Source organism: Miscanthus floridulus, chromosome 11 (genome assembly GCF_019320115.1).
Source record: "Miscanthus floridulus cultivar M001 chromosome 11, ASM1932011v1, whole genome shotgun sequence".
Lineage (NCBI taxonomy): Eukaryota > Viridiplantae > Streptophyta > Magnoliopsida > Poales > Poaceae > Miscanthus > Miscanthus floridulus.
This window is the reverse complement of record NC_089590.1, coordinates 67976554-68044137: the sequence shown is the minus strand read 5'-3', so window position 1 is coordinate 68044137 and position 67584 is coordinate 67976554. Positions and strand designations below refer to the sequence as shown.

Below are 67584 nucleotides of genomic sequence, written 5' to 3'. Positions count from 1 at the left end.
CACATCCAACATTGTTGTGGGCGCCTACCATCATCCTGTACCCACCGGCGTGGGAAACAAGACTTCGAAGCATACGAACTCTCTCCCTCTCACTTGTAAGGCCATCCCCTTCATCTATAAAAGGGGATGTGCTCTCTCCCAACATTCAAATAATTCTAGATTCATTAGATCGACTAAGTTCACTAGTTCACAACCACAGAATCATCAGGTTTGGACCTCAAGCACATGTTTGAACACTTAGCTCATAGCGGAGCTCCTGTCCCTCTTAGCCCTTCCGTCTAGAGCCGACCAGACCTCTAGTACACCTCATCTTTCTTCTTCTTATTTGTAACCCCACTACAAACTTCAAGCACCTAGGCTCAGGAATAAAGTCACCGACCGACTCAAACTGGACGTAGGGCACGTTGCCTAAACCAATATAAATCCTGTGTCATTAAGTGCTAGGCCACCTCTGATCATAACGTATGACAAAACTATAAATATTTACTTATTGGTCACTTTGTGCATCGATAGTGGGCACCGTCCATGGGGAAGACGTTGTATGTTCAACATTTTTTGGTCATCAGATGACCCACTTTTCTACCACCCTCGCCGTGGTGGGCTCAAGCGATACGATTCGCTTCAGCTCACTCGAGTTTCCTGCTCACCCACCGCTTGGGATGTGGGTTCCACCCATCCTTGAGCCATCCTAGGCCTTTCTATTCGGAAGCCTAGACTTCGTCGCCGACCGGCTCGGCGTACTACACCTCCGCAAGGAGGCTCTCATTCCAGCGCCCATTGGAGGGACACCCTCCATCAGCTCTGGGACACACGACAACTTCAACGACGCGGCATATGTGCTTCATCTTGAGCAAACTCTCTGCTCAAACCCCGCTGTAAGTAATGTACATGCCGTTATTTACTCACTATTCTCCATCTTCTACCAATTATCTGGAGGGATCCCGTTGTCTTCGTCGCGAAGGATGCCGGCGCCGCCCCCTCTCATGTTCGAATTCATAGGGATGGCGAGCTATGCACCCATCTGTTTCCTCATCCTCATGGATGACGATGTTGAGAGTGATCGCTCCAGCATCGATGATGTGGCGCCTAGCCATCGACAGTCCTAGGAGTACGCTATGGCGGACGCTCTAGGATAGCCACTGGCGGTAACGTAGTCCTTGCAGACTCACGCCCTTCTGGATCCTCATGTGGAGACCCCCAAGCTCGCATGGCAAGGAACCACGACAATAGTGGTGCACCAGCCACCAACTGTGCCAGCACGCTCGGCGCATCGCACTACGCCCTGTGCACATAGATCGGCGAGTGGCACCCGGGGTCACGCCCGTTGGGTCCAACGCAACACCATGGATAGGGGAAATGATCCCCCATAGTTCGCTTGGGCCAATCAGAACATCGCCACTGCGGCAATGCTTCTACACGGCCTATCCGAGCCGAACAACCCTCATGAATAGATGATCCACCGGAACCTCCGGGCACTAGTGAAGACCGCCGCCGTGTAATAAGTGGAGAGCTCCGTATCACGACGCTGACTCGTGGCCTCACTCTCCACCAAGGGAAAGGGGACGCAGCAGATGGGTCGCTCCACCCGATCACTGTTATAACCGCCGAGCGTGGCATAGGAGGCCACATTAGCACCTCGTCTTGACTTGACGACCACTCCACACCGACCGCCTATATATGCGTGGCTCAGGCCGAACCGAGACACATGCAGCAGTGACCGGAGTCCCAGCCCTGATGGCCTAGGACCACAGACCTTTGTCCAACACCTCCAGCAAGCGCCGCTCCCGCCACGCTCCAATAGAGGTCAGGGCAAAGGCAAGGCCAAACACTAGGATCAGGACGAGGGCCCCTCTACGCAGAGGGGGAAAAAGAACAGAAAAGATCACCGCCGACCGGCCAGCTCTGCGTTGGTCTCCACGGCTGATCACGCAGGCACACAGCCCAAGCAAGACCCTCCGGGCCACTTCCATGAGCTCATGGATTGCCCGTGCACCAACCACGACTACCCCTTCAAACACCTCTATAAGGACTGCCAACTCCTCAAGCGCCTTCTACGGTAGACCAACGGGCCAAAGGAAGAAAAAGGCAAAGAAGCAGCGATTGAGAAAGGGGGCGTAGTGGGCAAGGATCTGGACAACTGAAGGACAACAACGACAACATTCTCACCGAACGCTTAGAATAGCTATGTCGTTTTTCTTCCCCTAAAATTTAGTCTTAACAATATTTACTTAGCGTTTGCTCCGATAAGAGCACCAAGACCCGAACACTTTTGGGCCTAGGTTGCTTGAGGGGCTTCATGAGTATGCACTACTACCCCCTCTATTTTGTTTACTATCATATGGTGAAATTCCTTCCTACCTGATCAAAAGGGTAGTTTGTTCCTTTAATTTGCCTTACGTAGCTTTGCTTTAAAACATTCCGACCGATCACACCCCACCTTCACCTATGGTTACAAGCAGCTGAGCCTCGTGAGCCACACCCTGGGCTCCTAAGGTTGTAGCCTATAGTACAAACGGGCAAGTACGAGAAAGAAAGAACAAAAAACAAAATTATGCTAAGGAAAAACTAAGGAACAAAAGGGACAAGCTTCCCCGAACAGAGTGACTCCATCACAAAAACAAAACCGATTGTAGTCATTAAGTACATAAGAACATTTACATGGGGGCTCCCCCACAAACTTAAACTCTTTATGTTTACTAAACTACTTACATTTTACAAGCTATTGGGCTAGCTCGGCGACATCTACTGTCGGTGCGACCGGCGAAGGCACGGGCTTCTCACTCCCCGATGGCACGACATTCGGCTCGGTCGAAGTCGGGGCGATGTCCGCCTCTACCCTAGGCTCCGTGCCATCCGTAGGCTGGGCAACATCCTCCCGACGCATGCTTCTAGCCATGTCTTCACGATGGACGTCCATCACCCACTGAGCAGAGACTTGCTCTACCACCGACCTTGTGTGCGGCAGCAAGCTCTCCCCGATCGATTAGATGTTCTCTGTGCTCAAGCCATCAGCATACCCACTGTAGATAGTTGTGAAGTCTAGGTTCGGATGGTGCGTCGCCACCGAAGTCAACACCCCCGACGCTCCGTAGAACAACCCACTTGTGATAAGGTCCCGGATCACATCCGAGACCTCTAACAGTTGGACGGCGGGCGCGCTAGTGCTTGGCGCCGACCCGAAGACCTATGAGACGACGAGCCAGGCAACATTGCGGATCTGGTCAAGTTCCCCCTTGAAAGCACGTCGCTCTTCATGGGACTTAGCCAGCTCCTCTACATTCTGACTGAAAGTCACCTTGATCGTCTCTAGGTCCCGCTCCATCATCTTCACCCTTCCGCCCAGCTCTGAGAGAAGGGCGACAAGCTCAGAAACAAGCTAAAAAGGAAGAAACTAGCAAAACGAAAAACAACAAAGGTACGTACCGAGGCAAAAGTTCTCAAGGATGGAGAATTCCTCTGCCTGTCAAGCCGCCTGCGCGCAGTCGGGCGTTCACCTCCTCCGTCCCCATCACCTGGCCCTGAAGCACGAGCACTTCCCGGTCTGCCTCCGACCGGGCCTTTCGCTTTGACTCTAGGGCCTTCCGCGCCAACTCCAGGGAGTTCAGCTCCGACACCAAGGCGCTCTGCTCTGACTCAAAGGTCTCCAAGGATTTCTAGAGCGGCACCTCGGTGTCCGTTAGGGATGTCTGCAACCCCGCCTTGGGCTCTGCCTGGCAGGCCTTCACTGCCTCAAGCCCTCTCTCAGCGGCGGTCGCCCGGTTTGCTACACGCTGCCTCTCCGCCCGTGCCGCGGTCGCCTCTCTCATGGCGAGTGGACTCTAGATGACGCTCAAGCTCAGCCACCCGGGCATGCTCCATTCGAAGGAAATGGGACTTGTGGGACGACATCCCCTTCAGACTCTACAAAAAATAAGCATGTTAAGGCAACCAACAAAAGATTCAGAGGTCAAGGACAAGTATGGGAAACTCACCTCCGCAGCAAGTTGTAGGTCGACCTCAACTAACTGCTTGGCGGACTTAACCTGCTCCTGGGTGTCTCTGAGCTTCATGGACAGGTTGGCAAGTTTGGGCACCGTGACAAGTCCTTGCTCCCCAAGGATGTCCCAGAGTTGACGCTCTTGCGAATCCCGAAGGACGAACCACACCTTTATCAGGTCCTCGGAGTAGGGCCACTCTAGGTCACCCTCCGGTAGCCCACCAAAGGGCCCAGCCTCCGACTGAACCACCGCCAGCTCCCGTGAAAACACTAGTAGCTCCACCCTATCATCCACCTCGTTGTCGGACGGGATCTCCACCACCTTGGTTGCGCGGGCCACCACTGGGCGTGCTGACTCCATCCCAGTCGTGTCTCCCCCCGGCGCCTTCGGCTCCGACCACAAGGGTGAGCCTTGCAGCCCTCCACTCGGTGAGGCAGGGAACTTGGTTTCCCTCTCTTCTTTCGCCGTAGCTGGTGGAGGAGGGGCCATCCCCTTCATCTATAAAAGGGGATGTGCTCTCTCCCAACATTCAAGTAATTCTAGATTCATTAGATCGACCAAGTTCACTAGTTCACAACCACAGAACCGCCAGGTTCGGACCTCAAGCACACGCTTGAACACTTAGCTCATAGCGGAGCTTCTGTCGCTCTCGGCCCTTCCGACCGGAGCTGACCGGACCTCTTGTACATCCCATCTTTCTCTTTCTCATTTGTAACCCCACTACAAACTTTGAGCACCTGGGCTCAGGAATAAAGTCACCGACCGACTCAAACTGGACGTAGGGCACGTTGCCTGAACCAGTATAAACTATGTGTCATTGAGTGCTAGGCCACCTCCGATCACAACGTATGACAAAACTACAAATATTTACTTGTTGGTCACTTTCTGCACCGACACAATCAATTTGAGTTTTCTGAATAATAGTTCACTGGTAAGAAAACATTACACAAAGGTTAACTATACTATGTACACATCATGAAGAAGAAATAATATAGATATGCTGATGGAGAATATAAGAGATTACTCACCTAAGAGAGTAGGAGAAGAAATCTCAGGCTAGAAATGCCAATATTTCTGCTAGTTCTACTATTTCTTCCGGTTCTCATGCAATGTTCCAAAATAGGGTGGACACATTTAATAAGATCCTTAAAATATCCAACCACACAAACTTAACTGTAACAGGAAAGTGTCACATTGCAGGCCTAGAAGAGAACACAAGCAATAATTAGACTCGACTTTGCAATTCACAAAAAAAAAACAAGAACTGGGGCATGGAACTTACCAAGATAGTAGTATGCTGGAAGCATATTAACTGGGTACCATGGGTGCATCCGACAAACTAATTTGACATTGCTTCTACATCTGTAGAACCTTATCGAGTTGTAATTTCAGGCACTGCGTCTGCTGCCATTTGAAATCCTGAATCACTGAGTAAAAGCACTGAATCACCAATACTAATTATAAATCTAGAAAGGCATGAGGCGATGCATTAACATTACTATATTATGTAAGTCCATAGTTAATTGTCTACTCTAGAATAAGGTAAGTCAGAAAAACTATTGAGCAACACTGTTTTAGTTTGCTGCCATACAAGCATAGATGCATGTACCTTTTTTCCACATAATTATTAGGAGACATGTATCTTACCAGGAACTACCAAAGCAAAACTAACATATGTATCTCAATCTCATCTGATTAGGAATTAGCAAAGCTCGCCCCATTCAGTAAACAGATGGAAGTAGAAGTGATCGCATCAAAAGTATTCTTAAAATTCACTACAACGATGTACATAGGTGTAACAGTACCGAATGACAATTCTGAGATGCAACGCAACTAATTTTCCAGGTAGATAAAGCAGGGGAGTTCAAATACGAATGAACATATTATTCTATATGTACATAAATTAATCTAGACATAAAAGATTTTTTATATAGTAGGTAGTACTATGTTAATATATAAGAATCCATTATAGTGAGCCAAATATAATTGGAAGTATAGAACAAAGAATAGAGAGAGAAAGAACACTGCTCTATCTGCTCAGCTAACTGAAGAGGCAACCAGTATAATTTCCCCTCTTAGCTTTGGAAAAACACTTGCTATCACAATTCTAAATTAGGAAAGAACAACATTCCATTTTATGCAGACTTACCAAGAGTTCTTGTTTTTTGAGATGCAAACCATCTTATTTCTCGAGTGTCTGGATCACTGAACTCTAGACCTGAATAGTTACATACAAACCTGGTTAAGGTTCTTGTTTTTTTCTATGCTGCAGATCGACACAATGTAAAATCAAACACTTTTCTGTCCGGACACACAAATCACCAAACGAATTACCTAGATGCATAAACCGCAATATGTAATTTCAGAGGAATCCAAGCTGGATGAAGCAAGAAGCATCCGTGCATCTGTGCTGGTACAAAAGAAAGTTCCTAAAAAATGTGAACACCAAATCAACCAAACAAGAGTCAATTCATCACTAATCCTAGCGGAAGTGTGGAACCTCGACCTGCAACACACCCAAACCCCTGATCACGAAACCATGGGAATCCTATGGCAAATCATGATGGAGGAAACATCATTGCACTGGCCGAGGCAATGTGAAAAGCATGGAAGGGTAGCAGGTTTTCAGGGGTGGCGAGATGGGAGTGGAGATGGAGGTGGAGTAGCGTCGGAACAGGAACCACGACATCATCGACAACAAGAGAAAATTTTTTTGAGAAGCAAAAAAAAACCTTTGGATAGATCAGACCAACCGGAGGCGAAAGCGAGGGTACCTATCAAGATCGGAAGATGGCCGAGCTCGCCGGAGCCGCCTCCTCCGTCTTGGTGCTTCACAGCACTGTTGCCGTCATCGTCGTGGCCCCGCACGCTGGATCTATTAGGCACTGCTTCTGGGAGGGGGCGGGTCGACGCGCATCCACCGCGTCCTTGGCCGGAGCGCCGCCTCCGCTCCCGTTATGCCTGCCGCCGAGCCTAAGGGGGCCCTCCTATCAGGCGGCGGCATCGGCTCCTCCTGGCAAGCAGTGGCGACGGCGATGACCCAGAGCCGGCGAGCCACGGCCGCCGGGTTCTACACAGGCGACCTTCCTCTTCTGTCGCCACCGCTGTTTGTGCTGAGCGATCTTAGCTTCACCAGTGTTAAAAAGTGTGAGGGCGAGAGAGATAGGAGAGGAGATATGGCAGTCTACCTCGCCGGGCCGCTGCGCCGCCGCGCTGCGTCGTCCGCCCGCACCACCCGGGCGGGAAAACGAATGGAAAAGCGAGGACGGGGAGAGGCCGGTCGGCTCACCTATCGCAGTCGGCAGGACGATAGGGGACTGGGGAGATGGAACCGAGGGGCGCGCGGCGTCTTTACTCCACGCCGCGTTTGGTTTGCATCACGGCGAAGGAGCACCCCCCGACGCCAAGTGACACTGAGCAGCGGGCTCTCCGCTGCCTGCTACCTGTGGGACTACGCTGGCAGTGGCGTGAGGCTGGTCCGCATCGCACACTACCGCACCCCGCGCACGTGCCTAGCAGCCCGACAAAAGGCAGATTTTCCAAGCGCCACTGCTGTTGGGACCGGAGCCGTCAACCAATCCCTGATAGACAACGAGCTGGGCTGGCCAATCTCCGAGCGACAACGGCAAAGGTGCGCAGGCCCTTCGCCACCGTAGAGACTCCTGTAGCACTGGTGGCTAGGCCTATTGCGCCACCGCTGGATCCAAATCCAACCGCCGGCATTCGTTTCGATGACGCGGCCACGCTGAGACCGGGCCGGCTCATGCTGTTCTCTTGTTTTAAAATAACATATATTGTTATTGTCTCGTTATAAGTTCATATGAGCAAACTTGATGAGGAAAATTTCATAAATACGTTTAGAGAGAAAAATAGTATGAACCATAAATCGTAGTGACCTCTCCTTAAAATCTAATGGAGAAAATATAGGCGGTTGGCACTCGATCCATCCATCACAGAATCCTCCAAAACCAATATACTCCCTATAGACGTTTTAACTTTTTTAATATACAATTTTAATTATGCATCTAGATACTGCGCTATGTCTAGAATCTAGATACATAAAAAAAAATGATTAGAAAAGCTAAAACGACTTATAATTTAAAAATAAGATCTTTCTTCGATCCAACGGGCTCTGAGTGCTAAAAAAAAAAAATCCAAAATAACTGCTCGTCGAGCCGTCGGAACTCAGAAGAAGGTGACCTCGAGCCGAACTGCTCGAGCAGAACTGCAGTCGCTCCCGCACCAGGTTTTAGCTAACGCGACGCTCGACGCTCGACGCCTGCCTGAACTGTAGGGTCGGGCACGTTTTCTCCCTTCCGGTTCCGGCTCAACCAGCGCTGCCAGTCCCCACGCCACGCCCACGCTCCTCTCGCCCGCGCCGGCCCCCGCCTGGCCTCCTCGCCCCCCTCCCCTTCACCGGCGCGCACACGCGCGCTTGCTCCTTCACGCGCTCGGCACGTGGGATGCGCAATCTGCTGCTGCCCCGCCGCCTCCTCTCCGCTCCCACCATGGCTCGCGCTACCGTCTCCGCCGCGGCGGCCAAAGCACTGGTGCCCTTAAACCCCACCCGCGGCGGCCGCCTCCCTTCCCTGCTTCCAGCGCTCCTCCCTGTGCCCGGGAGCGGCCGCGTGTTCCGCGGTGCCTCGCTCCGCTGCTACGCCGCCGCCGCCGCGGTGACTGAGCATAGCCGCATTAGGGTGCAGAATCCCATCGTCGAGATGGACGGTACGTCGGCCTCCCGCCCCTCTTCCCTTTCGTTCGCGTAGGCGTGTGGATGAGATTATGACTTGACTGCTTTGATTGTTTTGTTTTCATTTCAGGGGATGAGATGACGCGGGTCATCTGGAAGATGATTAAGGATAAGGTATGTGGAATTCCTATATTGTTTTCTGCTGTTCTTGATAGATAGTAACCTATAATTTGATCACTTGATGGTTCGCTGATGTGAGTGGGGTGGGATGGGGTTGAACTGTGTAGCTCGTCTTCCCGTACCTGGAGCTGGATGTGAAGTACTATGATCTTGGAATTCTCAATCGCGATGCTACCAATGATGAGGTCACTGTCGAGAGTGCCGAGGCTACATTGAAGTAAGTGTTAATTCTGTTTTATCCCCTCGGGGTCCCGATTAGGCTGATGTTAAGCCAATTATTGTTCTTGTCGGTAACTTTGTCGCCAAAGCATCTAGGAACAAGGTTCCAGGGCTTTTCATGGGGCATAATCATCTAACTGACTTGGCAATCGTTATTACTTATTTCTTCATTCATATTGCTTAATCATGAATAATTGTTCAGAGCATGTAAATACCTTGCACGCATGGCAATTACCCTCACTTATTAGAAGGTTATAAGCACTAGCACTAAGGTGTTGGGTTTAAAGTTCCTGGATTCCTTTTTCCTGAAAGGTTTCCATGAAGAGTCAATCAAATATCTACAGTGGTGTGCATTTTCTCAATCGCAGGATAAGTCCTTGCTTTTTGGCAATACTAAAGAGACTTAAATGTTTGCAGTTCCCAGTTTATTCTGTAATAATATAGGATTTCTGTAGCTGTACGCATTTCTAGTAATACATTCTGGTGTAATGGTGCTATCCAGCACCCAATCACTAGAAATTTTGGTTGGCTCTCTAAATATTAAACTGTCTGCTCTTCTACTATTGTCCTGGTGAACATGATTTACAATCTTAGTGTCCTGAGGTTAATTATTAATTATAGTTCGTCTCAGAATCATGCTGCACCTTCTGTGAACTTTATTTGCTTTGAAGTACCACGACACAATTTTATGTGTAAAATCATTTTGTACATTCTTTTCGCATTGATAAAATCCTGTTTTGTGCCTCAACAGGTATAATGTTGCTGTTAAGTGTGCAACAATTACGCCTGGTAAGTCCCTTCAACTTTGGTTTCCCATATTTGATTATGTTATATATTTGGGAATTAAGGTGCATTTATTTATATGCAGATGAGAGTAGAGTAAAAGAGTTTAAACTCAAGTCTATGTGGCGGAGTCCAAATGGCACAATAAGGAATATTCTAAATGGTTCACTCTCTGCTCTTTCTTATTTCTTGAAATATAAGGTTTAACATACTGGAAAATTATATGAATTGTCCTAGATCTTTGATAGCTAAATTTTAGCATCCATCCCTTGGCAGGGACTGTTTTTCGTGAGCCCATCTTGTGTAAAAACATCCCAAGAATTCTTTCTGGTAAGTAAATTGTACAGTATAGTGTGCTCAATGCAACAAATAATAAAGTTGTCAGATTAATGAAATTTCATTCTTTAGGTTGGAAGAAACCTATTTGCATAGGAAGGCACGCTTTTGGTGACCAGTATCGAGCTACTGATATGATTATTAATGGTCCAGGAAAGCTCAAGATGGTATTTGGTGAGCTCCAGTTGACAACTATGTATTGTCCTGTTAAAGGTCTGCTATGGTAATTTTCTAATATGTTCTTTGTTGCTACTGAAAAAATCAGTGCCTGATGGAGCTGACCCCATGGAGCTGGATGTTTATGATTTTAAAGGACCTGGTGTAGCATTATCAATGTACAATGTCGATGAGGTATGGTAGAACATCAATAGGACTTGTTGCTAACTGCTATCTTCTCTTGACTGGTATTCTAACTTCCTATCTCTATTTAGTCTATTAGGGCTTTCGCTGAGTCCTCCATGGCTATGGCTCTTTCAAAAAAGTGGCCACTCTATCTCAGCACCAAGAATACAATCCTCAAAAAGTATGACGGCAGGTAGGAATCATCATCCTTTGATCTTTAAACATTCTTTTGTCGGCTCAAAGACTACAAAGGACCCTTCTCTATGATGGTTCTGTGATACATACTTACATAGTTTCATCTTGCTCCCTGAAATCTGAAGCATTTTGTCTGACATAACTGACAAGTAACTGTGTGTCTTCACTGTTATGATACCACGAAGGATTATTTGTAGGAAAACCTATACCTTTGTGAATTTTCTTCAGTTTACAGTTACTATTGCATTTTTTATCATTATGATCGTCCCCTTAAATTGTTCTTTAGTAGATTCTTTGCAATCTAAAAAACTACCAAGTCTCAGTGGGGAGGGTTCAGATGGGGGCTGATCCCCGTTCTATGGCACTTTCCAAAAATGGTGATGTGCACATGTTGCTGCTGAAAGTTTAATGTCAATGACACTTTCTAAATAGTTCCCCTTTAACCCTTTATCTCAGTACGAAGAATACTATATTAGAAAAATATGATGCAAGGTTCTGATTGCCATCCTTCTCTCATTGTAGTATGTTTTTCCCCTCATATTGCTGTTATAGTGTTATATCATGCTTTGTTACTGCCTCAAGGACCCTTCCCTCTATTGTTTGTGGAAATGTATACAGAGTTTGATCTTATTCTCTGAAGTCTGGACTGTAAATGAGCTTACTGTCTGACGTAGCTGACCAGCTATTTCCCTCAGTGTCAAGTTACTACTGAATATTTATCATTACAAATCTATCAGTGAACTTGGTCTTTCTCTGTTTTTATACTAAACCAGTCCAATCTTGACATATGCAAATTTGAAATGAATTATATAGGTTCAAAGACATCTTCCAGGAGGTATATGAAGAGCAATGGAAGGACAAGTTTGAAGAAAACTCAATATGGTTTGTGCTAATTTATCCAGATTTTGATTATGATAGCTTTTCTCAAAGGACAAACAATCTTTACATGTCATATGCAGGTATGAGCACAGGTTGATTGATGACATGGTGGCCTATGCTGTGAAAAGTGATGGCGGGTATGTTTGGGCTTGCAAAAACTATGACGGAGACGTACAGAGCGATTTTCTTGCCCAAGGTTTGCTCAAGTTCCTTTCCTGTTATTGCAAATTTGAATGCAAAACAATTTTTGTGCCCTCCTATCTGGACCGTCGTTCTGTCGTCCAGATCAACCTCAGATGGAGACAAACGGCAACTGACGATCCAATCGTTCAGTAAAAAGTTCCACCCAGGGAAGACCCTCACAGGCTCCTGCGCTGCCTGCGTCTGACCCTCTGTGAGCGTCTCGCCAGGCTTGAGGCCAGCGTTGCTGTGGCCACCATTCCAGGCCGCAAGTCCACCTCTACTAGCTGCTTGCTCTTCTCCCAGCTGTTCGCTGCTGACGCTGGTGGGGGCCACTCAAGTTCCGGCGCCACCACGCTGCCGGACCTCTGCTGCTGCAAATCCTTCTCCTGCAGTGCAGGCACGGGGTGACGCACTGGCCGCCATCGTTGTGGGCGCCGCCGGGGTGTATGAGCCACACCGGCGGTCTTGTGACGTGCGCAGAGCACTCATCTACTCATCATCAAAAGCAAAATAAGTGGAGAGAGGGACATCACAGGTGTGGTGTGGAAGAAGTGAGGAGAGAGAAGTGACGTCCTCCGTGATTCCCTGCAACTTTCGCATTCCCCTCTTCTCTCCCTGGGTACTGTTCCACTAGCACTCTGTGCGGTAGAAAATTTTCACCATAGCGGCATGAAAATAACTTCCGTTAAAACAAATCATAGCAATCACAGGCAACTGGATAAGGAGGATGCCATACAATTATTGGTTTGAATATACTTCCCTTTATTGAGATAACACGATTTACCTTTCATGAAACTGCATGGTGATAATAGGCAGCATCCTTGGTTACAATATGGTTATTTTTCCATTTTTCCTTTTTCCTAATAATTTGCTTTTCTTAATGAATGCTTGTTTCAGGTTTTGGTTCTCTGGGTTTGATGACGTCTGTGCTGGTACGTTGTGTTATGTTTTGCACCAATGCAGTGCCCATAGCATAAAAAACAAAGGCACACACTAGGATAAGATGTGCATTTTTTATTAAAGAAATGGGAATTTGGACTCGAACTCATGGCCTCAAATGGCACATCCTTGTTATCTAGACCACTAGGCTGCATAGATGTCTCTAATCTTCTTTTATTATATTATTAGATTGTTCACTACCAGTTTCTTTCTATAGTTGTCTTCTGATGGGAAAACATTAGAGGCTGAGGCTGCTCATGGGACTGTCACTAGACACTTCAGGCTACATCAGAAAGGACAGGAGACAAGTACCAACAGTATTGCTTCCATATTCGCTTGGACCCGTGGACTTGAGCACAGGTGATTACTCTTGTTGGAGTAAACGATGAGCTTTCCACACGACCTGTGAAACCGTGGACATGAACAAACAGAATCATGCTATGTTTATGTTTGTTCATCTACTTGTGTACCTGCTAATGCAATAATGCTATCTTTGTCTGTTTAGGGCAAAGCTGGACAAAAATGATAGTCTGCTGGATTTCACGCACAAACTTGAATCTGCATGTGTTGAAACGGTGGAATCTGGGAAAATGACTAAGGACCTTGCACTTCTTATCCATGGCCCCAAGTAAGCTGATTTATGTATATGTCTTCAGTATTTTTCTTGTTATTCAGAAACTTAATGTTCAATTGCTGATGCCATTTTGAATGGAAGCTTATTGATATGGCAGCAAAACGATAGTATCACATTAAGGAACATACATCACCTTCGATGCTGAAAAGCAAGACAGATAGAATATAGCTTTGCATGGATTTTAATAATATTAGTGTTAACATAAGGCAAACATCAAGTTTGTGTCATTGCAATTGCATCAAGGACCAAACAGTTACATTAGAAAGGATCCGTATTTTTACTGTTCCTCAGCATGATTATAGACCAACAAAATCTTCTGCATAATTGCGTTTTTTACTAGCTTGTGATATTTCTTAACATGGTACTTTCCGTGCTTACAGATGCCTCTTTCTGAATTTGTAAGCAATGGACACAAGCTTAATGAATTTTAAGCTATTATATAAATAGCCAATAGCTAACCATGTGGTGATTAAGTCACTGGATTAAGATCCTGCTTTTTTCCCTGGCTCGAGACACAAGAATCTTATTTGTTTAAAGCAGTGTGTTATGTGGCTTGTTTCCTCTGCGGTGCTATTTTTTACATCACCAGCTATTTACATGAACCTGAATTTTTTGCTGTTGCTAGGGTAACAAGGGAGTTCTACCTGAGCACCGAGGAGTTCATCGATGCAGTCGCACAGCAACTGCGAGGAAAGATTCAACTACCAGCTACTGTGTAATCTTGAACCTGAATCTTGAAACAGAATGAACTGGTTCATTGTGCATTCGGCACACTTTTTGATAGGGATGGTGAGATGGATCGGATCTCAAAACATTTGTTTTTTTTTTGTTTCAGCCAAGCATTTCATGGTTGGGTATGATAATCGCCCGTTGATCAACGGATTCAGAGCGATATTGAGTTAATACATTACTAGTCAGACTAACGTCGCGTTATTTTTCATTTTCCATAACTTTATCTGAAGACTGATATACATATAATCATATATAACTTCATGCCCGAGCTTGGTGAGTCTGTGTCCATGTCGCTCTTCGGGAATTTTCCTACTTGCCTACATCTGTGTGGGGCCGACATTACCAGCATAGCTCCAGGGCTCGAGATGCTGCTAGGGGCACGCCCAAGGAGGTGCATGGCTGCATGCTGAGACGGCTGTAATCAATGGCAGTTAAGCAGCTGGTTAGGGGTTAAAACTCAGGGAGGTGCATGCGCAGCCAGCTACAATCAATGAGAATTAGTGTGTTGGTTGAGGGATTAGAGTTAATGAGAGAGAGAGAGAGAGAGAGAGAGAGAAATGAGGAGTCTAAGAGCTAAGAGGTTGGGCGCCTCTACTTATACCCTGTAACCAGTTATGAATGAGTGAAGCAAGAAATATCAAACCTATTCCTAATCTCCCTCTGCCTCTCTCAATCTCAACCCCTTCACAATTGGGCGTCCAGGGGATCAACCCCACGCCGTTATCTCCTTAGGCTACAAACTACGCAGCCGAGGTCCCCCTGTCCTGGGCACCAACGCCCTTCACAACCTGGTATTGGATTTCCAGCGATCCTCATCCACTCCTGCGCCTCCTCCAGCAGCCACCTCCGCGTCAGCCATCGTGCCACCATCTTCACCCTCCTCCTCCTTTGCCTCTGTCTCCTTGCCCATGGCTGACCCACCACGGCCGATTTGGCCAAGCTCATCCAAACCCTCACGGCCTCCGTCACTGCCTTTCAACAGTAGGTTGCCGCCCTACAGCTGGAGCGGCCTGCGGCAGCCTCCTTCTCTAGTTACAGGGGATCGGACAAGGGCGAACAACATGGCGATCACCCTCCCCGCTTTCAGAAGCTTGACTTCCCCAAGTTCAATGGCAAATCGGATCCGTCGACGTTCCTCAATCATTGTGATTCCTATTTTCATCAACAGCGCATCGCCACGGAGGAACAAGTGTGGATGGCCTCCTACAATTTGGAAGGTGGCACCCAGATGTGGTTCATCCAAGTTCAGCAGGACGAAGGTACACCTTCATGGCGCCGCTTCTCCGAGCTCTTGAACCTCAGGTTCGGGCCACCAATCCGCTCGGGGAACCGATGGCATGCAAGTGAACCAGCACTTTGCTGAATACCAGGACCGATTCGAGGCTCTGCTCCCACGCACGGGCACACTCTCGGAGGCGCAGCGCGTCCAAGCCTTGAAGGCCGGACTGCAGCCGCCTCTTAGTCTCGACGTCGAGCTCCATAATCCCCAGTCCCTCATCGTCGCCATGAGCCTTGCTCGCAAGTTGGAGCTCCGCAAGCAGTATGCAGCTGTGGTTGTTCCGCCTCCCGCACCACCAAGCGACCAGCAGTAGGGCATCCTTCCGGCGCCTCCACCATGTCTCGCTCTTCCGGCTCCGCCACCTGCCGCAGCCGCCATTATCACGGTGGAGGGTCACCCCGTCAGGCGCCTGTATACCTGAGCAAAGTGAGCCCGACCCGACCCAGCCTGCAGGCCCGACCCGAGCTCGATGGGTTTTAGCCCACCCATGAACCTTACTGGACATGGCCTAGATAGAGATCTCGCTGCCCAGAAAAAAAATTCTTGGCCCGAGCCCAGGTTGAAATACTATTTTTTGCTATTTTACACTATGAAATGTGCGGGCGGCCCGCCAGGCCCGACCTGCCCAGTGGGACGGTCATGGGCGGGACTTTTTTGGCCCGAAACAACTGGGTTTTTTTACCCGGCCCGCAAAATGCTCAGGTCTAGGTGACTGTCAATGTTCGAGATGGAAGAACGTCGTCGGCTCGGCCTTTGCTTCAATTGCAACGAAAAGTTTAGGAGTGGTCACAACCAAGTGTGCCAGCGCCTATTCTTGTTGGACCTGGCGGCAGCGGATGATGACAATGACGTCGCCCCGGACGACCCGACACTATGGCACCGCAGCTATTGCTCCACGCGATCAACGGCGTCCACACCAGCAACACCATGCAGGTGTGCCTCCGGTTGGGCAACGTCAACGTCCACGCCCTCATCGACTCGGGCTCGACGCACAACCTCATCGCCGAGGGGGTGGCCAGTCGCACCGGACTCCCCGTGGTCTGCTGCAGCTCTGCGTACGTCACGATGGCCAATGGCGAGCACATGGCGTGCCTAGGCATGTATCGGCGGGCGTTGTTCTCCATCGATGGCGAGGTCTTCACTACCAACTTTTTCGCGCTGCCGCTAGCCGGCTACGACGTCGTCCTCGACACCCAGTGGCTGGCTTCCCTGGGACTGGTTCTCTGGGACTTTGCGGCCTTCACCATGTCCTTTTGGCACAAAGACCATCCGGTCTGCTGGCTTTTGAAGAAGTTGGTTGGCACCCCTCCGGCTGCACCATCGGGCGTCGCCGCCAACCCACCATGATGATACGGTATTCAAACCATGCCGCCCCCACGCGCCTCGTCCAGGGTCTTCGCCAGGTTCTCGTGCACTGGAAAGACAAACCAGCTGCACTAACCACCTGGGAAGACGTTGACGGCTTCCTCGATCGCTAACCATCCTTCTAGCTCGAGGACGAGCTGCTCGTCGAGGGAGGGAGAGATGTTATGTGGGGCCGACATTACTGGCATAGCTCCAGGGCTTGAGATGCTGCCAGGGGCACGCCCAAGGAGGTGCATGGCTGCATTCTGAGATTGCTGTAATCAATGGCAGTTAAGCTGCTGATTAGGGGTCAAAACCTAGGAAGGTGCATGCGTAGCTAGTTGTAATCAATGAGAAATAGTGTGTTGGTTGAGGGATTAGAGTTAATGAGAGGGAGAGAAACGAGGAGTCGAGGAGCTAAGAGGCTGGGCGCCAGCTAGAGGCTGGGCGCCTCTACTTATACCGTATAACCAGTTATGAATGAGTGAAGCAAGAAATGTCAAACATATTCCTAATCTCCCTCTGCTTCTCTCAATCTCACCCCCTTCACAATTGGGCGTTCAGGGGATCAACCCTACGCCGTTATCTCCTCAGGCTACGAGCTAGGCAGTCGAGGGCCCCCTGTCCTGAGCACCAACGCCCTTAACAACATCAATTTAAAATTATAAGACGTTTTGACTTTTCTAGCATATATCTTTTACTCTGTATTATATATTTATTAGGTATATAATATGTCTAGATACACAGTCAAAACGTTTTATAATTTGGAGTGTGAGTAATTGTGAACACTTTGTAATTTAAGCTCAAATCGATACTTTATATTCTGTTAATGCGATATTAGGATTCGATTCGAAAGTGGTTTGGTGCTCTGAGGGGTGATTATTACTAGTAGCCGGTATCGATTCGTAAAGATGATTTGGACGTTTGGTGCTCTGGACGAGTATCTCTGTTTTGACAACAGTTAGCTGTTAAAAATTAGCTATGATCATATTTGAATTCTTAACTAATAAACCAGTTAATGTTTTAACTACTATTCAACTACAATTAGTTACCAAGCAGCTAATGGGCGTGTTTGATACATATGAGTAGTTACTATTTGGGGCTAAAAATTAACTCAAATTAGTTACGGTTAGCTAGCTAGCTAGCTCTCATGTTTGGATACACTAGGATTTGAGCTAAAAATTAGCTAGCTAACAATTAACCCATGATATCCAACATGTCCAATAATTAGTTACCAACCAACTAATAATTGGTTACAACCAGCTAACGAGATTTTTTTGCTAACATAGGTAATAGTCATTTCAACTTTCTTAGAGATTCAAAGCATTTCAAGTTTGATCAAGATTATAAAAAGAATTATAAAGATTTATGACATTAAATAAATATACTATAAAAATATAATTAATAAAAAATTTAATGATACTTATTTAGTATCATAAATATTATTATTTTATTATATAAATTTAGCTAAACTTATGATGTTTTTGACTCTATAAGAAAGTTGAAATGCCTTAAAATTTAGGATGGAAGGAGTACCTATTAGTCGGTTTCATCTAACATAGGGCGTGTTTTGTTCCAACCGCCGAATGCCACGCCTCAGCTGCGGCAGCGCCACAACTGTGGCACCAAATTTGTCCGCTACAACTACAACACGTTTTGGTATAAAAAATGGACTAGCGTGCGATGGCGTGACCATGGCATGCCGCAATTGCAGGAACGAACCAAACACATGCTCAAACTACGGCGTGAAATGTGCGGCGCGGTTTGGTAACGAACCAAACGCGCCTTCTTCCCTTCTTCCATCCAACACCGTTAGCTAAGTGGACCTAAGGGCTCATTTGAAACGCAAAATTTGAGAAACGTAGGAACAGGAGAAACATATAAATAGGATAGGATTGCAGGTGGAAAACAGAGGATAGGAATAGAAATGCTTGTTTGGAACATAAGAAAGGAAGAATATATGCTTGTAACAGTAATATAATTCCTTAGCTATCTAGTCACCGGTATTATACCTTTTTTTTTTCTTTTCTTACTACTGACTATTGCACGTCTTTGATGAGTAACGAGGAGAGTTTGTCTCGGTCTTCACATAAAAAGAGGTCCGATTAAATGTTAACAGCCTGTTCGGTGGGACTGAAAAATAAGACAAAATACTGTTCCGACTGATTGTTGTGAGAGAAAAATACTGGTATGTCTGCAATACTGTTCACGTAAACAGTACTTTCGTGGGTGGGCTGGCCAGCCAGCCATCAGCCAGCCGAACACCTCATAAGTTTCCTCCGTTTTCAGGGGTCAGCACAGTATTCCTATGGATTTGATCTGCTTTATTCCCGTAAACGAAAGACATCAATAATAACCATTCCACGCGAATCCTCGATCCTAGGAAATTCCTACGCTTCACCCGTGAACAAAGGGGGCCTAAACGATGACCGGTGCACACCGTGGGGATGCGTTCCAAGGCGGTCATCGGATGCAGACTCGGCGACTCGCATCGTCGGCTGTCGCATACGCATACGGGCATACGGATACGGCACACATCGGCCTCGCCCGCGTAGTTGACTCCCTACTCCCTGCTACCTAGTCGGCTAGTCCCTACCCAGCGACCACCACCGCCCCGCCGCCGCCCTTCTTTGCCCCCTACCTACCTTATAAATACGAGACAGGGGCGGGAAGCGGCGGAGATGGGAATCGCCTCCTCCTCCTCCAACCCGGAATCGAGAGCTGTGGCGCTCGCGAAGGCCAAGGAGATCGTCGCCTCCGCTCCCGTCGTCGTCTTCAGGTCTTTCTCTCCCTTCCTACCTCTCCCTCTCACGCGCACCATGAACCAGTGCTTCGGCGTGTTCGGCTCTTATTCTCTCACTCATCCGAAATCATCGAAATCTACTGTGCACTTTGCCAGCCGAGAGGTGAAGCTGGGGGAATTTTTTCAGTCGTCCTTTCCCTTCCATATGAGTTAAAGCGCATTCTTCTGTTCCCCTTCCGCGAGAATATTCTTTGTTCATCTCTTAGATTAATTCGACTATTCGAGTCTTAGAGCCTTGGAGTGATGCGAGAAAGTTACACGAAGGAATTTATAATGATTTTTTAGAGATGTCAATTTCATTACAGATGTTCTAACCCGCGATTCCTGGCAGATTTGCTCCAACCAATGTGGAAAATGCAGAATTAGGGTCGTACCCGTCTTATTTGGATAGATAGAATAATTCACGTTTGTAACTCTGAAATATTCTTCTGCTAAGGGATTAGAAAAATGTTACAGGAGGATCCTTTTCTAGGTTAACTGGCACTAAGGCACTAAGGGCTTGTTTGGATATGAACCCATTCCCCACGTGGATTGTAGTGGATTGGGAGGGGATTTAGAGGGAAATTAGTTCATTCCCTCTTCAGTCCACATGTATTGGGAGGGAATGGGTTTATCCAAAGCCCTAATGGTGTCCAAATCTCAATGGGCCGCAGATTTGCTTGATGAAGTCGTCTAGCTATGCTGTTTCTTTGTATAGTTTGTTTGTAGCCAGAGTAACTTTCTGGTGGAACCCTTTATGGTTGTATTGCTAGCATGGCTACCTTGTCACTCCTTATCTCCTTCCTATCAATGATAAATCTCAGGCAGATCTATCACTATGGGAGTATGGGTTGTAAAAGATATCAGAGGCGCAGATGGTGGAAGCACCAAGCCCGATCTTGGGTCCTTGGTGAATGCGTGTTTCTCATTAGATGGAAAAGCCCCATCTGTGGCACTTTACATAAATAGCCAGCTAACAACCTTTTGGAGATCACGTAGTATTCTTTACATGGACAATAATCAATCGTACTCCTATTCATGCATGATCTCTTCTAACACATGATCTAGTCTACCGCATGATCTGGTCATAACACACATGCACACACACATGATCTAGTCTACCGCATGATCTGGTCATAACACACATGCACACGCATGATCCAGTCTACCATGGTTGTTGCCGAATGTTAAGGTTATCCTTTAACACTCCCCCTCAATCACAACTTTGCCAGGTTGAGATTGTATTTAAAGTTCTCCAGGAGTCGACTTGACAGTGGCTTTGTAAAGCCATCTGCTACTTGATCACCTGAAGAGATAAATTCAATATCCAATAATTTTCGTGATACTCTTTCTCTGACGAAGTGATAATCAACTTCTATATGTTTAGTTCTAGCATGAAACACTGGATTTGCTGACAAATACTTTGCTCCAATATTATCACACCATAACTTAGCTGCCCTCGGGCTGTTGATATGCAATTCTTGAAGAAGAGTTTGAATCCACATCACCTCAGCAGTTGCATCAGCTACAGCTTTGTACTCAGACTCAATGCTGGATCTTGACACTGTGTGTTGCCTGCAAGCACTCCAGGATACAAAATTAGAACCCAGAAAAACTGCAAAGCCTCCTGTAGACCTGTCATCTGTGCTACCTGCCCAGTCTGCATCTGAAAAAGCACTCACCAGCGTGGAAGAAGACTTGTGAATCTTGAGACCCAGCTTGGTACATTGTTTCAGGTATCTCAAAATTCTTTTCACAGCTGCCCAATGCACAGTAGTTGGAGCATGAAGAAACTGACACACCTTATTTACTGAATAGGCTATGTCAGGTCTAGTGAGTGTTAGATATTGTAATGCTCCAACAATACTTCTATAATGAGTAGCATCATTCGGGCCTAACAAGGACCCTTCATGCAGCGACAATTTTTCACTTGTGCTTAGTGGAGCAGCTACAGGTTTGCAATCAGACATGCCTACTTTCTTAAGGAGATCAGATGCATACTTATCTTGCATTAGGACAATACCATCACGTACCTTAGACACCTCAATGCCTAATAAATAGTGAAGCTGTCCAAGATCTTTCAGTGCAAACTCTTTTTGAAGATCCTGAAGCAGGGCATCAGTAGCCTTTCCTATGGAGCTAGCTACTATGATGCCATCAACATACACAAGAACAAACATGGTTACATCTCCTTTGTTGTAAAAGAACAGTGAAGTATCTGCTTTTGATGCATGAAAACCAAGTGAAAGGAGTTTTCTACTTAGCCGAGAGTACCAAGCTCTAGGTGCCTGCTTTATTCCATATAATGCTTTATCGAGTTTGCAAACATAGCCCAGTTTGGAGGTGTCTTCAAAACCTGGTGGTTGTTGCATGTAAACTTCTTCTTCAAGATGACCATGAAGAAATGCATTTTGTACATCAAGTTGGCGAAGGCGATGCGAATGTTCACGGTGCGTGCACGCGTCTGAGACGCATACATCTGCTTGATGGCCTTCCAGACCGCCGCCGCAGTCTCACATGTGGAGACTTGGATCTTCACCTCCTTGGCGAGCGATGACAGAAGAAAGTTCAGGACCTGTTGGTCCTTGGCTTCCCATTCCTCAAAGGCCGGGTTCAACCTCTTCTCTTGTTTTCCATCAAAGGTGGCGACGAGCTCCTCTTCGGGTGCCTTGGTGTCGCCGGTAATGTGCGCTTGGAGACGAGCGCCGCGTATGGCTGAACGAACTTCGGCTTTCCATAGCGCATGATTCAGCTTTCCCAATTTCTCCAAGACAGCTTGGCAAGAGAGAAAATTGGTTGATGAATTGGAGCTAGACATGGCGCTGGATTTGGTGGATTGGATTTTGTGGAGATTTGGCTCTGATTACCATGTAAAAGATATCAGAGGCGCAGATGGTGGAAGCACCAGGCCCTATCTTGGGTCCTTGGTGAATGCATGTTTCTCATTAGATGGAAAAGCCCCATCTGTGGCACTTTACATAAATAGCCAGCTAACAACCTTTTGGAGATCACGCAGTATTCTTTACATGGACAATAATCAATCGTACTCCTATTCATGCATGATCTCTTCTAACACATGATCTAGTCTACCGCATGATCTGGTCATAACACACATGCACACGCATGATCCAGTCTACCATGGTTGTTGCCGAATGTTAAGGTTATCCTTTAACATGGGTATCACTATGGGGAAGGGATATGGAGATCTATCACTATGGGGGAAGGGATAGGGAGTTCCTGGATTCTTGTCTCCGTCTCTGTTCTAGTTTCTGGTAAACTTGGTACCTGTTAAACTTGGTACCTGTTGAATTTATGTTACATGTTAATGGAAATGGGGATAGCCTCGACTCAAAAAATCACAATAGGCAATTTGAAAAGGGGGAGATGTGACCCAAATCATCCTTAGGATTTGGTTCAGTTTGGATTCTACCATAAAAGTTCCTGAGGTGTACCACTTGGTGGACTGGTGGCTCATAAGCAGAATGTGCATCCCGGGTGATCTGCGCAAGGGCTTTGACTCCATGGTGCTCCTGATTACCTGGATGATTTGGAAGGAACACAACCATCGTGTCTTCGACAACAGTTGCACGCTCCCACCAGGTTTGGTCACTGTGGTGGTAGAGAAACAGCTGGATTGAGGCAAGTTTTGTCGACCTGGCGAGGTGATAGCGCTGGTGGTTGGATAGGCTCTTAGTGTCATTTTAAAACGTTCCTATGTAATATATAGAACTTCTTGTGCCTTTGCTGGGTTAGCTGCAACCTATGCATGTCTCTCGCATGCTTGGCTGACTCGCTGACTCCTTGTAATCTGCTCACCCCTCTTAACGAAATGCATGCTAAGCATGTTCGAGGGAAAAAGGTGATTACCACTTCCAAATTTGCCTAAGTTGGTGGCCCTGCTATCCTAAAAGTTTGCTATCTGTGTACTGTTCTAGCGTTCGACATCCTGCAATCAAAGAATTGATTTTTGTTTTACCGCTTCTCAAGTTAATGTAGCACTATGTTTGGTGCTTGACTCTCATTATTTAATCAGTTATTCTACCATTTCTTTTTGGTTTTGATCCACTTTCCCATGCTCTGTGTCTGATTTGTATTTTGGGTAACCTGCAGCAAAACTTCCTGCCCTTTCTGCGTCCGTGTGAAGCAGTTGTTCGAGAAGCTGGGAGCTAGCTACAAGGCCATTGAGTTGGATGTGGAAAGTGAGTGCACTTAAATTTGTTTGTTCTTTTCAGTTGTGCAATTCATAGTTTTGACTATACACATCATAGGTATTACCATTATAGCTGAAAACTTGGGATGTTTCTGTTGTACTGTTTTGCTGAAATATGGTTATATTTGCTTATAGGTGACGTATTTAGTACAGCAGTACCGTTATGGACTGTGGCACGATTGAATTTCTATGCAAGTTCATGATTTGGTTGCTCCTTATGACATGAGATTAAATCACTTGGTTAGGTGCTGGAGAAACACTTATTGTGGCACAAGTAACAAGAACAAATCATTGGTTTCTTACTTTCTTTCTTGCTTCTTCTTTGTACAGTCCTTTGCAAATATTTTTGTACAGCTTTGCTCTCTATATAAATAAATTTCCACTCCTGTTTTGTCCATAGAAAAAAAAACTAAGAACAAATGACCTGACAAATAAAGTGCCAAATGCTAAGGGGTATGTCGCTAACCTGCAGTGTCTTATATGTTTCATATTGTTTCACTTACTGGATCATATCATATTCTTTTAAGCTGAAATATTGTGGTTCCAATCACAAATTACTACGCCTGCTGAGTGCTGAGTGCACACTCATGGCAAACATTTAGCGGGTGTCTCTGTGCTTCATATCTTAGGACTTCGCATAGTGATTAGCATCATGGGATTTCAGGGAAACTCTTATTGAACCAACCTGTTCTGTTTAGGTGATGGGCCTGAGCTCCAGAATGCCCTCAAGGAGTGGACTGGACAGAGGACTGTCCCAAATGTCTTCATCAATGGGAAGCATATTGGTGGCTGCGATGGTGAGCCTCCTTCTACAGTTGTACACCAATGCATATAATCTACGCTTTTGTGAATCCCTGTCTACGATTACCAAATTACTGACAATGCATAAATTGATATGTGCAAGACTTTGCAACATGTACACTTGCTAGGTCATCTCTCTGAAGTTACCTTGACATGTTAATCTGTTCTATGACAGATACTATGGCACTGAACAATGATGGGAAGCTGGTGCCTCTGCTGACTGAGGCTGGAGCCATCGTCGGTTCTACCTCAAAGACAACCATCACTGCTTGACATGTGCGTTGCCGTTCCCGTGCTTAAAATAAAGATGCTTTGCAAGTGCTGAACTTGCAGCTGTCAGATGCTATCTGGGAGTGTGACTGTTCGATCCCACTTCCCGTGCTAAGTTGTGAACTATATTGTCGTTGCTCTGTTTGTCTTTCTTCTAGAAATACTCCGTCCGTGCATTTCTGTCTTAGCATGTGTTTGGTTTGGAGACCAAGTGGGTTGGGTTGGGATGAACCCAGTTTTCTGGGATGGGATGAACCCATCTCATGTTTGGTTTGAGGGTTGGAGCCGTTCCAGTTTTCTGTTTGGTACGAGGGATGAAATGGGTTGGGATGGATGGTACTGTTAACTCCGTTAGTAGCTATCTGTGTGGGGCCTAGCTATCAGTGACTCCTCCCTTTTCTTCCACCTCCCGTCGCACCGCCCTGCCCGGCTGCCCCGGCGCGCCCTGCACCGCGCAGCCTTGCCCCGCCATGGCAGCCACCTCCCCGAGCCAGAGCTCGCCCGCCATGGCCGCCACCTCTTCGAGCTCCGAGCTCGCTCGCCCTGCTGCCACCTCCCCGAGCCCGCGCTCGCCTGCCCTAGCTGCCCCCGTCACCCGCTGCTCATCCAGATTCGGTGGCCAGAGGAGCTGCCCCACGCCGCGCCACCATGGACGGAGCTCGTCGTGCCGCCATGGCTGGGGTCGAAGCTCGCCCCGCGTTGCGCCGCCGTGCCTACCGAGGGCCAAGGGCCAGGGGCTTGTCCCGCGTCGGAGGTCGGGGGCCGGGGGTTGGAGGTCGCACGGAGCTGCGCCATGGTCGAAGCATCCGGACATCGCTGGGCGCCGGAGGTCGCCCATGCCGGCGATGGAGAAGCCTCCGACCAACCCGCGTCTGCGGTTGCCAACGGAGATGCAACGACGTCCATCTGGGTCGAGATGATTCCTCCGATTTGGTGGTACCCATCGAACCCGCATCCAGAGGGAATATACCTTGTGCGGGATGAACCCAACCCACTGATTCTGGAACCAAACAGCAGATCATCTGGGACGGACCCAGGATATCCCAGTTGAACCCGCAAACCAAACACACCCTTAGGCTCGTAGCACCCACATGACACGACGCACGCTGGTGCGCGCCAGCCCGAATGGAGTGTCTCCTACCGCCGGGCCATTCTGAGGTACACCTTGCACACCACCAGCTCATCGTCGTTGCTGTTCTCGTCATACGGGAAGTCCGGCCCGAAGCCGTATTCCTCCATCCACCACTCCGTCCGCGCCAATCTCCGAGACGCCTCGTCGTCCTCCCGATACTGGAACACGCGCCGGTATCCCACGTCCCGGCCTTCTCCGTCCCTGACGCCCCAGTAGCGCGCCGCCGGCACGTACTGCCCCGGCCCTGCTCTTCTCGGGCGCGCAATAATGCCATCGTCGCCGCCGCCGTGCTCCGTTGTTCGCGGGCGCCGCACGGCGAAGAACCACTCGAACCTGTCGTTTGCCTCCTGGAGCACGCCCGTGAGCACCGCGGGGTGCGCCGCGCAGACGTCGGTGGCGTGGTGCACGCGGCACCGCAGCGGGTCCCCGACGCTGCGGCTGGCGAGGTACAGCTGTACGAGCACCTGCGGCCTCACGTCCGCGCCCGCCGCGCGTTTCGCTTTCGCCGCGGGCGGCGTGCTCGTGCTGTGCTGCCGGACGAGTCTCTCGTGGAGCGCCCCGCCCCGAGCCGGGTACACCTAGCATACGACCATGTCGAACGCCGCCCCGGCGCCGGAGTCGTCGCCGCCGCGGTCGCCGTATTCGTCCATGCACCACTCGGTCTCCTTGGATGCGCTGGCCCCCGCCGCGTCCTCGTGGTAGCGGAAGGAGCTGGCCTCGCCGACGAGGCGGTACGCGCCGCGCCCCGACCGCCGCTTGCCGCCGAGGCTCCGCCCGCGGCAGACGAAGAAGAGCCACTCGAGCCGGTCGCCGTTGGCGGGCAGGTGGACCTTGGCGAGGAACGCCGGGTGGGCGCCGTAGATGTCGGCGTCGTGGATCTGCGGCGGCAGCTCGCCGCACCGCAGGGCGCGGCGCGCCGGCAGGTACCGCTCGACGAGGTCGTCCGGGGCGGGGTCGAACGGCGGCTGGCCACCGCCCGCCGAAGGCCTGCTGGTGCCGCGCCTCGGCGGCCTGCCCACGCCGCTGCCGCCGAGGAGGACCCAGCCGTCGTCGGTCTCCTCCTCGCGGAGGCTGGTGGACGCGGCCGGATCAGTGGCACCCGGCGCCGGTTTCTTCGGTGGCATTGGGGGGGCTTAACGGTGGTATCCTTCTACCCTTTCCAACTGTCCAAAGCGATGTGATCGATCGTCTCGCGAACGGAGCCATGTTAGTCCGACCTGCGGTTTTATTGAGTGCGCACGTACGTACGAGGCTGGTTTCCGAGGCAATGTTAGTCATTGGATTGAATTGAACTTCAGGGCAGCGGAGCCATGATTCGGAGTAGGGGACGACGGGTTGCAAGCCATCCGAGGCCGAGTAGGCAACTATCACGCTGACCTTTCGTTGTCACTTTGAATTGGGCCAGAATCTAGTACTGGGCTTTATTAAAGGAGGAGAAGCGGTGGCCATCAAAGACACGTGCGAGTTTCCTCTCTCACGGAAATGAGGTCTTTGGGCTCTCTGCGGTGGGCTTCAGCAGCACAACCGGACGAAGTATATAAACCGAGCCTTAATGCTTGCTTTGCTGCTGCCATCTCCTCTGAACTCAGATGCATTATATTCGTATACTGCTGGAACAGAATGCTGATGTACTAACTGATCAGTGATGACTGAATGAAAGTTGTTCGTACAAGTAAATACACTTTACACTCGGTGCGTGCATGCATTCATATGCATATGATGCGTGGCTGGAAACAATCAATATATCTAATTGGGTAATTGTATGTCACCATCATCATATCCCCATTTTTTCAGGTACGGATTGCTAGCTAGCGGAAAAACTTGTTTGTATTCCACATGCATAAAGAAGTTCTCTGGAGCTTTAACGTGCCATCGCCTGAGGCGGCGGTAGCTGCTGATGCAGTGATGCTGCTGCAAAGTGGACGTACGGTAGCAGTTGTTCCGTTCCGTCCTTATCCACCAGCACCACACCACGCACACCACGCCTACACGACGACGATCAGCTGTCTCTCCCCTAAGTAGAAAGGCATGCCGCTTCAGGCGGCAGGTTAGCGATCAACTCTGTTAGGTTGATCTCCTCCGAGCCTTATTCCGCGTTCTTATCGGAGGTGTCTAACCGGATTAATGGTTGGTGGCTCTCATTACGCAGCGCCATAAAAAGAAGGTGGGAGTCAAGGCACTAGGTACGAGGTTCACCTGAGCCGCCACAAACCCCACCTACATCCTAGCCCTAAGCCGCCACCGCCACCACCACGTCTTCACCGCTGCCTATGCGATCGCGCCACCACACCGTCGCCCACATCGTCGTCGGACTCCACTGCTACTCTACGCCTTCACCGTGTCACCGACACCGACGCCATGGCTAGCTCGTCTACCTCCAAGACGACCGATGGACTCAATCCTATGACATTTATCTCGCACATACCGCCTCTTGAAGGGGCAACTATCGTGTATGGCGAGAGAAATATAAATTAGCACTTGTGGTGTCCGAGAATGACCCAACACTTACCTTTCCGTGTCCTACTGAGCCAGTGGACCCGGTGAGGGAAGAAAATGAAACTGATGCTGATTTCACTGCTCGGCAGCGAGATCATGTAGAAGTAAGAATGAAATATGATCTCGAACGTATGAAATGGATATTTCGAACCGCAAGTGCTTGATGGTGGCTAAGTCCACTATTTCAGATGTAATAAGGGGTCTATCCCATATTGTGACACCGCCACAGAGTATCTCTACCCCTATAATACACTACTTCACATTATTCTACAGCCACCAAATAAATCTCACATCTACAGTCACAACCTAAACTACGTTCACCCCATAAAACGAACATAGATAAAGATCACATTAAAAACGTACGCACCAGATTAACTCTTACTCATTCTTTTTCCTTACTCAACCACATCCGACGGTCCTGCATGTTTGGACGTGCCTTGCACCAGCGACCACCCACGCCCGCTCCCGCGCAGTCACAATTCGATCCCTCCCCCCTTTTCACAGATTGCTTTTTTCACGAAATAAAGCGGAGTGGATGAGGTTGCGAGAGGCGCAGCTGCGATGCCATGCCGGATCTGGGTGCCGCTATGGAGGGCGAGGGCTACGTCATCGGCAAGGCGGCCGCCGCGGATGGGGAGAGGGACCCAGCCACTGGCAGCAGCGATCGTCAGGATCTCGCCACCCCACCGAGGACGCGGCGCCGACCGGATCTGAGGACGCCCCAGCCTGGACGGTGATGGCAGACGAGGCCGTGGCACCGACCTAGGCGCCAGCCAAGATGAGTTTCGTCCACTGAGTCCGGGTGGGAGGAGCTGCGGCGGGAGGCGCGCAAGCTGGAGGGCGACGTCGATGTGTAGCTCTCCTCCTATGCGCGCCTCACCCGCGACAAGCTGGACGCCCTGGTAAGCGGGATAGGCTTCGGGGCGGCCCGCCGGCTCGCGCCCCACGACCTCCACATCGTTCTATCCTCTCGCGACGCCGCCAAGGGCCAGGACGCGGCAGGGAGGATCCTGGCGGAGGCTCCTGATGACGTGGCCATCATCGTGGAGTCCCGGCAGCGCTGACGTGATGACGGCGCATCGGTGGAGGCCTTCGTGGCCTAGGCGGTGGAAAACAATGGACGACGCGCCGTCCTCGCCGCTTCCACCATGGTATGTGTCTGAACCCGCCCACTCAAGAATCTCCAATCCATTCGTCAGTTTTTCTGGAACCTAGATTTCCAATTCCAGCAGCCACGACACGGACCATGGTGGTGACCATGCGGCCGATGCAGCATGCTGGACGCCACCATGAAGCAACGTGATGCAGTTCAGAGCTGCCAGCAGGAGTGAATTTAAGTTGTAGGGCCGTCGCAAGCACACAAGGATCGGACTTTGCCATGGTAGTCACTGGTAGGCAAAGCGGGCTGCTTGACCAGCCAATAGCGCACACCACTTGCTTGACAAAAGTCCTCAACGCCAACAGTTGGGTGGGAAATTGTCTCTGAGTTTCAATGGTTCTTTTCTTTATTTCACTTTGTTAGTTTCGAATGCTTTGACTTTGTGTTGATCTGTTATATATTTTTTCCTTAACGATTATATTTGAATTGCTTACTTATTTAGGTTCTTGGTGAAGATGGAATCTTGGAAGAGCAATTTGTCCAGTAAGACTTGCTTGTCCTCCTCCCCCAACAGAAACACACATACACCAGTCAGTTCCATCTAATGCTACTCTTACCAGTTCTTTTCGATCTTCAAATGAACTCAGGTAGTGTGATTATATTGATAGATTATATTGACTGTATCTTAGCTAAGTTCTCATATGAGCTATATCACTGCACATATATCATAGGGAAGAGGAAATAGTGGCAGATCACCATTGATAGAGCATTGTCGCCTCCATTGCAACGGAACAACGAAACTCTTTCGCATTTACAGACCAGGTATTTGTTTTGCCAGCTGTCATTATTTTAAATCCATAAATAGAATTGGTTACTCTGTTGCTGAACCCATCATCATATGTTTCAAATTGTGAGTTTAATAAGTGTAGTTGTGTACTTGTGGTTGGTGTCCCTTATGCTCTGAAATGACTTACACGAGAGAACCAAATGGTGGTCGTCCCCCATTGATGACTTCCACGAAAAACAAAGTTGTCCTAATTGTTCAATTGCAACCTTGTAATTTTTCTTTCACATGAAAAAATTGGTGCTTTACTCAGCTTCCTACCACTTTGGTCGTTTCTTGGAAAAAATATAGTTATTTGGTTGTTGTCGTGTGCATCGCTGCCGTTGCGTTAGCACGGGCATTATACTAGTCTCAAGAAAGTGGAGAGTCAGTTTACTGGCTCTTCAAAGGCTTATACCAGTACCCTGATAAAGAAATTATTCAATGAAAAATACTGTGATGGAGGAATAAGAGAGCACACACTGAAGATGAGCAACACGACTTCCAAGCTGAAACCAATGGATTTGGGGCTCAAGGATGAGTTCCTGATTCATTTGATTTTTGCTTCCTTGCCTCAAGAATATGAAACTTTTGTTGTAAATTACAACATGCAGCCCGATAAATGGGATATTGAGAAGCTCATTGCAATTTGTGTGCAAGAAGAGGATAGGCTAAAAAGCTCACAGGGTGACTTTGCTAACCTTATGAAGGACAACAAGAAGAACTTTAACAAGAATGCCAAACCTCAAGGGAAAGCCCCTCAGAATGATCACCATCAGAAGAACAACAATGCCCAAGTTGAAAAGGATCAGTGCAAATGGTGCAAGAAGCATGGACATTACCAGAGAGACTGCTTAAATTTTCTAAAGAGCCTTTTGAAGAGAGGTGAGGACTTCATTACATTCATACATGAGTCCTTGTTTTTAAGTAAAGCAAAAATCTACTTGGTAAATTAATTCAGGTGCAACTATTTATGTTGCAAATTCATTATAGGGATTCCATACAAGTAGACCCTACAAAGACGAGAAAGAATAATTAAAGTTGTAAATAGAGTTAAAGCTGAAGTTGAAGCCATTGTAGATCTCTCTCTAGAATTAGATGGTGATTTTATACTTCAGCTTTCAAATATTCTTTATGTACCCTCTTTATGTAGAAACTTGATAAGTGTTTCATGACTAGACGATAATAGATATGATTGCCATTTTGGTAATGGCAAATGTTAGATTGTGTTTAATAATAAGTGTGTTGGTCTTGCCTTTTGACAAGACAAGCTTTGTTTGTTATCATTTTCTGAGAATGTGAATGCTGTGAGCACTGAGAATGAGAATGCCTCCTCGTCTATAAATGCAAGAAATAAATGGAAGATAGATCATGATGTATCATCGAAATTATGGCACTGTCGTTTAGACCACATTTCGAGGGAGAGAATAGAGCGATTGATTACGAAATCAATTTTTTCACCATTAGAATTTTCAGATTTAGAACAATGCATTGATTGCATAAAAGGAAAGTATGTTAAGAAAATAAAGAAAGATGCCAAACGAAGCGTAGGAATTTTAGAAATAGTTCACACAGACATCTGTGATCCTTTTTCTGTGAAGAGTGTAGATGGTTATGATTTATTTATAACATTCACAGATGATTATTCTTGTTTTGGCTATATTTATCTAATTAAAGAAATATCAGAAACATTGGATAACTTTAAGATATTTAAGGCTAAAGTAGAAAATCAGCACAACTTAAAGATTAAAGTAGTAAGATTCGACCGTGGGGGAGAGTACTACGGTCGACACACCCCATATGGTCAAGTTCCTGGACCTTTTGCAAGGTTCTTACAGGAAAATGACATAGTTGCCCAGTACTCTATATCGGACGAGTCTCAACAGAATGGAGTAGCTGAAAGATGCAACTGTACCTTAATGGATGTGGTGAGAAATATGATAAGTTACTCTACTCTACCGATAAGTTTATGGATGGAGGCGTTAAAAACCATCATTCATATTCTTAATCGAGTGCCAAGCAAGTCAGTGTCCAAAACACCATATGAGTTGTGGACAGGATAGGAACCCTCACTTAACTATTTACGTGTGTGGGGTTATCCAGCTAAGGCTAAAGTCTTTAATCCAAACATAGGGAAGCTAGACTCCAAGACAGTCAGTTGTCATTTCATTGGCTATCTAGAAAAGTCAAAATGTTATTGCTTCTATTGTCCTGATAGACATACGAAGTTTGTAGAAATGAGATACGCTGTGTTCTTGGATGATGATATGGTTGAAAGGATCAAGATGTCCAAGAGGAAGGGTGAATTGGGCTAATTCTAAATTTTCTTGCAATAATTAAATCCTATTGTTAGCTCAATTAACCCCTTGTGCCTAGAAAAGTGTTTCTATCAATCTAATACACAAAGGACTTGCAACCTATGTTCCAAACTTACTCTAGCAAATCAATTCTATGAATGTAAAAACAAGTATTGAATTGCTCAAAATAAATGCTCAAAGTAAATAGAGAGAGAGAGGAACTGTAACATCCCGGCCTAGGGCTTAACAGGATTAATAGGATACTCATACTAATAAGTTGCAACTTCTTTTCCGGAAGCCCATCTGTAAAGAACTCTGAGGTTAAGCATGCTTGGTCTAGAGCAATTTCAGGATGGGTGACCGACCGGAAAATCCTTCTCGGGTGCGCATGAGTGAGGACAAAGTGCGCAGAAAAGACTTGTGTGGGTCTGTGAGGGCAGTCTATGTCCTAGAAAAGCTGTCAGATGTAAGCGGGCCTGACCTTGTAGAGGCGGGACATTACAGAATGGTATCAGAGCCGACTCTCGCGGTTAAACGGGCGCGTGTGTCGTAGTTGCGCATGGCTGGAGTGGTCCCAGAGTGGTCACACAGCATGGCACATGTGCTGGCGCTGGACATACGGACATGGCCAAGAGGGGATGTTCCTGGCTTGGGATTGACCGATGAGGATGTCGGTCTCTTAAGGGGGTGAGGATGTAACATCCCGGCCTAGGGCTTAACAGGATTAATAGGATACTCATACCAACAAGTTGCAACTTCTTTTCTGAAAGCCCATCTATAAAGAACTCAGAGGTTAAGCGTGCTTGGTCTAGAGCAATTTCAGGATGGGTGATCGACCAAGAAGTCCTTCCCGGATGCGTATGAGTGAGGACAAAGTGCGCAGAAAAGACTTGTGTGGATCTGTGAGGACAGTCTATGTCCTAGAAAAGCTGTCAGATGTAAGCGGGCCTGACCTTGTAGAGGCGGGACGTTACAGGAACGCGGCGATATTTTGCCGAGGTATCAGAGAGTCGCCACTCCCCATTAGTCCTCGTTGGAGCACCTGCGCAAGGGTGTAGCTCCCCCTTGATCCGCGCAAGGATCAAGTGCTCTCTACGGGTTGATTCTTCGACACTCCGTCACGGTGAATCACCCAAAACCACTCACAACTTGAGTTGGGTCACCCACAAGCTTCGCCGGGTGATCACCAAGCTCCCAATCACCACAAAGCCATCTAGGTGATGGCGATCACCAAGAGTAACAAGCACGAACTGTCACTTGACCTCTCGAAGCCTAATGAGAATGGTGGATGCATACTTTGCTACTCTTGATTCACTAATGAGGCTACTCTCTTGGATTCACGAATCTTAATCACCTCACTAGGACCTTGCTCTTCTTGACACTCACAAACGTATTTCTCAGCTGTTGGAATGAGCAAAAGTGACTCCACACATGAGTGGAGCTTCTATTTATAAGGCAGCCTGAAAAATGAACCATTATGTGCCTCTGTGGGGTGACCGAACGCTCTGGCCATGTTGACCGGATGCTCCGATCAGTTCAACCCACACACCAGTGTTTAAGTGTTGACCGGACGCTGGTAGGGTCCGATCACCACTGACCGGACGCGTTCGGTTGCATTAAACCCTCACTGGATGCTTACTGTACTCGACCGAACGCTGGATCCTCAGGGTCCGGTCAGTATTGACCGGACGCGTCCGGTCGTAGATTCACTCTTCTAGAACCTTACTAGAGTCGACCGGACGCTGCCTTTCAGCATCCGGTCACTTGACCACTCCAGCGTCCGGTCGCACCGAACGCAATTACCTTGGTCAAATGAACTGACCGGACCCTGCGGCCAGCGTCCGGTCACACCGGAGCCAGCGTCCGGTCAGCATTTGACCCTCCATTCACTTTCAACTCTCGAACATACGTGAATGAAGTTTGCTCCATAGGATCATAGGGCCGTTGTGGAGCTACCTAGTGCTAGTTTTAACAAGTGTGCACCACACCTAACTCACTAGACTCATCTAGGTCAAGCTACCCGTCCATACCCCCCTTAATAGTACGGCCAAAGGAAAAACAAAGTCCTAAACTACTCTAAGTGTCACTCAAACTCTAATCGACACTTAGAACTAGTCATCCTTAACATTGTCGTCCATCCTTTGAAAAACCAAAATGATTTCCATTGTAGGGGCATGACCACCTCGATTGCCCAATCGATCTACATTACCATGACCTAACTTAATTGCCTCTGCAAAACATACGTTAGTTATAGTAATCTTGTATTGTCATTAATCACCAAAACCCAACTAGGGGCCTAGATGCTTTCAATGGTGAAGGGGAGTATGGTACCGCGAGAAATTAATTTCAAAGAAAAGTGGGTAGACGTGCCCACAATGATGGTTTAGGAACTATTCTTCACGCTACTTGTTGTTGCTGTACCAATAGTGCAAGATACTGTAGTAACAACACCTGTTGTTAGTTCTCTAGTGGCAACAATGAATGAACATGAGGAACCTGTCATTTAGGATCCTATAGAACACGTTGTCACACATGAGAAAAACAAACAACAGCCTCATATAGAACACACGTTAACTAATGAGGCCCCTAGAAGGTCTCAAAGAGACAGGAAAGCAGCCATTCCTGATGACTACAAAGTCTATGAATGTGAAGAATTTTAAATGGAGGGTGATCCCACCTCATTTGAAGAAGCCATGAGAAGCGCTCACTCATCAAAGTGGCTTGAATCCATGCACGATGAAATAAGATAAATGAATACCAACAGAGTTTGAGACTCAGAAACAATTCCTTAAGGAGCCAAGACAGTAGAAAAATTTAAAGCGCGATTTGTGGCGAAAGGCTTTACGCAAAAAGAAGGCATAGATTATAATGAGACATTTTCTCCAGTCTCATGTAAGGATTCTTTTAGAATCATAATAGCGCTTATAGCACATTACAATTTAGAATTACATCAGATAGATGTAAAGATGGCGTTCCTAAACGGGGATTTGGAGAAAAATATTTACATGGCACAACCAAAAGGTTTTGTTGTGGAAGGAAAAGAACGTATGGGATGCCGCCTGAAGAAATCCATTTACAGATTAAAACAAGCAAAGACAGTGGTATTTAAAGTTTGATAGTACAATAAGGAAGTTTGGGTTTCAAGAAAAATGTAGAGGACAATTGCGTTTATGCAAAGTTCAAGAATGAGAAATATATTTTCCTAATCTTGTATGTGGATGACATCTTACTCGCTAGTAGTGATGTTAATCTACTACTAGAAATGAAGAAGTTCTTGTCCTCGAACTTTGATATGAAGGATCTCGGTGAAGCTTCGTTCATTCTAGGAATAGAGATTCACTGAGATAGAAGAAAGATGGTTTTAGGATTATCACAAAAGGTCTCATGCTAACATATAGAAGATCTGATTCCCTACATATAGAGGGGTATTCGGATTTAGATTATGCGGGAGATGATAGAAAGTCCACGTTAGGATACATATTTACTCTCGTATGAGGAGCTATATCGTGGAAAAGCTCTAAGCAAACTGTCACTACATCGTCTACGATGTATGTCGAGTTTGTAGCGTGTTATGAGGCCACAGGGCAAGTGAATTGGTTGAAGAAGTTTATGCTCGGGTTGAAAGTGGTAGACGACATACATAAACCACTCAAGTTATACTGCGATAATAATTCAACAGTATATTATGCTCACAACAATAAGTCAAGTGTACTGCCAAACACATTGACATAAAGTATTATGTTGTGAAAGACAAAGTCCGGGATCTTATAATTAGTCTTGAGCACATAAGTACAAAAAAGATGATCGCGGATCCGCTCACAAAAGGCTTACCACACAATGTATTCAGAGAACACTTAGCCGGCATGGGATTAAGGGAAAGCCTATGATTCCTGGACAGTAAGGGCCTAGATGAGAATCTATTTTAAAACAGAGAGGTGTATTGTAGCTATTAATCTAACGACAACTGACCGTGATGATGAGGCACGCTCTATGCACTGATCTGTGATGGAATGGAAATAAGATAAAATTAAGTATAAGTTATAAGTTGAGATCAACGGGGAGAATGTTAGGTTGATCTCCTCCGACTCGGTCCAACGACCGAGTCGGGCCTTGATCCCGGGCCCTGATCGGGGGCGCCCAACCAAATCAATGGTTGGTGGGCCCCCATCGCGCAACGCTATAAAAAGGAGGTGGGGGCCGAGGCACTAAGTACGAGGTTCACCTAAGCGCCACAAACCCCACCTACATCTTGACCCTAAGCCGATCTGAAGAGAGGGCGCTGTCAGCGACGGGAAGCCACCACCGCCGTGTCTTCACCGCCGCCTCTGCGACCGTGCCTCTACTGCGACGTCCACATCGTCGACGGAGTCCACTGCTACTCTACGCCTTCACCGTATCACCGACACCGACGCCATGACCAGCTCGTCTACCTCTGAGGCGATTGATGGTTTGCTGACACCTCATTCCTCTCTCTCTCTGTTTCCTAGTTATATTCTAGAGTTTACCATATTCTAAATTAAGTTCATACGCGCTAGATCTACTGCTAGTCGATCCCAATGATCTATCAAGCTCTACCACAGCGTGCACACCTCCCCGGCGCCGTCGAGGTTCCACAGGCTGCCCCATGTGGCGCCGCCGTCCTCCTCGTTGGACCCGTACGCGTCGCTGGCCGTGGAGCCGCAGCAGCTGCCGGTGCCACCGCCCTGCCCGCCGGCGGCGCCGTGGAGGACGAGGAGGTCGTCGCAGGACATCGGGCACATGAAGCAGTCCACCATGGCGTCGTCGTGCATGATCAGGTCCGCCCCGGCTTCGGTGGCTACTGTCGTCGTCGGCGCCGCGCACGCGTCACCGGTTGCGCTGCCACGGTCGTCGTCGGCGGCCGTGGCGCCGGTGCACGTGCCGCGGGGCTGGTCCCCGTCCTCGTCAAGCTGCCCAAGAGACTGCTGCTGCTGCTGCATCATTTCCTGCCGCTGCTTGAGGAACCGGGCTCTGGCGCGCTCGATGTTCTTGGACGGCTTGCCCTTCTTGAAGTGCGTCCGCCAGTAGTTCTTGATCTCGTTGTCCGTCCTGCCAGGGAGGCTGCGAGCGATCGTCGACCACCTGCTTATAACATTATAATACAGATGCCAAAGTATTTTAGTGCATCAGGTACAACTTTGTTTATTTCATGTTCAGTACGACAGAAAAACACAATAAAAGTTCGCATGATCTGTGCGCTAATTTACTATACCTGTTCCCCCACAAAGCATGGAGCTGGACTATGATGCTCTCCTCTTGGGGTGTGATCTTACCCCGTTTCAGATCTGGTCTCAGGTAGTTGACCCACCGCAGCCTGCAGCTCTTGCCACTCCTCTTGAGCCCTGAATTAAGCACAAAAGGCCAAAATGAGAATGGAGGATCTTATTAGATGAATAACTCAATCTATATATCACCCATGTGCGCCAACAAGTGATGGTTAATCACTAACTTTATTAAGTGGTAAGCAAGGAATAGATGGTTGTCATGATCTAACAACTAACTAAAAGGATATATAACAAAAAGCTTTTTTGATAAAAAGACAGGCAACTCTAGCTCTATTCTTTTCTTGAAAATTTACTGATAGGTACACCTGTACTACTCATCAGCATGGAGATGGGCATCCAATGATACTAATACTAATAACGAGGAGCTTGGGCTGTGAACCGGTTAAACTAAGTCGCACATCACTGCTGGATATATACTCACTCTCACACCATGATTCACTCTGGACCTGTTTGTGCGAGTGCATGGATTCTGGCTTCTGCTCAGCTAGTCAACTCCATAGTACAAGCACACGCATCAATAGGAGGCAGCTGTGGGAGAAGTTTGCTTTTGAGAAGTTCATTTCAAAAGCCGTCTGCTTGTGATTTGTAAAAGTGATGGCTTTTGAAACGGGTTTATCTTCAAAAGTAGGCTTCTTCATTTAATTTGCCTCTGGTTGCATGCTTGCATTAGAATTTGAGGAACGAATGGGATCTAGTACACCCATGAGACGACGATCCTAGCTAATCTGAAGATGGATATCCTGTTTTCTCGCTGTATCCACCAGTGTGCAGTGTCACACACTCAGGCTGTGTTTGGTGCGGCTCAGGGAGGTTCGGATCTGCAACTGTAGCGCGAAGCGCAGCCTGGAGGAGCCTCCAAACTGCAGCTCCTCTGTCTCTCCGGCACAGTGATCTACAGTGACACACTCACGTACAATGCACAACAGTGCACTGGGAGCCGGAGCCGCTCCTGCACCAAACGATGCCTCACACTGCATATAGAATCATGTCTATATATGGCACTCGCGGCAACAACGGTAGCAGAAGCAAGTTGGCAAACAAAGGGAGGGGATCGGAGTCGTGCATGGTAGAATCCTGGGACACATGAAGATCCTCTGCAAGTTGCGCCACCTGAAGATATATATCTTGGCAAATCACAAGCCTAAAGTAGGTGCACACCATACACCATCGTCAGGTTGACGGCCGTGCAACTTGCAGACTCGATAATTTGCAAGTTGTGCAGCAAACCTGCTGTTTGGTGAAAAGAGCTCGATCGTACTTGGCGAGGTAAAAAGAAAAGATAACAATTATTAAGAGCAAGCAGTATTGGACAGATACAGCACCTGCAAGCTTGGAGACGGAGTTCCACCTCCCTTCGCCGTGCTGCCTGACATGGTCGACGAGCAGCTTGTCCTCCTGGCTGGTCCAGGGGCCCTTCCTCCACCCGTCCACCTCCTCCTGCCGTCCCCAGACGAGCGGCACCTCCATTGCCTCCGTCCAACGGCCGGCTGCTGGTTTCCTGGAGATTTTTGTGCGTGCTGCCCTTTGTCAGCTAGTAGCAGCTAGCTCGTATCTACACTACAGCCGGCCGGCCGGCGCGGGGGAGCACACAGGAGAGCAAGCAGCTAGCCTTTCTTTGCCGTGATATGATGCTGCCTGTCCCGCAATGAGTGAGGCCGGGCATGGAGGAGTGAGTGAGCCGCTGCCGCGTATATATCGGCACCGGCGGCATGGCGGGGGCTCTATTCGTTATGTCGCTCGCCATCGGCCATCGCCAAAGGCCGCGTCGCTGTCGGTGGAATTCCATCTTCCACTAGCTACCTCTACTGTCGAGTACTCGAGTTGGATTTCCCGAAATGCCGCCACGCACGGTAATGTAAATCTTCCCTCGCCTGGTGCGCCAAGTTACCGGGTGTTTGTCGCCGCGAAAGTACCATGTGGAGCCTGACGCCGAAATAAAATCGACAACACGCGCTTCAATTTTGCCCGTAAATCTCTCGTACATGCTGCAACAGTATAGGGCTATTCTCAGTGAGAAATTTCATAGAATGAAATATGGATTAAATACCCATTCCACAGTTTCATTCTATAATTTTATAGATATTTAATTTCATGACTCATAGTTGATAATGATGCTGAGAAAGTTTCATATTTTGATGAAACTCACCTCTTCTCTCTTCCTAAAAACATTGTCACGTCATAAAAAGTGTTTACGTGACAACTTGTTAAATGCAAATCAAATTATAATGAAAATATCACAGAGATACGGGCCTAATATTGCGGGCAGGGCTAGCGCCTCGACGTCTAGACACTAGCCCCGTCCGAACGTAGCTACGATGCCTACACCCACGGCGCATCGGACGCCTCCGCACTCACACAGATCCTGCGCCAGTGAGCGCGTCCGGCAGCCCGCGACCCATCTCGGGCCAGGGACTTTGGTCGGCCACACGCGACCCATCCCACGCCTCAAACCCATCCCTGGCTGTGCCCCCGCTCAAGCCCGCCGCGCTCCATCCCCGCCACACCGCACTCCCTCGCCGCGGTGCCATCCCCCGCCACCCCCCGTCCTCCGCCGCGCCCTTCCCCATCCTAATGTCTCATCTTCTGTGCAACATCCATCCGACCGTTACAACATACGCAGTATAATCTTGAAACGTACCTGTATAGTCATTGCAACATCCAGATAAAATGCTTGCAACATGCGTCTGAAACAGTTGAAACATTTGGAATATACATTTGCAGCATACATCTGAAACAACTGAAACATGTGGAACATACACTTGAAACATACACGTGTAGCTATTACAACATATGCAACACCAGATCCTTTTGTAACATCCAGACGAAACACATGAACATACAGATGAAACACATGAAACATACATCTGAAACGTGTGAAACATACGTTTGCAAAAGGCTCGTCGATGCGGAGCTCGATGTCGGCGCGGAGTTCGATGCCACGAAGTGATGCGGAGGGCGGGCGCTAGTCGGGCGTGAGGCACGGGCCTCAGCAGTGGTCGCAGCAGGCGGATGCCGCGCGCGGTCGCGAAGGGCGGCGCTAGTCCGGGGGGAGGCGCGATTCCGAGCACGAGGCGAGGTGGAGGCGGTGAATCCGCGTCGACGGGGTGCAAGACGAGCGGGGCGGGCGACGGGAGGGAACGTGTGTCGCGTGTGTGAGCGAGCGCCGCGAGCGGGAGCAGCGAGGCGGACTAGGCCGTGCGGCGTCCAGATGACCAGACGCCCGCGCTCGAGCATTATTGTAATATTGTCCTTCACTCCTTCGGCTCCTTCTAGTTATAATCATTATTAAACTACTTTACTTCCGTTAGGAGTGTTATATCATCACCTTGCATTGCTCGATAAAACTACTCCCAGCAAGCGAGTGTTTGCCCGGCCGGAATGGCTATACCAGGTGTAATTATTATTCTGTGTGATGTGGGATAATTATTTTGGCTTGTTTAATCCTTGGTGTCTCCAATACACTGCATGGAAGGCATTATTATTTTGTTGATCGGATTCTAGAAAGCCGACGCGTGGATACACAACATTTGCAACAGGTGGTCGTAGCTCGATCACCTGGTGGTGCAATGCAACAAGCCAACAACGCGTAAAGATGGCAATTGTACTTTGTAGCGATCGCGATCGAGATCACTTTCCGACGCACAAACGAACTAAACTAATCCCCTACTTAAGCGATCGCGATGAACACGACATCACGCATGCCCCGTACCTAGCTGATGATCTTGATCTCTCGGCCGGTTCATCAGCATGTTGTGAGCTGGCACGCGGTAACAAATTAAAGGTAATGTATGTGTGATCATGGCCCCTTACTTTGGAACAAAGAAAAAGGAAATGTTACTGATCTCTGTCACCATCAGGGTCTTGTTTAGATTGCAAGTTTTTTCACTCTCTTTCCATCACATCAAATCTTTAGACACATGTATGGAGTATTAAATGTAGATAAAAAAATAACTAATTACACAGTTTGATTGTAAATTACGAGACGAATCTTTTGAGCCTAGTTAGGCTATGATTGGACAATAATTGTCAAATACAAACGAAAGTGCTACAGTTCCAAATACTGATTCCTAACCCTAATGTAAATAAGGCCAGGTAATAAAGGACAGTACACACGAACCTAGAGTAGCTTCGTCCAGATATATGCGCGCGCATATAGTACACCTTTCGTATACTATTATGGAATAGAGGCGGTATTAACTAGCTAACTATAGTTGACTACCTATTAGCCGGATGTTATTTGGATCAATGAGCTATAAAAGATAGATATATTGATGGTTTTGTCTATAAAATGTCCTTATATTAACTAGATAACTATCTATATTAGCTGACTACCTATTAGCCGGATGTTATTTGTATCAATGCGCTAAAAGATAGATATATTGATGGTTGTGTCTATAAAATGCCTTTAATCTTGTAGAGGCTACTATATTTGTATAGCTCTTGTGTGTAGAAGTATATATATATAGGAGGGCAAAGATATTTTTTCGCAATTCATTATTAGTTGCTTAGCTGGGTTGGGACAACTATATACAGGACTACTTGTTAGCTAGGTGTTTAATTAACAATATTGCCTATTAATACACACTTAATATCTGCTATTAGCTGGGTTGGGACAATGTGAAAATGAAATTAAAGTTACGATATATTTAGAAGCAAATATTTCTATACTTTGTCACGGGAGAAAAAAAATATGTCAATGCCGTATTTTAATTTACTGCAGACTTAACAGGACATTCTCATATTATTATATATCAATATTAGCTCAGATTATTGATGTTAAAGTCATCTTAAAATAAATTAAAGGTCTTAAATTTCATAGAAAGAAAAAACATAAATAGATATGTCACTACTACAGAATTGTACATTACTGCCGACCTCATCACTACCGAATTTTAAGAAATCGACAGTGATAGTCCATCACTGCCGGTTTTTGGCTAAAACCGGCAGTGATAGGACTAACCGACACTGATATTCAGGTCTTCAATGTCGGTTCATATCACTGTCGGTTTTAGCTAAGAACCGACAGTGATATTGGATCATCACTGTTAGTTTTAGTCAAGAACCGACACTAATAATATCACTATCGGTTCGTGGCTTGAACCGACAGTGATATGCTGCAAGAAAACTTCATAAGTTTCTCATATGATGTTCGATGAAGACGAACTTTATATCAAAGTTGTAGTACTCGAAGAGATCTACAACTTTGTAGTTCAAACTTTTTTTAATTTGAGATCGTTTGGATATCCAAATATTTTTATTTGAAATCATCTATCTAATGAAAATTATGTTTGATTTCTAATATTTAAAATTTGAATTTTTCAAATGACCTCGATGTAGAAACGTCCAAAACAAAAGTTGTAGATCTCGAAAAGTTATGCAACTTTATAGCTGACAACTTTTTCATTTGAAATTATTTACTACTTTAAAATATTGTTTGAAATTAAATTTTAAAATTATTGAAGAACTCTGATTTCTCTTTTTAATTTCTGGCTAAAACTTGTAACTCGTCTTTCTCCCTCATACTAACTTTAAATTTGATGATATTTTTCCTAAAAATTTCTAAAATCATGCTCTATCAATTTATTGTGTTCTTACAACTATTATTTTATTCATCTTTTCGTGTAACTGTGTTTTATCTATTTGAATTTCAAAAAATTGCAACTTCAAACGTCATTTTAGAACACTAAATGATTTCAGCTGAAAAAGTCATGAATATAGAAGTTGTAGAACTTATCAAGATCTACGACTTTTATTTTAATCATTTTTTCATCTGATAAAATGACAGTAACATTATTCACAAATATTACATATCCCGCTTATACTTTCATAAACTATAAGAGGGATATGTAACATTTGTGAACAATGTTATTACCACTATATCGGATGAATAAATGATCAAATGGTCAAAATAAAAGTTGTAGATCTAGGAAAGTTATGAAACTATGTAGTTCATAGTTTTTTTATTTTAAATCATATTGTCAAGAAAAACTACGTTTAAATTTCTAAAATTTGGAATTCAAATTTTGTAAACGATATTGGATGGAGAAACTACCAAAATGAAAGTTGTAGATCCCAAAAAGTTATGAAATTTTGTAGTTGACATCTTTTTCATTTGAATTCATCTTGTCAAGTAAAATTACGTTTGAATTTTTAAAAATTTGAATTTTGAATTTTTTAAATGACCTAATATGGACTAACAGCAAAAAAAAAATGAAAGTTGTAGATCTCTAAAAGTTACGAAACTTTATAGTTGATAACTTTTTATTTGAAATCATCTTGTCATGGAAAACTACGTTTGAATTTCTCAAATTTAAAATTCAAATTTTGTAAACGACGTCGGATGGAGAAACTACCAAAACGAAAGTTGTAGATCTTGAAAAGTTATAAAACTTTGCAGTTGATAACTTTTAAATTTGAATTCATTTATGATTTCAAATACCCATTTCAAAATCAGATGAACATAAAATGGTTAGGACGAAAATCTCATTTGGACACAAACAACTTACCGGTGGAGTAGTTAGTGGCTGAAGATGGGAAACAAGAGGTCAATGGTTTGATCACCGATGGCTGCGAAGCACGTGTTTTTTTTTGCGTGAAAAATCGTGTAACTTGCGACTGTCTGCTGTCCAGTGAGGCCTCTCCTAGAATTAATTTTTTTTTCCTATTTTTAGTATGTTTTTTTGGATTTCCTAAAAACCACCCGTCACTATCAGTTTAAAATCCGACAGTGAACGATGTTTTTGAACCGACAGTGATATCAAGATCTAAGGTAGTGTGTACCATTGGTGTGTCCATATTATATCTTCCAGGCCGGTCGATAGCTCTTTTCTTCGGTTGTAATGTATAGACATATTTTTTAAGTACAAATGTAAGATGTGACGGATTTTCACCCAAGGGCAAGTTCGGAAGACCGCACCTAACAAGAGGAATCATGTAAACAAAGTCCTTTTGGACCCTTACCCTTTCGAGAGACCTCCTCGTCGTGACATCCAACAAAGAACGAATGATGCGCTTATATATGCTAATTAAGTAGATCATCACTAGATCTCCCAGGGATTAAGTATGGGTATTTGGTACGGGACCTGATGGTCGCCCCTCCACGTACCCCCTCACGTTGCGTAGAGCCGTAGGGGCCGGGTAGGGCTCCCGCTGCCTCCCTTGGCGCGCTCTCTCCTCCGGTCCCCTCTCGATCTCACCTAATCATCTCTTTCAAAGCCACCAACTAGGGATACAAATGGCTTGCGGCGCTTGCCTACGAATCCATAAATATATTTAATTTTTACAATTATTAGGGCATTCTATTAAGTTAAAGTTAAACTATAAATCTATATTCGCAAGTTTGCGGATACCTTACGACCCAACACCAACAAATACTCTGTCCGTCTAAAAAAGTACAAGCATAGTATCAGGTTAAGTCATCTCAAATTTAACTAAATCTGTATAAAATATGAAAATTTAAATATTTAATAAGTGTCATTAAATCCATTGTTGAATATAATCATAATTCAATATTTATATAATATATATATATATGTATATATACCATCTAAACCTGATATTAACAGTGGTAAATTTCTTTCTTCCTCATCTCACTCTCTCCCTATCTGTGTGTCCCTCACTCCACTTGCATCTCGTCTATCACTCCTCACTCTCACCCTTCTTGCTTAGAGTTTGGTGCTACAAAACCATTCATGTTATGGTCAAGCTGTCCGAGCCCGTTCGCGTCGCGGCGCACGTGCAAATTTGTGGCTCATCTTTTTTACTTAAGAGGTGCACACAAGCAATAGCGACTTATTTAAGTTGAGTCAATCTTTTATCAATTTCTCATATAAGATTAATCTTTTATTGTACTAACATTTATTATGGGTCTTGAATTTTTATTGAAGGTTGGGCCAAGCCTAATTAAATCATAGCTAGCTAATTATCATTGTCACAAGCACCGTGCAGACAAATTGTACGTCCCGTTGCAACATGTGTAGCATGTTTGCTAGTGTTATATTAAAAGCAGTAAATTTCACTACTACAATAAATCTTTTCCAAGGCATTTGCCAAATGGCCTCGGAGGCGGGTGGGCCATTTGCCCGCCTCCGTTATTGGGTGGCCGGACAACCAGCCCAGCAACAGGGCATCCTAACACAACTGCCTTGGTAAATTATTAACCGAGGCGGGCATTCTAGCTCAACTGCCTCAGTAAATCAGGCCCAGCCCGTTAGCCCACACCAACCCACTACCATCACCAATATATAAACGCAAGGATTAGGGTTTTCCACTCCTCACCTCTGTCTCCCCATCCTATAGTCGAGGCCGAGCAGCGCACCCCTCGTGGAGGGAGAGCCCAACCGCACGCTCCTCGGCAGGGAGGGCCCGATGGCGCCCCTCCACTCTCTCCCTCCCTCCACTCTCTCTCTCCTTCACACTCTCCCTCCCGAGCCCCTCTCCCTCCATACTCCGATGGCGGTGCGGGCGGCTCCCTCTCTAGCATGGAGGTGAGGAGGACCATTGGCACGCCTCCCTCTCCAGCGTGGAGGTGAGGGGGACCACTGGCGCGCCTCCCTCTCTGGCGTGGAGGCGAGGAGGACCACTGGCGTGCCTCCCTCTCCCTTCGGCAAGCACAACAGCAGCGGTGCAGATCTGGAGTGTTGGGGACCAATACTAGGGTACCTAAAAGGGAGGAGCTAATGACCATCAACATTGATTCGTCCGCGCGATCAAGAGCGCGACTACACCACTTGCCGTGTCCCGCATCGTTCGGCCACCAAGGCGATGGGCCCTGCCTCGTCTGACCCTCAAGGGTAGGCTCTGCCTTGGTGGACGCTACGGCCATGGCCCCCCTCTCGCACGACCCCCGAGGGTTGGCCCTGCCTCAACTGACTCTTGAGGGATGGCTTTGTCTCGCTCGACCCCTGAGGGTTGGCTCTGCCTCGCCCGACGTCTAAGGGCTGGGTCCGCCTCGCCCGACCCTCGAGGGCTGGCTCCGCGTCACCAGACGACCAAGGGCTGGCTCTGCCCTGCTCGACGTCTGAGGGCTAGCTTCGCCACACCTGACATCTAAGGGCTGGGTCCGCCTCGCCCGACATCTATGGGCTGGGTCCACCTCACCCGACGTCTAAGGGCTGGCTCTGCCTCACCCGATGTCGGCACATGACTTCTTTATAACGACACACGTAGATAAGGCATGTCACTCAAGTCAACCACAATACCAAGGATCATACCCTGCACACCTACAGGAAAGTACCGTCAAGCCATGCCAAAAGGGTGCTTTGCGACCTTCTAGGCATGTTAGAGCCCAAACAGTATTGTAGGCATCGACATTTGCCTTACAATGTTGTGGGCGTCGTCATTTGCCGTCGGGCGTGGATCCTTATGGAAGCTCATGACAATCACTATGGTCTAGAAGAAAACTCGCATCATCCATAGTAACGGATGTGTGGTCACTGTGCTGCATGCTCCCTATATGGCCGTTAATTAGCACCCTGGTCCACCGCGCCGCCCATCGGGGCAGGATGGGACGTGACAACTTGCTAATAATGCCAGGACATGGCATCGTCAGCATCCAGACACCTAGCGCGGCCCTGTCAGGGACAATAGACATGTGTTCAGCATGGAGCTAACCCTGTCACAGCCTGCCATGTTAGTGGGGCCCGCACAGAGGAAAAGGAAGACTCGACATCCTTGAAGGACTTCCTTTGCCTCTGGTTTTCCTCTTTTCTCCCATCTGTAATCCCTGCTCTCCCTTGCCCTATAAAAGAGAAAGCAGGGCACCCCACTATGGGGATCGATTCACCACATCACAGCAGAACCACTAGCGTCGAACCTCGAATACACAGCTGAACATCGACTTAGCTCTCGGCACCCATTTGATCTTTCCATCAGAGACTTAGGACCTATCCCTCTCTCACCCGTTTGTAATCCCTACTATGAACTTTTCAGTGCTAATAACACGAGCATCAGCCATGAACTAGATATAGGGACATTCTGCCTGAACCAGTATAAACCTTATGTCTTTTTAGCATACAATTCAGGCCAGACACATAATAACACAAATTTGCACGCTAGGTAGGGGACATTGCGCGTCCTGACATTAAAATCAAGCCACAGATGCTAGTCATGGCATCAGCTGGGTCCTAGGCACACACGTGCGCTTTGGGGACCTAGACTTCATCATCACGGTGGAGGGAGAACTGGCACGAGTGGCCATTGTCATTCAACCCTTCCACTCCACCGGCCTCGACGTGATCACCGAGATGCTCGAGGAGCCATGGCTGCGTGCACCGAAGGCCTGTGCCCCGGAAGTGGCTAGCTCCTCGGCTTCAACTACGAAAGGTTGGAGCATCAGCTCGGTGTCTTCCTAGGGTCCCAATCGTCTCGGGAGGACCTGCGCCACCTCACCATCTCGTTTGCCAATGTCATGGCACAACTTACTAGAGGAGAGTCGTTCTCCCTAGAATACCTCATCCGAAAAGCGTCGACAGTGCTCCCGTTCGGTCTCTGCAATGCCACAGAGACCATTGACCACCTTGTAACACAGCACATGATCCCATCCCCCATGAACAATGAGTTCGTGGGGGTGATCGAACACGTCGCGGAGTCCTTCCATGATCTCCTCGTAGAGGAGCCAGAGTCGCCCTCTAGCTCTGACTCCAGTAGGGGAAGCCATCACCCCTCTCATGAATGCTTCATGATAGGTACCCCCAAGGGACACGTTAAAGGCATCGATGAGGGGGAGGCTACCCCGATGAACGACCTCAACGATGAGGCCAAGGGGGAGATAGCGGCCCCACCTCGCATGCAGGTGGAACAACTAAAAGCCCAACACCAAGAGATCGAGGAAGCGCGACTCCAGCTTGAGCAGGAATGCACGGAGCTCGATTGGAAGATCGAGCGCTATGGAGACGGTGGGTGTGCACGCACCATGGCCCGCAACATAAACCAGAGGATAATCACTAACGAAGAAGCCCTCCCTCGCTTCGCCCAGGCAAGCCAAAACATCGCCGCTGTGGCGGCCTTGCTCTGTGGCCTTCCAAAGGCGACGACGCCCGAGGATCCGTGGTCCCACCATGAGATTCGCATGTTGCTCGGGCATGTGGCGGTGCAGTAGGCTGAGAGCTCGTTGTCTTAGCAATGTGAGCTCGACACCAGCCAGCGCATGCCCTCGAAGTGCCCCAATAGGGATGCATTGGTCCACCAGGAGCCACAAAGAAGTAGGCAGTGCACCATGGTCTTGGTGCATCAGTGTCATGGCCGCAACCATGACGCATGTGACACCCTCATCGCCCGTAGACGTGCCTATGACGACCTGAGAGAGGGAGCTAGCCGTGGCTATCACCCTCATCATGGCGGACGCTACGACAGTGGCGAGGACTGAAGCCCGAGCCCCGACCTACCGGGGCCTCAGGCCTTTGGCCGACACATCCTCAATGCTGCCTTCTCGCCAAGGTACCGACCACCAACCAACATCCCAAAGTACTCTGGAGAAACAAACCCCGGACTATGGCTCGAGGATTATCGGCTTGCTTGCCAAGCTGGTGGTGCGGATAATGATGATTTCATTATCCGCAACCTTCCATTGTTCTTGGCTAATTCGGCACGAGCATGGTTGGAACACATTCTGTCCAATAGAATCCAAAGTTGGGCGGACCTGAAGATCTTCGTGGGAAACTTTCAGGGCACATACAAGCGCCCTAGGAACCCATGAGACCTCAAGAACTACCGATAGAAGGCCAGAGAGACCCTCCATGGGTACATCTGGCGCTTCTCCTAGCAATGCAACGAGCTACCTAACATCATCGATGCTGACGTTATAGGAGATTTTCTATCTGGGACCACCTGTGAGTCCCTGGTTCACAAACTAGGATGCAAGGGCCCATGAACCACCAAGGAACTCCTCGACATCGCCACCAGCCATGCCTCGGGCGAAGAAGCAGTCGGAGCAATCTTCGACCGCCTCAAAGGCAAGGTGAGGCAGGACGAGGACGATGGAGAAGGCGCCTCCAATCATCTCGCCAAGAAGAAGAAAAGGCAACGACGCAAGGGCTCGCTTGTGGCCGACGCTGACCATAGGGGTGGTCAGAAGCCCGCGGAGGGCACCCTGAACCATTTTGAAAAACTACTTGAGGGGCCATGCTGAAAGGTCCTTGTTTGGTTTTGGTAATTGAGTGACAACTTAGGTGGACTAATTGTGTTTATGTGAGATACATAGGTGATTAGTCCACAGGTACATGTGTGTGAGCAACATATGCCATGAAGGTGAAAATGGCTTGGAGATGTTGCAAAGCTCACACATGTGATGATGAAGGAGCTTAAATGTACATGAGACATGACATTGAGTCATGTGATCAAGGTGGAGAAGATCAAGACAAGACTTGGCTTGATGGACCGGTTGCAAGCGTGAAGGGCAAGTCGAAGGCTTTGGAGTGATGGACCGCGTGGTGGTGAAGCTTGAGCAAGACTTAGCGCCGATGGACGATGGCAACGGTGAAGAGCAAGTAGAATCAAGATCGATGAACCAATATGATCATGTGATGATATGAAGTGGATCATATCATTGTTGATCGTGTTGGTGCATGTGTTGCATCGACATTGAAGGAGATGGAATGGAATGCGCAAGGCAAAGGTATAACCTAGGGCATTTCATTTCACCGGTCATAGGTGTGTAGAGAAGTTTATGACCGGGTTTAGGATAGATGGCCGTACTATCAAGAGGGGCAAACTTGTTTGCATATCGGTCATCTAGTGCCACTCGAGTGATCTAACTTTGCATTATCGCTAGGATCGAGTGGCGTGGCAAGTTGAGTGGCTAACATCCTTTGGAAAATGATTGTGAAAATGCTAACACACTTACACATGGTGGTGTACACTTGGTGATGTTGGCACATTTACAAAGGAGGTGGTGTTTGCAGGGGTGAGATGGGTTTGGTCGTGCTTATGGGAAAATGGAATGCCTATTTTCTATTGCGCCAGATGCAAATTCTTGTGGTTAGCACACTTGAGCAAGGGTGAAGAGAATGGAGAAGATGCTGGCGTCGGTCAACTGACCGAACGCTGGATCTGAATGCACCGGACGCTGGAAGGTTGCATCCGGTCAGGCTGATGTACGGTGACGCAGTAACTGGAGTATGACCGGACGCTGGCTGCGTCCGATCGCGTTCGACCGGACGCGTCCGGTCATGCTCGGGAGCTTACTAGAAACGACCGGACGTTGGGGGTTCAGCATCCGGTCAGTTGAGTGCTGCTGCATCCGGTCAAGTCAAGTGACCGTTGGAACCGAGACACATGGTCGTCTGCGAGCGACCGAACGCTGAGGTCCAACGTCCGGTCAACACGACCGGAGCGTCCGATCGGCCCGATCGTTGCCCAGTGAAGGGGTAACGGCTAGTTTAGCCCCTGGGGCTATAAATAGAAGTGGCCTTCGGCCATGGCTGGGGCTAAGCACCTCAAGGGACTTAGTGTCCATGCTTGTGAGTGCTTGGGAGCCCTCCATCACACACATACTTGATAGTGATCATTCAATTATGTGAGTGAGCGATTCTAGTGCGATTGCATCGTGAGGTTGCATCGAGTGGCACTAGGTGATCGAGTTGCAAGCTGGTGGTGCTTGTTACTCTTGGAGGTTGCCACCTCCTAGATGGCTTGGTGATGGTCTCCGTCGAAGCGCGCAAGAAGCTTGTGCGGCGCTCCGGAGAAGTGCTTGTGAGGGGCATTGTGCTCGCCTCGCGGGAGCCGCGAAGAGCAACTCTAGTAAAGCGTGTCATTGAGCTACCCTCACTCAAGGGGTAGGTTCTTGCGGCGCCCGACGTGCGGGCTTAGCGGGTGATGCTAATTAGCCGCCGAACCACCAAGTGAGTGGTCGACGCAACGGGGACTAGCGTGTTGGCAAACACGTGAACCTCGGGAGAAAAATCATCGTGTCAACCTTGTTCTTCCCGTTGGTTTGCATCCCCATTACACAAGCTTGTAATTACTTTTATACATACTAAGCTTGTGTAGTTGCTCTTGTAATTAGATAGCTTGTGTAGCTTGCTAATTACCTTCTTGCTTGTGTAGCATAGAAGTAGCTCCTTTACGTGGCTAATTTGGTTTTAGTAACCTTGTTAGTCACATTGCTTAGTTTGTGTAGCTAAGTATTTGCGCTCTCTAATTAGGCATTGGTCGCCTTGTTATTGTGCATTGCTAGTGAGCATCGTTAGCTTTGTGCTTTTGCTTACTAGCATGTGTAGGAGCTCCCTTGTCACTTAAAGTACTAGTGGCCTAGGTTTGTGTAACCTTGCTCCTAGAATTGTTTAGGAGAGCTCTAGCTAGCCCGGCACCTTTGTTGCATAATTGTTATCTTTGCAAGGTGCTAGTGAACATATATAGTGGGGTATAGTCTTGGCTAGACCGATAGTTTTAATTCCACATTTGTATCGGTTAGCCGACGTGATTAAGTTTTAGAAAAGACTATTCACCCCCCTCTAGTCGCCATCTCAACCCTTCACATGCCCAAACCATGCCTTCCCCATCAAGCAACTATACAAGGACTGTGGCCTCATGAAGTGATTCTTGTCCGGAGTCTCCAATAAAGGGGAGCATGGGAAGGACCCTGACTCGACCATGGACGATGCCAAGGGGAAAGATGGTGGCTTTCCGATGCTGGATGGCTGCCTCATGATCTTTGAAGGGTCAGTGGACTATGACTCCAAGCATCGCTAGAAGGTCACACGCCACGAGGTCTATACGACCGAACCAGCCATGCCTGCCTTCCTTCGGTGGTCAGAGTCCGTCATAACCTTTGACTGGACCAACCACTCGAAGAGTGTCCCACAACTAGGGAGATATTCACTCATGGTTGACCCAGTCATTGGTACAAATGGCTCACCAAGGTACTGATGGATGGAGGCAGCGGCCTCAACATCATGTACGCCGAGACGCTCGACGCCATAGGCATCGACCGAGAGCATCTTCGGTCGATCCGAGCACCTTTCCACGGTGTCATGCCTGAAAAGCAGGTCGTGCCACTTGGGTAGGTTGATCTGTCTATCACCTTTGGGGGTCCATCCAACTATAGGATGGAGACCCTCACCTTCGAAGTGGTTGGGTTCCATGGAACCTACCACGCCATCTAGGGACGACCATGCTATGTGAAGTTCTTGGCCATCCCCAACTACAACTACCTCAAGCTGAAGATGCTAGGCCTATGTAGGGTCATCACCATCATCACCTCCTTTCAGCATGCCTATGAGTGCAAAGTCGAGTATTGCGATCACGCCGCATCAATTGTCACCTCCGTAGAACTCATAGCCCTTAGGAAGGAGGTCACCGAAGAAGCACCCGACCCCAAGTGGTCGACTGGGTCCTTCGAGCAGGTGGCAGGCTCCAAGGAGGTCCTCGTTGACCCCGAGAGCATCGAGGGCAAAACAGTGCGCATTGGTGCCACGCTTTCCTCTAAATAGTAAAGCATGCTCGTTGGCTTCCTCCACACCAACAGAGACCTCTTTGCGTGGAAACCCTCAGACATGCTAGGCATTCCGAGGGAAGTCACTGAGCACACCTTGAAGATCTACCCAGGCTCCAAGCTGGCAAAACAACACCTGTGTTGCTTTGTCGAGGGGAAACATAGGACCATCGGCGAGGAGATCGTAAAGCTTTTGGCTGCCGGTTTCATCAAGGAAGTATACCACCCAGAGTGGTTAGCCAATCCTGTTCTTGTATGAAAGAAGAGTGGGAAATGGAGGATGTATGTTGACTACATGGGTCTCAACAAAGCATGCCCAAAGGATCTGTTTCCTTTGCTATGCATAGACCAAATAGTTGACTCTATCTTGGGGGTGCGAAACCCTCTACTTCCTTGATGCGTACTCTGGATACCATCAAATCATGATGAAAGAGTCTGACCAGCTCGCGACATCTTTCATCACCCCTTTGGATTATTCTGCTACGTCACCATGCCATTCGGTCTGAAGAACGCTAGGGCTACATGCCAGTGTTGTATGCTCAAGTGTTTCAGGAACCTCATCGGGCAGACCGTTGAGGCCTACATTGACGACATCATGGTCAAATCCAAATGGGATGACTACCTCAGCCGATCTTGAGTAGACCTTTGCAAAACTCCAAGCAAACGACATCAAACTCAATCCCGAGAAGTGCATTTTTGGGGTCCCAAGGGGCATGCTGCTTGGTTTCATCGTCTCCAAGCGTGGGATCAAAGCCAACCCAGAGAAGATCTCAGCCATCACAAGGATGGGCCTAATTTAGAACATGAAGGGAGTACAACGAGTTATAGGGTGCCTCGCCATGCTCTGTCGCTTCATCTCGCACCTCAGCGAATGAGGTCTCCCCCTTTATTGACTTCTGAAGAAGGCTGATCACTTCGAATGGTCATCCAAGGCCCAGGAGGCACTTGACATGGTCAAGCTACTTCTGACAAAGGCCCTGATCCTAGTTCCTCCTACCAATGGAGAACCCCTTCTACTATACATTGTGGCCACCACGCAAGTGGTCAGCACCACCCTGGTAGTAGAGCGGGAAGAAGAGGGGCACACCCTCAAAGTATAGCGCCCTATGTACTTCATTAGCGAGGTCCTATCCGACTCGAAGACATGCTATCCCCAAATCTAGAAGCCTCTATATGCTATCCTCATCACCAAGAGGAAGCTACACCACTACTTTGAGTCACATCCGATGACAGTCGTGACATCCTTCCCCCTCGATGAGGTCGTCCAAAATCAGGATGTCAGGGGAAGAACCATGAAATGGGCACTCGAGCTGATGGGTTGGGGCATTGCATATGACTCCTAGATGGCCATCAAGTCCAAGGTGTTGGTTGATTTCATCAAGGAATGGACCAAGGTCCAAATGCCACCAGTGGTCGTCGATCAAGAGTACTAGACGATGTACTTCGACGGATCACTAATGAAGAAGGGCGCCGATGTAGGGCTGGTCTTCATGTCGCCCCTTTGGGTACGCATGAGGTACATGGTCAATCTCCATTTTCTCTCCTCCAACAATGTGGCCGAATATGAGGCGCTCATCAATGGCCTACACATTGCCATCGAGTTGGGCATCCGACTCCTCCATGTTTGAGGAGATTCCTAGCTGGTCATCAACCAAGTTATGAAGGAGTCAAGCTACCGACACCAAGATGGCCGCATACTGCCAAGAAGTCCACTGGTTGGAGGACAAGCTTGATGGCCTTGAGCTCAATCACATCCCAAGGCACCTCAATGAGGCAGCCGACGCGCTTGTGAAAGCAGCATCTGGCCAAGAGCTGGTGCTAATAGGCATCTTCACTAGCGACCAACACAAGCCCTCGGTTCTCTATGAGGGGTCAGAACAAGGCGGTGATAGTCTATCCAATCTAGGCCCAGGGGCTAACCAACCGTCGGCTCCATCTGGCCTCGAAATCATGGAGCTTGAAGAGGACCCAACGATAGAGCTTGACCCTCTGGTTGACTAGAGGATGCTCCACCTCAACTACCTCCTTCGTGATGCGCTACTAACAAACAAGATGGAGGCTCAACAGCTCGCACGTCACCCTAAGTCCTTTGTTCTTGTGGAGGGTGAACTCTACAAGCGAAGCCACACTGGGATCCTACAGCGCTGCATCCCCATTGAACACGGGAAGCATTTGTAGAGCGATATCCATGGTGGGGCTATAGTCACCATGCCACACCTAGAACCCTGATCAGAAACACGTTCTGACAGGGCTTCTACTGGCCCACCATGGTAGTCGACGCCGAGCAAATCGTGCGCACCTACGAATGGTGTCAGTACTACGCTCGGTGGATTCACCTACTGGCCTAAGTACTCTAGACAATCCCTATCACGTGGCCATTCATGGTCTAGGGCTCGATCTAGTTGGACCTCTCAAGAGGGCGCTCGAAGGCTACACCCACTTGCTTGTCACGATAGACAAGTTTACAAAGTGGATAGAAGCTTGACCAATCTCCGCAATCAAGTCTGAGCAAGTCATGCTGTTCTTCCTCGACATCGTCCATCGCTTTGGAGTCCCAAACTCCATCATCATGGATAATGGCACACAGTTCACCAGAAAGAAGTTCCTTTGATTCTGCGATGAATACCACATCCAGGTCAATTGGGCCACTGTTGTGCACCCCTGAACAAATGGGTAGGTCAAGCACGCAAACGGCATGGTCCTACAGGGCCTCAAGCCTAGGATCTTCAACTAGTTGAACAAGTTTAGCGCACGCTGGGTCACCGAGCTTCCTTTAGTACTCTGGAGCCTAAGGACAACCCCTAGTTGAGCCACTGGCTACACACCCTTCTTCATGGTCTATGGTTCCAAGGCCGTCCTCCCAATAGACCTCGACTATGAAGCACCAAGGATTAGGGCGTATGATGAATAGGGTGCCAAGGCATCCCTTGAGGATGCCATGGACCAGTTGGATGAAGCACCGATGTTGCTTTCCTCCACTTGGCCAAGTACCAGTAGGCGTTGTGATGGTACCATAGTCGACGAATGCAGGGTCGAGCCTTCAACATCGGAGACCTGGTCCTCCGCCTTGTACAGAGCAGTAAGGACTACCAGAAGCTCTCCCTGCTGTGGAAGAGACCAAACATAGTTGTGGAGGTGCTCCGTCTAGGCGCCTATAAGCTAAAGACCATCAATGGTGAGGTCTTCGCCAACATCTGGAACATCGAGAAGCTACGTCGCTTTTACCCCTAATAAATGCACACTTTCTCTTATTAGTTTTGATATCCAAACTCCCTGATTTTCAGTGACATCCAACCCCAGCAATGGCAAGGGGTCGGATCTCACTCGGGGGCTGATATGAGCATATCTATCTGGCAAATATTTTCTTTTCTATGCCTGCCCCCTTTTTTATGTTAGGACCTAGGAGCTAGGTTTACGAGAAAAAGCTCTGATTATTACTGGTTGGACTACAGGATACCTATGCCCCAGCGGCTATGGTGTCTTTGCTCACCAGCGTGATCAGAATTGGCTCACCCGCACTCTGAGCTTTTATGACCTTAATGATGGAAAGGGTCGTAATGCACTAACTCTTTATGCAAAAAGGGGAGAAGATCTAAGAGACCATTTGCTACACTAAAATTCAAGAGCTTGTTCATTTGTTACAAGTTTTCTTTGCCTGGCTTATCTGCCTAACTAAATTCTTGCACAGGATGTCCTCATCCTTTATCTCTGTAGGAAAGTCTTGCCTGGGCAGGAAAGTCTCGCCTGGGTAGGTAACACAAGTCGACCAGAGGGCTTGGCCACGACCGAGGAACGAAAAAGTCTCACCTGGGCAGGAAAGTCTCGCTTGGGCAGGTAACACAAGTCGACTGGAAGGCTTGGCCATGGTCGAGGAATGGGTAGGGAGCAGACATGATCCCGCTCATATCCTATGGAGGCTTCCTGAACCCATCACTCTTACCATCAAGGTAAAACCGATGCCTAGGTAGATCAAACGGCTTAAAACCACTACCGCGAGACAAGCACCCTTACTTACTTACTTTATGTATTAATTTCGATACCGAGCCTCCCACCCCAGCAACGGTAGGGGGTCAGACATTGCTCGGGGGCTGCCGAGAGTGTCTATTCACTAGACATTCTCTTTGCCTAACCCTCATTACGTTTAAAAACTAGAGGCACGGTGTGCAGGCACAAACTTTGAGTAAACCTGGTCAGACCGCTAGGACACTATGCCCCAGTGGCTATGGCGTTTTTGCTCACCTGCGCGATCAGAGTCTTAGTCTCCGCACTACACACCTTAACCTCCACCTTCTCGGGAAGGGTTTGGAGGGGCCTACCTATGGAATCTCCATCGAGGAGAGGCTATCAGGTCACCCAAGTCAATCGAATGGCTCGGGCTACTGCTGAGAGACAAGTACAGAAGACTGGGATCCTCGTGTAGCTTACACCAGCCCCATCACAAACGTCGGACCCAGACCCCGCACGACATATTCGGTAAGAGCTCCTAGAACCCGTCACTCGTGCCATCGAGGTAACATTATTGACCCCTATTTTTCCTTATATGATCATTCATCCATTTTCATTCATGCATTCGTTTATTCAATCATTCATACATTCATCTCATACATCCAAGCATTGCATATGCAATTGCTGCATCACAACGCTTCGCGTCGTGCCACAAAGTGGTAGTCGTCTCATTCGATATGAGCGGCGACCGACCGAGGTTCGAAGGACGACCCATGAATGGCTCGAGGCTGCCTCGTGTTAAATACAGCCAGGGGAGAAAAACCGAGATGAGCCCCAGCGGCCTTGCCCAACCCTGCTCAGAAGCAGACAATGACATCTCGACCTTTTTCGTTCTATTCTAACCTCGAGCCAAGCCCAAAGAATCTCCATCGAGGAGAGGCCAACAGGCCACCTGAGCCTATTGAATGACTCGGGCATCTACCGGGAGGCGGGTTAAGAAGTAGTGGAATGCCACATGAGGGCTCTGTTGACCCCATGAGCGGATGACGGACCTAGATTCCACTCAAACATGCCCGTTAGTGAGCTCAGCAAGGGCAACACTCGAGCCATCGAGGCAAGTGTTGTTAGCTCAGCCCCTTGCTTACGAAAACCAATGACGGGGTGATAAATGAAACATGGCCAACCCCTACGAACCCCACAGGGCTCGGGGGCTCAAACCACCTAATCCTAGATCAAGAGACCGAGGTTCAAAGGCTGGCTCATGAAGGGCCCAAGGCCGCCTCGCGTCGAACAAAAGCCAGGGGGGAAACTTAGATGAGCCGTAGTGGCCTTTGCCCATCCTACCTAGAAGCAGACAAGGTCATCTCAACCTTCTTGTTCGATCCTAACCTCTAGCCGAGCCCATAGAATCCCCATTGAGGGGGAATCTGTTGGAAGGCGAGTTTAGGAGCAACGGAATGCCACACAAGGGCTTTGTCGACCCCGTCATAAGCGACAAAACTAGATTATGTTTGAACATGCCCATTAGCGAGCTCATCGAGCATGTCACTCGAGCCATCAAGGCAAGTAACGTTTCCTCAACCCCTCCAATTGCGGAAACCATGAATGGGGCGACAGTCATAAAAACGAGCTGATCCTTAACTAAATCTCCGCTATGCGTGGGGGCTCGAGGAAGGTTGGACTTGCAAGGAGACCGAATGCATGGTCGTAGAATGATAGCTAAGATCCTAGGGAGGGGGTATGTGCGAATACAAGAGATGCTTTCTCCTACTAGTTTCGCTGTCCCCTCCTCGACCTTCAGTGACATTCGACCCCAGCAACGATAAGGGGTTGGATCTCACTCAGGGGCTAATAAGGGTATAAATATACCTCTTTTTTGAAACAATCGCCATGCCAGACCTCTTCCTCATGTTAAGTTTAGTGGCAAGGTTTACAAAAATGAATAATTGAGCATGCCTGGTAGGACTACAAAAAACCTATGCCTCAGCGGCTATGGTGTCTTTCCTCACTAGCGTGATTGAAGTTCTCCTCATAAACCTCGGGCCCTATGGTCTTAATGAACGGAAGGGTTGGAATACGTGAGCCCCTTTTTTGCATACAAAAAGGGAAGAAAACAAGTTCAATCAAACAAAATGAAGTTACAAATTTGTTTTTACGATACATAAGGGTCGACACTTGTCCACAGATTACAATAATGTTCATCTGACCTATTTGACTAACTAGCCCCTCCGGGGGAGAACTACGTCTTTGACTTTGTCTGCCAGGTCCCATGTAAGAGGAGCCACCGCCGTCTCTATCTCATCTAGCTCAGAGGCTTCGTAGCCAGGTGCGAAGCCAAGGCTCATTGTCTCCAAGTCAATGTTGTTCGCGTAATGAGAGCGAGCAATGGCAAAGGCTTGGGTGACCCTAGCACAAAGAGTGTCCCTCTCAAGCTGGCACACCCACGCCATGATATCGACGGCATGGGCCATGAGCGAGCTGGTCCCCTCCAACCGCACCACCTGCAGGTCATCACAGACTACTCTGAGGGCGACGCTTAGGATACCGAGCTCATCGCTCTCCTCCTGAAGGTTCCTCCTTGCCTCGATGAGGTCTGTGGCTAGCCTGGTAGAGACGCCCTCGGTCTTTAGCCATCGGGTTGTTGCAGTTCCAAGCTCGGCCTGGAGGGAGACAATCTTCTGCTGTGCCTCGTCACGCTCTCGGATGGCCTAGTCATGCTCCTCATGGGCCATGCCATGCTCCGACCGGAGCCTCCCTATGGTCATGAGAAATTCGTCCCGCTCCTTGAGTAGCTAGGCAACCACCTCAGCATCCAGATTTACCCTCTACACCTAGGCCACGAACCTCCCTTTGGCTCCCAGCCTTAGCTCCTACTCCTTCTTAGCCTCAGCTAGAAGGTCAAGGATCTACTAGCGGGTCTCAGCGTCTCTCTAGAGTAGTTGGTCCTGCTCCCTCCTAACTCTAGCGGCGTCCTCATCTTGTCGCACCCTTGTCGACAGGGCCTCGAACGCCCTCTTGGTTTCCTCGTCTTGCCAACGGGCCTCGACCTCTCGTAGTTGGAGACTGTCTGCCTCCTCGGCCAGGGGAGTCAGCTCGACCACCCTTTGTTGGGCGGCAGCTAGCTGGGTGGCCACATCAATGTGTAGCCACGCCAGTTTGGCAAGGCGGTCCTAGTTCTCCTACTCATGAAGGAACCGGGATTTCTCCCGGCTACGAGCAATAAGGGACTGAAAAAAGATAAATGTCAGAACATAAAAATACATGAAGAAAGAAGAAGATGAGAGGCAAGGTCAAGTGAATACCCAGCTACTGGGAATGAGGACTTCGCGCAGGACGCCCCTGGCATGGCCCAAGGCCTTTAGCACGACCGTAATCCCCTCATCGAGACTCTCCCGCTCCATGCTCTCAGTGTCATCATTGAGGGCGAAGAGTGTCGATGTCGGGTCTTACGGATTCGTCCACTGGAGCAGGGGCTCATCCTGCACAGGTGAACGGTAGCCCCCCAAGGTCTGGGCCAAGGATGATTCCCTGCTGGTCCTCTTCGCCACCACTGCAACGTCTGGGGACCCCTCGACCGTGTCTCCCTTCGTTCGGCCCATGTTAGGTGCCATCACTTGGGCTGCCGGTGGTGCGGATCTTGCCGCTTCCTCGGGCACCACCACGGCTTCATTCAGCTACGCTTGGCTTGTCACAGTTGCTGCCAGCTCCACCTATGTTGGCGGGGCCTCGACCGGTGGCTTCGTGCCTACCATGGTCGGTGCCACAAGCGTGGTCGACAGCTCCATCTACCCCATCATCGGCAGTGGAATCACCTCCATTGCCAGCTCCTTGGTGAAATCCGAGGGTGCTCCTTTAGCCCCGGTGCCCACTTGTCCAACTGAGGGCACGGGTGCCACCATGAGCGGCGCCTCACCGACCGGCGACGCAATCGCACCAGTGCCGCTCCCGCCTAAAACAGGTGCGACGTCAGCCGACGGCTGCTGCCTCACCTGAAGGGCGACGCTCTTCTTGGGCGCCAACGCTAAAAGGTTGCGCCGCCTCAAGACGCTGCAACAAATAAAAGGCTTAAGTCACGCTGAAAATAGAGAAAACAGAGGAGCCAGTGACATACATCGACATTGTTAGATGACACACATGTTTGGGGGGTGAATCCCTAGACCCCTACTCTGCCTCATCAGGGCAGGGCCGTTTTGAGCCCGCCCCCTGCTCCTGGGCAGAGGGGCTCGCTTCCCTTACAGATCCACCCGCCCTAGCTGGCTCTTGGGTCGTGGCGGCAGAGCCACCCTCCTCCATCGGCACCTCAAGTGTAGTGGTAGATCCGTCCGCCCTAGCTAGCTCTTGGGGTGCAGCGGCAGAGCCACCCTCCTTCGTTGGTGCCTTAGGCACAGCGGCAGATCCGCCTGCCCCTACTGGCTCTTGGGATAGGCCGACGGTCCGGCCCATATCCGCCGGTCTCATGGATGTGCTTTCCCCTCCATGAAATGGGAAGGGTCCTGACCCCTGTAAGGATGAGTAGGTACCTATATGCATATCCTCACTCTCTAGGTCATCACGCTCGGTGTCATCGACTAGCTCATCATCATCTTCCTCGTCGTCGTCGTCGTCACTGTCAGTTTCCTCCCCTCGCTCCCATGCTAGCAGTTCTTGCTATCTCTTCTTCCTCTCATCCTCCTTCACCTTCCTCTGTTGCTCGGCCTTGGCATGGTTTGCCGCCCTCATGGATGGATCCCTCGGCAACAGAGCCAGGTGATCCCTGAGGATGAGGTCCCTCGGCTGGTCCCCCAATCTCAAAGTCAGTATCAAGGGGTTAGGAGTTCAATTGAAGAGAAGGCATGAGGAAGAGAAAACTTACTAGGATGATGTATCCTGGTTCCGGCCGCATTGGGGATGCCCCGGCACTAGGTACACAAAATCAAGGAGGGCGCCTGCACTGTCCCGAGAAGGCTCCATCGCCTCCTTGATGTGTTGCACGACATCGGAGGGGGAGAGCCCCCCTCGGCAAGCGTCGTCCCATCGAATGATGCCCCAGGCACCATCGCATACAGGGGAAGCGCGCACCTCATTAGTGGCACCAACCTCCTCGTGTGGTAGGCACTGATGATGCTCGACCCCTTTAGGCCCCTGTCCTTCAGGATTCGGATGGCGATGATGTGGTCCTGGATCTTCTTCTTATCCTTCTCGGGAACACCCCACTTCCTCCATGAGTCCAGGACATCTTCGACTAGGCGCCCGGTGAACTCTGGCAGGAGGGCAGCTGCGTCGTTCTTGAGATAGAACCAATGCGAATACCACCCCTTGTTAGAGGTTGACAAATGCATTGGCGGGTATTCACCGACCCGGTTGTTCCAAAGTTGGATGCCGGCGCATCCCATCGCCGTGCTCAGCTCCTGCTTCCTCTCTCATTTCTTCTGAAGGGTGACAGCGAAGAAGTACCACCATAGATCAAAGTGGGGACTAATCCCTAGGAATCCCTCACACAGGGCAACAAACACCACCGTGTGCTGGATTCCATTGGGATTGAGGTGCTGCAACTCAATTTGGTAGTAGTGCAACAACCCCTAGAGAAATTTATGAACAGCGGTAGCAAACCCCCGCTCATGGAAGTGCACGAACGAGACGACGTAGCCATCTAGCGGCGATGACATGTCCTCCTCGCCGAGCAGCCGCCACTCCTCGGTGGCGGTTCGCGCGTAGAGAAGACCACGGCGAACAAGGCCCTCCATGCGCTGGAGGGTGATATTAGAGCAGCACCATGGCTCCATTGGAAGATGGGGGTGGGTGGATGCGAACTCAATGGAGGCTGAGACGCGGATGCGGGGAGCTTAGGCAATTGGTGGCGGAGGTTGTAGACGTGAAGGTAAGGAGGCAAAGTATGAAACCCTGGGGGTGAACCCTTTGGTTTTGAAGGGGTGACGAATGCGAGGAAACAAGCGGTCTGCCTAGATCTCCGCGCCTACCACGATCCGCCACAACGTCATGCCATGGGATATGCACACGCAATCCCTATCCTTTCCTTCGGGAAACTCACCGGACGTTTTTCCTTCCCAGGCAGACCAAGACTCATTACGAGTAAGAGGAATACAAAAAGCGCATCTACGGCCCATCTGGGCCTAGGTGTTCGATGGTTGGTCCATCAGCGGGTCCAACAGCCACTACAAGCACCCCTACAATAAGGGATGGAAAGAGTTGGGCCCCGCAAGTGGCCAGCACCTAGGCGCACGAGCGCCATGGGCATCTCGGCCCACGATTGAGTCTCAGCCAGGCTTACCCTGACCGGATCCCCGCGAACGAGATATCAGGACCCCAATCAAACTATGCAGCTAAACAACCACCAAATCTTATGACCATACCCGCAAAGGGTCCAACCTTGGTGAAAAGGAATCATCATCCTCAGGACACGCCATGGGCAACAATAGAGGGTCAGGGCCCTCAGAGTTCTCTCTTTCAAAAAGCCTCTGAAGGAGTATTCTACTCCACCGTAGGCTCGGAGGCTACTGTCGGGGACCAATACTAGAGTACCCGAAGAGGAGGAGCTAATGACCATCAGTGTTGATTTGTCCGCGCGATCAAGAGCGCGTCTACACCGCTTGCCGGGTCCCGTGTTGTCCGGGCACCAAGGTGGTGGGCCTTGCTTCATCTGACCCCCGAGGGTAGGCTCTGCCTCGGTGGACATTGCGGCCGTGGGCCCCATCTTGCTCGAGCCCCGAGGGTTGGCTCTGCCTCGGCTGACTCCTGAGGGATGGCTCCGTCTCGCTCGACCCCCGAGGGCTAGCTCTGCCTCGCCCGACGTCTGAGGGTTGGGTCCACCTCGTCTGACCCTCGAGGGCTGGCTCCACCTCGCCCGACGACTGAGGGCTGGCTCTACCTCGCCCGACATCTGAGGGCCGGCTCCACCACGCCCGATGTCTGAGGGCTGGCTTCGCCTCGCTCGACGTCTAAGGGGTGGCTTCGCCTCGCCCGACATCTACACATGACTCCTTTATAACGACGCGCGTAGATAAGGCAGGGCACTCAAGTCAACTGCAATTCCGAGGACTATACCCTGCACGGCTGTAGGAAAGTACCGTCAGGCCATGCCAGAAGGGTGCTTTGCGACCTTCCAGGAATGTCAGAGCCCAAACAGTGTTGTAGACGCCAACATTTGCCTTACAGTGTTGTGGGCGTCGTCATTTGCCCTCGGTCCAGAAGGAAACTCGCATCATCCACAGTAATGGACGTGTGGTCAATGTGTTGCCTGCTCCCTGTATGGCCGTTGATCAACACCCTGGTCCGTCGCGCCGCCCGCCGGGGCGGGATGGGACGTGACAACTCGCTGACAATGCCAGGACATGACATCGTCAGTGGACAGACATCCAGCGCGGCCTTGTTAGGGTCAGCAGACATGTGCCTGGTGTGGAGCTATCCCTGTCACCGTCTGCCATGTCAACGGGGCCTGCACAGAGGAAAAGAAAGACCCGGCATCCTTGAAGGACTTCCTTTGCCTCTGGTTTTTCTCTTTTCTCCCATCTGTAATCCCTGCTCTCTCTTGGCCTATAAAAGGAAAATCAGGGCACCCCACTATGGGGATCGATTCACCGCATCACAGCAGAACCACTAGCGTCGAACCTCGAACACATAGCTGAACAGCGACTTAGCTCTCGGCACCCATTCGATCTTTTCATTAGAGACTTGGGACCTATCCCTCTCTCGCCCTTTTGTAACCCCTACTACGAACTTTTCAGTGCTAATAACACGAGCTGCAGCCTCGAACTGGACGTAGGGACATTCTGCTCAAACCAATATAAATCTTGTGTCTTTTTAGCATACCATCTGGGCCAGACGCGCAATAACAAAAATTTACTCGTTGGTGTTTACTCGAAACACCGACACGGAGGCTCCCTCTTCTCCCTCCCCTCCGCGGATCCAGCAGCGCCGTGCGCGGGGCGACGGATCGGGCATGCAGGGGTGGCGTCGTGAGGCCCAAATCCTTCACTGGTGGTGGATCCGGCAGCCCGTGCAAGAGATCCATCAGTGGCAGTGCGTCCAAGTGTGACCTGGATCTGACCGACGTCGAGGAGCAGCGGTCCCAGCGGCTCCATCGACGCCCCAGCGAGCAGGTGACTGGATCCAGCCAGCGGGTGCCCGGATCCGGCGGTGGGCGCCCGGATCAGCGGCGGTTGCGGCGGCGCGCTGATCTAGCTGCGGCGGCGCCTGGATGGGCTCGGCGGGCCTGTCCATGGATTTTCCTCTTTTTTGTTTTTTTATTTGATTAACCGAGGCAGGTAGACAACCGCCTTAGTAGTTCTTGTATTAACCGTGACCTTTTGTCCGAGACAGTTACGTTGCCCGCCTCGATTAATCCAAAACGCCTGCCTGTAGTAGTGTTTTTTTACCCTCCCTTTACTCTCACTAGCTCCCCTGTCCATCTGCACCTCAGTCCCACAACTCTTCTTTTATCACTCGATCCGCCGTTCCTCACTTCCACTCTTCTGGCTTTCACGAGTGGTAAACACAGATCCATGCCTGAGTGGCAAATGTCGTAGACCCACGGCAGGGGTCCAAGGCATAGTAGCAACCTCCAACACTGTGTCGGTTTATCTTGGAGCTGCAAAACCTTAGTTGACGCGCACAATTTGTGACCTGACCGCCTGAGCTTGAGTTGGTGACACGAGACAAGCGTGGGCGTGCAGCTTGCATTTTACCTTTCTTAACTTTACAACATGTCCATACAATAGCCATCTTTTAAGCTTACTAATATTACTTTTATATAAATTAAAAACTTAAATAATTTATTAGAGATGGAACTAGAAGTCTAGAATTGTATTTTTTTCAGACGGTGGTAACAGAGGCCAAATGCATCACCGCGCGCATCAGCACGACATGGCGCTAGCTAGCTAAGCTTCCATCTATCTAGTTAAACAAGTCGTAGACGTCCTTGTTGCTGCCCGCGCGTGCCACACATCAGGCTAGCGGCATCCATGGTGCGCTGCGCTGTTGCGCCGATGGCTGACCACCCGGCCAACCGCGCCGCGCCACCCGACCGCGCCATCGCCGGGGGGGGGGGGGGGGGGGGGGGGGGGGGGCAGGGGCAGGGGTAGCGCTAGCTAGCACAGCACAGCGACGTCGCCCGTAAAATAACGTGGCTGCTATTTCGGGCAAGCGAGCACGTACGTACGGCGCGGGCAGGGGCCGGGCAGGGCGCGCGGGGTGGTTATTTTATGCGCGCATCGCCATCTCCGCGCGTGGGTGCGGTGACTTTGGCGCCTCGTCACGCCGGCCGGCGACAGGTGTCGCCTGCTCCGCCAGGACCACCGCCTTGTTTAATCGCGTCGCCAACTCCGGCGAGCATAAAGCACGGCCTCGGACCACAGACACAAGGCCAGATCGATCGCCCCCGGCATATATATAATCATCACTAGTAGTATATGTAAATTATCTAGTAGGTTAGCTAGCTAGCCTTGCAGTACATGTTACGGCCGGGTCTTCATTATTCGCTCTGCTAGCTTTCTGTCTGGTTGCATCCATGTCGTTTGCTCTCGGCCATTGCACGTAGGCCGCATCGCATTCGAGCTGGTTTTGATTAGTGGTTTCCACTGCGTGATGTGGCTCAGGCAAAGGGTTATGTTAATGCTTGTGCGGTGAAATGAAGCATCCTCCATCTATATACTAGCAGTACTACTATATCTATGTGATGGTGTGACGAGGCATTGGGGCTACAATGCAGCAAGTCTCGCTTTCCTCACTTTCTACTTTGAGATCCAGAAGGCTCCCGAAAAGCCTGTTGTTCATATATTAATAAACCCCCAAAAGACGGGCGTAGCTACGCATATACATTTACATTTATTTGGATTGGAGTGGTATGTTTATACTCCAAGCAAGCTCATCATCTCGGTCATATCACAGAACTTGGGAGCTAAAAGTAAAAAGCAAGATACGGTCCCGACACAAAGCTAGCTACCTAGCAACAGTCACGTCCGCCAAATGGTGTGTGAGAGTTTGAGATAATGCAAAAGTGAGGCACTAAAAGGTCGCTCTCGACCGTGACCTGCTTTACACCTTCAAGGACAAAGGTAAATTGCACCAGCGCAGCAAGCAGCAGGAGTACCTTTGGTTGCTTGCACGCTCGTTCTCGAGATTGCATACATACACGTTTCCTCGTCTCCACCATCTCGGAGGCTTAATTTTAATTTACGGTCAGTTACTATCTTTGAACAAACTTTCTTTGCTTGCGAATTAAGTTATTAGCTATTCTAAGAATACAAATTCAAACAAACCAATTAATATGAGTATGTCTACATGGCAACA

The 67584-nt window shown here is 48.7% G+C and overlaps 3 protein-coding genes, 1 long non-coding RNA gene and 1 pseudogene across 4 annotated transcripts; 3 read left to right on the top strand and 2 right to left on the bottom strand.

Annotated features, from left to right (window-relative positions):
• Positions 1 to 8273: 8273 nt before the first annotated feature.
• LOC136493318 (isocitrate dehydrogenase [NADP]-like) lies at positions 8274 to 14280 on the top strand. Its single transcript, XM_066489390.1, has 15 exons — positions 8274 to 8702; positions 8798 to 8841; positions 8955 to 9064; positions 9818 to 9855; positions 9935 to 10012; positions 10126 to 10179; positions 10258 to 10359; positions 10451 to 10536; positions 10617 to 10720; positions 11536 to 11604; positions 11682 to 11797; positions 12682 to 12716; positions 12941 to 13083; positions 13229 to 13351; positions 13983 to 14280. The coding sequence occupies exons 1-15, from the start codon at positions 8441 to 8443 to the stop codon at positions 14074 to 14076; spliced, it is 1458 nt and encodes a 485-aa protein (XP_066345487.1). The 5' UTR covers positions 8274 to 8440; the 3' UTR covers positions 14077 to 14280.
• Positions 14281 to 19217: 4937 nt separating this feature from the next.
• On the top strand, positions 19218 to 24965 carry LOC136493889 (glutaredoxin-C6-like). Its single transcript, XM_066490019.1, has 4 exons — positions 19218 to 19491; positions 23605 to 23693; positions 24403 to 24501; positions 24681 to 24965. Exons 1-4 carry the CDS (start codon positions 19394 to 19396, stop codon positions 24776 to 24778), a joined length of 384 nt encoding a protein of 127 aa, XP_066346116.1. The 5' UTR covers positions 19218 to 19393; the 3' UTR covers positions 24779 to 24965.
• Positions 24966 to 25742: 777 nt separating this feature from the next.
• LOC136492120 (uncharacterized) lies at positions 25743 to 27031 on the bottom strand (annotated as a pseudogene).
• Positions 27032 to 28949: 1918 nt separating this feature from the next.
• LOC136494514 (uncharacterized) lies at positions 28950 to 30036 on the top strand. The gene is made up of 3 exons (XR_010768620.1): positions 28950 to 29554; positions 29633 to 29794; positions 30005 to 30036. It is a non-coding gene; the product is annotated as an uncharacterized lncRNA (long non-coding RNA).
• A 6204-nt stretch (positions 30037 to 36240) lies between these two features.
• Positions 36241 to 39563, bottom strand: LOC136493626 (MYB-like transcription factor EOBII). Its single transcript, XM_066489721.1, has 3 exons — positions 39248 to 39563; positions 37853 to 37982; positions 36241 to 37722 (listed from the first exon to the last, which is right to left on the bottom strand). The coding sequence occupies exons 1-3, from the start codon at positions 39390 to 39392 to the stop codon at positions 37194 to 37196; spliced, it is 804 nt and encodes a 267-aa protein (XP_066345818.1). The 5' UTR covers positions 39393 to 39563; the 3' UTR covers positions 36241 to 37193.
• Between the last annotated feature and the right edge of the window lie 28021 nt (positions 39564 to 67584).

What these genes read in the sequence shown, in the direction of transcription:
- LOC136493318 (XM_066489390.1), top strand. Translation starts at nt 8,441, where the DNA reads ATGCGCAATCTGCTGCTGCCCCGCCGCCTCCTCTCCGCTCCCACCATG. An exon ending in GTGTGCAACAATTACGCCTG is followed by an intron (nt 9,856 to 9,934) that starts GTAAGTCCCTTC and finishes ATTTATATGCAG; the next exon opens with ATGAGAGTAGAGTAAAAGAG. An exon ending in GTTTGATGACGTCTGTGCTG is followed by an intron (nt 12,717 to 12,940) that starts GTACGTTGTGTT and finishes TTCTTTCTATAG; the next exon opens with TTGTCTTCTGATGGGAAAAC.
- LOC136493889 (XM_066490019.1), top strand. Translation starts at nt 19,394, where the DNA reads ATGGGAATCGCCTCCTCCTCCTCCAACCCGGAATCGAGAGCTGTGGCG. An exon ending in GCTCCCGTCGTCGTCTTCAG is followed by an intron (nt 19,492 to 23,604) that starts GTCTTTCTCTCC and finishes GGTAACCTGCAG; the next exon opens with CAAAACTTCCTGCCCTTTCT. An exon ending in GCATATTGGTGGCTGCGATG is followed by an intron (nt 24,502 to 24,680) that starts GTGAGCCTCCTT and finishes GTTCTATGACAG; the next exon opens with ATACTATGGCACTGAACAAT.
- LOC136493626 (XM_066489721.1), bottom strand. Translation starts at nt 39,392, where the DNA reads ATGGAGGTGCCGCTCGTCTGGGGACGGCAGGAGGAGGTGGACGGGTGG. An exon ending in CTCCGTCTCCAAGCTTGCAG is followed by an intron (nt 37,983 to 39,247) that starts GTGCTGTATCTG and finishes TGCTTAATTCAG; the next exon opens with GGCTCAAGAGGAGTGGCAAG. An exon ending in CATGCTTTGTGGGGGAACAG is followed by an intron (nt 37,723 to 37,852) that starts GTATAGTAAATT and finishes TGTTATAAGCAG; the next exon opens with GTGGTCGACGATCGCTCGCA.